This window comes from Camponotus floridanus, unplaced genomic scaffold (genome assembly GCF_003227725.1).
Source record: "Camponotus floridanus strain SB8 unplaced genomic scaffold, Cflo_v7.5 scaffold82, whole genome shotgun sequence".
Taxonomy (NCBI): domain Eukaryota; kingdom Metazoa; phylum Arthropoda; class Insecta; order Hymenoptera; family Formicidae; genus Camponotus; species Camponotus floridanus.
The window spans coordinates 199,841-271,929 of NW_020229852.1; the positions used below are offsets into that span (position 1 = coordinate 199,841).

The 72,089-nt window shown below is 32.4% G+C and overlaps 8 protein-coding genes across 8 annotated transcripts; 4 read left to right on the forward strand and 4 right to left on the reverse strand.

The window, feature by feature from the left end:
* Nucleotides 1–7,844: 7,844 nt before the first annotated feature.
* Nucleotides 7,845–8,871, reverse strand: LOC105255879 (golgin subfamily A member 6-like protein 6). The gene is made up of 2 exons (XM_011265407.2): nucleotides 8,779–8,871; nucleotides 7,845–8,702 (listed from the first exon to the last, which is right to left on the reverse strand). The coding sequence occupies exons 1-2, from the start codon at nucleotides 8,869–8,871 to the stop codon at nucleotides 7,845–7,847; spliced, it is 951 nt and encodes a 316-aa protein (XP_011263709.2).
* Nucleotides 8,872–17,675: 8,804 nt separating this feature from the next.
* LOC112639679 lies at nucleotides 17,676–23,869 on the forward strand. The gene is made up of 5 exons (XM_025414517.1): nucleotides 17,676–17,972; nucleotides 22,162–22,381; nucleotides 22,456–23,265; nucleotides 23,457–23,698; nucleotides 23,846–23,869. Exons 1-5 carry the CDS (start codon nucleotides 17,949–17,951, stop codon nucleotides 23,867–23,869), a joined length of 1,320 nt encoding a protein of 439 aa, XP_025270302.1. The 5' UTR covers nucleotides 17,676–17,948.
* Nucleotides 23,870–36,831: 12,962 nt separating this feature from the next.
* On the forward strand, nucleotides 36,832–40,909 carry LOC105258806. Its single transcript, XM_011270314.3, has 3 exons — nucleotides 36,832–36,923; nucleotides 39,652–40,349; nucleotides 40,642–40,909. Exons 1-3 carry the CDS (start codon nucleotides 36,893–36,895, stop codon nucleotides 40,882–40,884), a joined length of 972 nt encoding a protein of 323 aa, XP_011268616.1. The 5' UTR covers nucleotides 36,832–36,892; the 3' UTR covers nucleotides 40,885–40,909.
* A 3,463-nt stretch (nucleotides 40,910–44,372) lies between these two features.
* Nucleotides 44,373–45,805, reverse strand: LOC112639680. Its single transcript, XM_025414518.1, has 3 exons — nucleotides 45,385–45,805; nucleotides 44,792–44,937; nucleotides 44,373–44,579 (listed from the first exon to the last, which is right to left on the reverse strand). The coding sequence occupies exons 1-3, from the start codon at nucleotides 45,803–45,805 to the stop codon at nucleotides 44,373–44,375; spliced, it is 774 nt and encodes a 257-aa protein (XP_025270303.1).
* A 9,247-nt stretch (nucleotides 45,806–55,052) lies between these two features.
* LOC105258808 lies at nucleotides 55,053–56,281 on the forward strand. The gene is made up of 4 exons (XM_011270317.3): nucleotides 55,053–55,138; nucleotides 55,206–55,359; nucleotides 55,557–55,747; nucleotides 55,836–56,281. The coding sequence occupies exons 1-4, from the start codon at nucleotides 55,090–55,092 to the stop codon at nucleotides 56,264–56,266; spliced, it is 825 nt and encodes a 274-aa protein (XP_011268619.2). The 5' UTR covers nucleotides 55,053–55,089; the 3' UTR covers nucleotides 56,267–56,281.
* Nucleotides 56,282–57,130: 849 nt separating this feature from the next.
* On the reverse strand, nucleotides 57,131–58,686 carry LOC112639675 (protein ALP1-like). Its single transcript, XM_025414509.1, has 4 exons — nucleotides 58,372–58,686; nucleotides 57,947–58,296; nucleotides 57,588–57,861; nucleotides 57,131–57,519 (listed from the first exon to the last, which is right to left on the reverse strand). Exons 1-4 carry the CDS (start codon nucleotides 58,674–58,676, stop codon nucleotides 57,150–57,152), a joined length of 1,299 nt encoding a protein of 432 aa, XP_025270294.1. The 5' UTR covers nucleotides 58,677–58,686; the 3' UTR covers nucleotides 57,131–57,149.
* A 204-nt stretch (nucleotides 58,687–58,890) lies between these two features.
* On the forward strand, nucleotides 58,891–60,591 carry LOC112639676. The gene is made up of 3 exons (XM_025414511.1): nucleotides 58,891–59,204; nucleotides 59,382–59,547; nucleotides 59,799–60,591. The coding sequence occupies exons 1-3, from the start codon at nucleotides 59,024–59,026 to the stop codon at nucleotides 60,358–60,360; spliced, it is 909 nt and encodes a 302-aa protein (XP_025270296.1). The 5' UTR covers nucleotides 58,891–59,023; the 3' UTR covers nucleotides 60,361–60,591.
* Nucleotides 60,592–61,409: 818 nt separating this feature from the next.
* Nucleotides 61,410–63,048, reverse strand: LOC112639681 (protein ANTAGONIST OF LIKE HETEROCHROMATIN PROTEIN 1-like). Its single transcript, XM_025414519.1, has 4 exons — nucleotides 62,670–63,048; nucleotides 62,217–62,566; nucleotides 61,864–62,137; nucleotides 61,410–61,773 (listed from the first exon to the last, which is right to left on the reverse strand). Exons 1-4 carry the CDS (start codon nucleotides 63,008–63,010, stop codon nucleotides 61,410–61,412), a joined length of 1,329 nt encoding a protein of 442 aa, XP_025270304.1. The 5' UTR covers nucleotides 63,011–63,048.
* Nucleotides 63,049–72,089: the final 9,041 nt, after the last annotated feature.

A 72,089-nucleotide genomic window follows, 5' to 3' on the forward strand; every position in this document is an offset into this window, starting at 1 on the left:
AATATGTACATTAAATCATACATCGTTATATTCGTTTCAAATTGCACTACCACTTTTATTATATCAAAATATCTACATTATTATAAAAAAAATTATACATATCTCTCCGTTCTTTAATACAGATAAATTTTGTAATCAATCACTATACTCACAATAAAGTTCAGTTAAAGCCATTTAATTTCATATATATTTGTTATAGTCTATCTCTTTTAGTTTAAGAGATAAAAGGGGGTAGCCACTTCTAGGTGGGACAACTTGTATATATTTATAATGTATATAAAAAGTGTCGAAACCTCTTAATATTTAGGAAAACACGCATTTTTATAAAAAACGTTTAAGATCACCTAGATTTACATTTCTTTTATGTTATGTATATGAATAAACCCAACATATCCAACCGAGTAATCTTCATGTACTGAATAAAAAAATACTTTATTATAGTATTTCGAAAAACTCTCGAAGTAAGCTACAAGAATGTGTAACGAAAAATGATGGTTTTTATTTACAAATTTTTAGGTGATTATATTTTACGCGATTTTGACTACGCTATTCAAACTCCTACTAATATTATTATGTAATGCATTTATAACTTTTGGAACATTTTTTACAAAAATTTGTATTTCCCGAAATATTAAGAGATTTCGACACATTTTGTACACCCTGTATATATAGAGTGTTTCGTAATAAATGCGAAAAATTTTAAGAGATGATTGTTGAAAATTAAGGAGAGTTTTTCATATAAACATTAAAATAAAGTTCTAATAAAAAATTGAATATTGATATGGAGCGCTAGTTTCATCCCCTTATAACAATAGAAGAGGTTGAAAAAATATTAATAAATAACCTTTTTATTAGTATAAAATATCCACCTAATTTCATTTCTTTAACTTTTTCCAAATTTGAGAAAAAAGTAAAAACTTAATTTTTACATTTTTGGAGAAATGTAACACTAAAGAAAGGGATGTAGGAGTATATGTTTATATGAAAAACTCCTCTTAATTTTCGACAAAGAATCATTTTCTAAAATTATTCGCACTTATTTAGAAACACCCTGTATATAATATATTGCAATAAAAAGACAAGAGTCAGAGTAGGTACAATCCAACTTTTCGTTGCCATGATGTTCGCCGCTGACAGTGCTGGCACGCCTAGAGCATACATCTTATGTATAGCCACATTGATCATTGATCGGTTTTTTAAAATTAATATCTCGAAATTTTACATCGTCGTTTGTAAAGTATAGGACCTTCTAATTCTGTTTAACAAGATACAGATTTCGTTATAAAAATATAAAAATATTTTCTATTTTCTATTTTATATTTTAGAATTAATATACACTCATATTCCGTAGCAAATATATGTATATATATACAGGGTCTACCAAAAGTGTGGAAACCCCTAAATATCTCGGAAAATATACGTTTTACAGAAAAGTGTTTCCAACAAAAGTTGTAGGGTTTAAGAAGATCTATATACTGATTCTATCAGTTTGACCTTGGATGGCGTCGTCAAGGTCAGGTCAAGGTCACATTGACTTTTTTAAATGACACCCCCTACATTTGATTGCATATTCTTATAGCTTAATTCAAGAGCTTTCCAAAACACTATAATAATGTTCATTTTTATTAAGTACTTTGCGAGTTATGAGGGTTGAATGATAGAGTAGCGCCGGTATTAACATTATCCAAGGTGTACTACATGGAGGTTACTCGCTCGGATTTGCATCTGTTGTGTGTGTGATCCAGCTAACTAAGGCAAGATCGGTCGTGGATCCAGTCAGCAAAAGCAAAGACCCAACCAAATTACAATCGAGCATTTAAAGACCTGGAAAGCAATCGACATAGTAAACAGTAAATAAATTTGTGGATGCTCATTTATCATAATAATTGTTCGAAATGTGTGCGTGTGCGTGCGTGCGGTGCGTGTATACAGAGATCAGGTTAGGTTGCACCAAACGATTGCAAATGTGTTTCAATGTGTTAAAGTAAATGCTGAAAGTGGCTGCCATTTACTTCCTGACAATATGCTAATCTTTGGTAGAATGTAGAAATGACTTTACGATTCGTTTCAAAAGGTATCAAAGCCATTTCATCCCTTATTCGCTGTATCAATTCGTGAATGGTTTTAGGTTTTGTTCTGTAAACCTTACTCTTCAGATATCCCCATAGATAATAATCAAGAGGAGTTAGATCTGGTGACCGAGGTGGCCAATCCTCTCCTCCCTCATTTCCGTTCCTTCTTCCTATCCACCGTAGCGGAAAAGTCTCATTTAAAATACGACGTGGTCCTGCACCAAAATGAGCAGGAGCTCCATCATGCTGAAACCATATTTCTTGGAAATTATTTGGAAAAGTATTCTGTATGGCTGGAATTATTTGATCAACAAGTAATCTCTCATACCTTTGAGCGTTCAAATATTCTTCAAAAAAAAACGGCCCTATTAAATAGCCATCTATTATTCCGCACCATACATTTATTTTTTGTGGATGTTGTGTGTGAGTTTCCCGCACCCAATTCGGATTCTCATCTGACCAGAAACGAAAATTTTGATTATTAACTTCTCCCGTTAAGGTAAAAGTTGCCTCGTCTGTGAAAACAATTTGATAAGGGAAGATGGGCCGGACATCTATTAGTGCCATCATTCTTTCACAGAAATGTATACGACGCTCCTCATCTCCGTTTTGCAATTCTTGAACGTATTGCAATTTATATGGATGGAACTTGTTCTTCTTTAAAATTCTCCAAACCGACATGGGAGCAATATCGTGAGTTTGAGCGACTCTCTGAACACTAGAATTGGGATCTTCAATAAATGTCTGCAGAACATCAAGTTGTTTTTCTTCGTTGGTTGCAGACAATGGTCTTCCTGACTTAGAGCGATTTCTTACGCTACCAGTTTGTCTAAAACGTTCTATTGTTTTTAACACAGTGGACTTATTAATTCGACGGTTCGGATACGTGTCATTAAATAATCGAACGACATCAGAGAACGATCTTTCGTTATCACCCCATCCACGCATCATGAGGATAGTGATTCTTTCACGTTCCGACAAGTCGCCAGCCATTTTTAAAACGTTTAATTTTAATTAATCGTACGTTGTATTTGGACGATAACAATTAATTTCTGCTTGCTCAAAGCTGAAGTTAGAAGGTGCTCGTTCTTTGATAGCTTTATACATTCTTAGTTGAATTTTAAATGCGAGTTAGACTGCATGTAGTGCGTCACATAGCGGTAAATGAAGGAACTAACGAGACGTTTCATACACGTTTTATGGAGCAATTTTTTGGCAATTTGACTTCAGCGAAATATGAGGATATGTTGAGGAATCGATCTTGCCTTAGTTAGCTGGATCACACACACAACAGATGCAAATCCGAGCGAGTAACCTCCATGTAGTACACCTTGGATAATGTTAATACCGGCGCTACTCTATCATTCAACCCTCATAACTCGCAAAGTACTTAATAAAAATGAACATTATTATAGTGTTTTGGAAAGCTCTTGAATTAAGCTATAAGAATATGCAATTAAATGTAGGGGGTGTCATTTAAAAAAGTCAATGTGACCTTGACCTGACCTTGACGACGCCATCCAAGGTCAAACTGATAGAATCAGTATATAGATCTTCTTAAACCCTACAACTTTTGTTGGAAACACTTTTCTGTAAAACGTATATTTTCCGAGATATTTAGGGGTTTCCACACTTTTGGTAGACCCTGTATATATATATATATATATATATATATATATATATATATATATATATATATATGCAGGATGATTCTAAATAACCTTATGTTTTTGCAAAAACATAATCTTGATCGAATTCTGAGACGATTTTTCCTTTGGCAAAATTTCATGCAAAGCATAGTTTTTGAATTATGAAGAGAAATATTTTACTTATTACGGGTCCGATGCAAGAGGCAAGCAAGGGCGGCACAACTGACCGTCAGACGCAAGCGCTCACGCGGGGCGCCTTCGGCGATTAGCTGATCGCTATACTATGCACGGACATACATGCGAATACATATATTCTCTCTCTCTCTCTCCCTCTCTCCCCTCTCTCCTCCCTCCCTCTCCCCCTCCCCCTCCCCCCTCTCTCATTCGCTCACTTACCCATAGTTTTTTTTATGAGAAGGGAAAATGCATTTTGTGCATACTCACCGGTCCGATGAATTATGTGGGATTCGACTACCAAGTCTAATTACCAACTCGGTATCTCCCTACCCACTAAATATCTCTCTCTTTTTATGAATTTCCGATAAAACGAGAATTTACTAAACTATCACTATCTCTATCACTGATCACTATCTTCGCTGCCGAATAATCACCGTTAGCAATTAAAAATCCCTCAATGAAAGAAACACTCGCGGATACACGATGCGTCGACGCAACAACGCGACAACGCGACGATATTTATTCGGCGGTAGCAAACAGCTGTACTTATGTTACGTTACGGTAGGTTAAGGTACTAACAGCGCTGCCGAACGTAATTATGTATTTGATCGAAGAACGCGGCCAACATACAATATTAAACATTTAACGCGCGTATAATATTATTATTATCATACAATATACATACATTATATGATATTCAAAATTTATTAGAATAAATGAATGTTTTTAAAATATTGACTATTTTACTACTAATATTAAATATTAATAATAATAGTAAAATACGCGAACTTATATATCTTGTTTCCTCTATATTACCTGGAAATCACCACATAGAGATTAGGCAAAGTGAAATCTCTTCTTTTATAAGTTTTTTTTATTTTCTCTGCAAATAAAGTTTCATTGTTGTAAGCTGGAAAAGCTTCGTAGGTCATTTCTGGCCCATAAGTTGCCTGTTGCATTCATAGTCTAAAGCTTATTTTATAAAAATGTAAATTGTACTACTAAATGAAAGGATTGACAAATATATATTGTAGTAGTAGTATATATTTAACAAATCAAAAAGAATAGTGAAAGGCAGTAAAGCGCCAACGCAGTTGTAAGGCGTGGATAAAGTAATTTCCAAGACAGCAATTCAATTTTAACGATCCTTTCGCTTTATTCCATACGTTTCGGACTCAATTCGAGCTTTCTTTAGTGATTCTAATAAAAACAAAGAAAAAAATTTATCAAATGAGAGCACAATAAAAACGCAATATCAGTAAAATACAAGAGAGAGCAGAAAGCATAGTCACATGCATACATGGTCCGTAAGAACGACGCGACTTCGTCAGAGCTGATCCATCCGAGAAAGCCCGATGCAAGAAGCCCTCTCAGCGGTACAAAGCGCGAAGAGCGATGCATTAGCAAAATAAATATAACAAAATCTAGTCACAGGTCTTAAAAATAAAAATTCATTAACGTTAGTCAAAGGCTACTCACTCGGACAAGAAACAGATCAGCAGAAAGGACACGAACAATCAACACACTAACAGTCGAATAGGCCGGTAATTCGAACGGCAACGGTAAAGATGTCATAATGTGGTCGGCAATAACAAAATATATACAAAGAGGACAAAGCCAGTCAAACAGAAAACAACCCATTAAATCTTAGGCATGTTTTCAATTATCGACAGACACGAAGTATTCAATTTTAAAGTATCGCTTTGGAGGTTCAACGCATTCTTTTGGCGCTTAATATAAATCATTTCAGAAATTAGTCTTTTTCCTAAAAACATTTCCTCATCCAAAACCTCAACATCATCGAAATTAAAAGTGTGATTAAGCGCTTTATGTTCGACAATGACGGACGTAAGATTCCTTCTTTCTTCGTCCTTAACAAGCGACCCGTTTGTCCTACATAAGAGGCGTCGCAATCCTTGCAATTAATTTTATACACTATATTGCTATGCGAATCCTTATGTAACCGTCTTTACCGACTTTAATAAATCTGCGCAAATTGTTTATTCCAGTGTAAGAAAGCCTAACGTCAAGATCTCTAACGCAGCATCGGAAGCGTTCTGATATGTTCCTCACATATGGAACATTAAAATATGGAACATATGGAACATTAAAATATGTAATCTTACTTCCACCTCTCTCATCATCAATCACACACTCATCATCATTCAAAACATTATCATGTTTGTTATTAAATCTATGAAATAGATATTAAGCTGATCGACAATTGTGTGAAAGATAAGAGAGAGCGGATATCCATTATTCAAGAGAATGTTGACAACAAATTCAAGATTTTTTTTGTGAAATTTAGGATGAGAAAGCCAGAAAACTTTATCTATTAAACCAATAATCGTGCCCTTCTTCTGGCAAAGGAGGTGTCGCGACTCGAAGTGGAGATATCTTCCCGAGAAAGTTGGTTTATGAAACCAATTGAATTCAATATGTCCATTTTTTAAATAATTGTGATGTCAAGAAAATTCAAACGGTTGTCGACACCCTCCTCAATAGTAAATTGCAACCTTGTGTGGAACGAGTTAAAAGTGTTCAAGACAACATTGAGCATTGAGGAGGGAGCCGCCAACATGATGTCATCAACATATCTGAAATAAAAAGGAAGATCTATAGATAGAGTCGCAATCGCCCTTGACTCCAAATCTTGAAGTGTGATCTCAGCAATAATCGGGGAAAGAGGAGAGCCCATGAGCGTGCCAAATGTTTGTTGATAACAAACATTGTTAAACATAAAAAAAGTAGAATTCAAAATAAGGCAAACTGCCATAAGAAATTCGTCGCGAGGTATCCGGCAATTACTTCCTATATAGTCCCATCTGTCAGACAAGCTATTAATGGCCATATCCAAAGGTATATTGGTGAATAGTGAGACGACATCCAACGAAATCAGTTTTATGTCGCCCTCAATATGTTTGCCATTAAGTCTCTCGTCACTTGCGCGCTATTGATAATTTGGCTATCAGGTCTCGGAATAGATTTATAAATGATGTCATGTAAAAATTTAGCGAGACCATAAAGCGGCGTGTTTTTAGATGAGACAATTATGCGTAACGGGTTATTTTTCTTGTGAATTTTCGGCAGCTCATAAGCTCTCGGTAAAACGCCGTCTGTACAATTTAACGATCTGTACTTTCTAATGATGTAATCACGAGTTCTCCACCTCGTCAATAGTTCATGTAGACTACTAATCAATTTATTAATCGGGTTCTTATTAATTACTTTATACGTGTCTTTATCCGCTAACAAATTAGACATATTAGAAAAATAGCTGTCCTAACGCGACTGTTATGTTGCCTTTATCAGCTCTCGTAAACAAAATATCTGGATTATCTTTAGTGGATTTTTTTTACAGCATTATATTATATATTTATTGATTAATTTTATACAAGTTTCATCAACTTGACAAGATACATTTGTTAATTTTATTTGAGTGTGTATTAGTGTGTTTTTTATTTATAATTTATTTCATCTCTTTCTTCTTTCTTCTTCTATCTCTAAATATTTCATTATCTCTAAATATTTCTCTTATCTATTCTAATACATTTAATCAGTGTTTGTATACCTATCTAAAACCTATCTCCTCCTTTCTGGCATCTTTCTGCTCTCTCTCCTCCCTGCACTCTTCCCTCTCCACGTACCTATTGAATCTTCTGAATTTCTTTTTCCCCTTCTTTTTATTTTCCACTTATTATATCCTTTTTTTTCTCCTCTTCCCTCCGTTTCCACAGTACTTCCTTCATCCTGTCTAGAATTCTTTTTTCTCCCTCTAGTATCTCTCTCCTCTTCTCATTTTTATTTTTAACCTTTCCACTGTTTCCAAATACATGCTCGTAGCTTTCCTCTTCTTTGTCGCATAATTTGCACAACCTTTCCTCTTCTTTTAGCCAGAACATGCATTTTCTGCTTTCATTTCCTATTCTAAACCTAGCCACTGTACTTAACTTATCCTTTCTTTGGCCTCTCTCCATGTATCTCCTTGTTTTTCCAAGAGAACCTCCTTGATCTCTTCTGCGTGTCTTGAATCCTTTATCCTTTCTTCTGTATAGTTTGTCTGTATTTCTCTGCCTTTTTCCTTCAATCTTTGCCATACTGATTCTTTCCTATCTTTATCTTCCCAATACTTTTCTATAGACCATCCTTTTTTCCTCAAGAATTCTCTCTTGTCTTCTTGGCTTTTTTCTTCTCTTCTTCTCTCTTGTATTTTCCAGCATTCTCCCAAGATCGTGTTTCTTTCTTGTTTTTCCAACTTTTCTTCATATTTTAGTGCTCTTTTTCCTGTCTTAATTATCAAATCATCCCTGTTTGTTTCTTTCATCACTATGTAATCCGGTGTGTTCCTGTCAAGCTTTAGCACGCATTTAATATATTTCCTTTGTATTCTTTCAAGTTCTTCCCTTTCTTTCCACCCCCAAATTTCGGCTCCATACATCATTACTGACTCTATTAGTGCATCGAATAATTTCATCCTTTTATCCCAATCTTCTTTAAATTTCCTCTCTCCTATGCTCCAAATTCTTCCTACTACGGTTTTAGCTTTACCTTCTAGCTTCTTAATTTGTCCTTCATCACTGTTATTGCACTTTATTATATATCCCAAATATGTATTAAATTCTTTCACTTCTTCTATTACTTCCTCCTTCCATTTGAATTCTAATCTAGTTCTCCTTCCTTGTCCTTTTCTGAACACCATTATCTTTGACTTTTCTGTATTCAATTTCAGGCTTTTTTTTCCAAATATTTTCCCAACCTCTTTATCATCTTCTTTAGCCCTTCTGGTGTAATGGACATCAGAACTCTATTAGTGCAACATCATCTGCATATGACAGTGAGTAAATTTTCTTTCTCCCTGAGACTACTCCTCCTTCCTGTACTTTTTTCATCTCTTCTTCCAAATCCGCTAGGCTCACATTGAACAAGGTTGGGCTGAGGGGGCATCCTTGTCTGACTCTTTTTTTCAGTTCCATTGATCCTACTAATATATATTGTATATATGTATATTGTATAATCAATTTTTATTTTATTCAAGATATGTAAACGAAGGGGCAGGGGGGAACGCCAAGTTTTCATATCTTACTTCGATCTAAAGGTCATTTATTCGATTTAGAATTTGTGTAAAACTTTTTTAAATTATATACATCATATAAAAAATGCTTTAGAAATTAAAGTAATTTTAACTCGTTTAGTATCGATTACGAATTAATAATAATTAATATCACATAACTTATTGTACTTGGCTAATAGTATTGATCTCATATCGGTTTTTAAATATTATATTTTTATCACTCTTTTAGATTTTTTGATTTTTTTATGTACTTGGCGTATTTTTTTACCTTTATAAAGTTTTTTTAGGAGGATCTCACTGCTTTTTGTAAAAATATATATTATTTCTACAGAAAATATATGTGAAATCGGTGAAAGTTTGTGTTGACAATCAATGTTTATCTAATAAGATCGTTAGCTTGACGTGGAATAAGAGCTTATTTTGGTAGCAGCCTAGTACAAGGACATTTGCGAGCGATCAAAGTTTCGAGATGTCTCTATGACTCGGCAAAATTGTGATATACACGGTGGGCCATTTTAATCGATGCACTCGAATATCTCGAAAACAGCACTCTTCAGAAAGAAATGTTTCAAACAAAAATTGTAGGGTGTGAAGGGGGACATAAGATGGTAGCATTGGTTTGACCTTGGAAAGTCATTTGAAGGTCACATAAAAGTCACCTTCAATTTCTTAAATTGAACCCACTATTTTTCATTACATATTCTTGTAGCTTATCTCGAGAGCTTTCCAAAACACTACAGACAAATGTTTTTTCATTAAGTACTTTTTGAGTTATAAGGCTTCAAAGTTTGCAGTACTTCGATATAAAATACAAAATATCTCGTAAAATATTTAGTTTTCGGTAGTCTTACCCTAATACTTTTATGCACAGGATAATGAGACAAAACTATTGGTATAAAGAAAACGCATGATTGTTTATAACAAAAAGTGCATTGCAAATTACACATTTTTTATTATAAACAATCATACGTTTTCTTTGCACCAATAGTTTTGTCTCATTATCCTGTGCATAAAAGTATTAGGGTAAGACTACCGAAAACTAAATATTTTACGAGATATTTTGCATTTTATATCGAAGTACTGCAAACTTTGAAGCCTTATAACTCAAAAAGTACTTAATGAAAAAACATTTGTCTGTAGTGTTTTGGAAAGCTCTCGAGATAAGCTACAAGAATATCCATTGAAAAATGGGGGTTTCCATTTAAGAAATTAAAGGTGACCTTCACGTGATCTTCAAACGACTATCCAAGGTCAAACCAATGACACCATCTTATGTCCCCCTTCACACCCTACAATTTTTGTTTGAAACATTTCTTTCTGAAGAGTGCTGTTTTCGAGATATTCGAGTGCATCGATTAAAATGGCCCACCGTGTATATACAGGGTCTACCAAAAGTGTGGAAACCCCTAAATATCTCGGAAAATATACGTTTTACAGAAAAGTGTTTCCAACAAAAGTTGTAGGGTTTAAGAAGATCTATATACTGATTCTATCAGTTTGACCTTGGATGGCGTCGTCAAGGTCAGGTCAAGGTCACATTGACTTTTTTAAATGACACCCCCTACATTTGATTGCATATTCTTATAGCTTAATTCAAGAGCTTTCCAAAACACTATAATAATGTTCATTTTTATTAAGTACTTTGCGAGTTATGAGGGTTGAATGATAGAGTAGCGCCGGTATTAACATTATCCAAGGTGTACTACATGGAGGTTACTCGCTCGGATTTGCATCTGTTGTGTGTGTGATCCAGCTAACTAAGGCAAGATCGGTCGTGGATCCAGTCAGCAAAAGCAAAGACCCAACCAAATTACAATCGAGCATTTAAAGACCTGGAAAGCAATCGACATAGTAAACAGTAAATAAATTTGTGGATGCTCATTTATCATAATAATTGTTCGAAATGTGTGCGTGTGCGTGCGTGCGGTGCGTGTATACAGAGATCAGGTTAGGTTGCACCAAACGATTGCAAATGTGTTTCAATGTGTTAAAGTAAATGCTGAAAGTGGCTGCCATTTACTTCCTGACAATATGCTAATCTTTGGTAGAATGTAGAAATGACTTTACGATTCGTTTCAAAAGGTATCAAAGCCATTTCATCCCTTATTCGCTGTATCAATTCGTGAATGGTTTTAGGTTTTGTTCTGTAAACCTTACTCTTCAGATATCCCCATAGATAATAATCAAGAGGAGTTAGATCTGGTGACCGAGGTGGCCAATCCTCTCCTCCCTCATTTCCGTTCCTTCTTCCTATCCACCGTAGCGGAAAAGTCTCATTTAAAATACGACGTGGTCCTGCACCAAAATGAGCAGGAGCTCCATCATGCTGAAACCATATTTCTTGGAAATTATTTGGAAAAGTATTCTGTATGGCTGGAATTATTTGATCAACAAGTAATCTCTCATACCTTTGAGCGTTCAAATATTCTTCAAAAAAAAACGGCCCTATTAAATAGCCATCTATTATTCCGCACCATACATTTATTTTTTGTGGATGTTGTGTGTGAGTTTCCCGCACCCAATTCGGATTCTCATCTGACCAGAAACGAAAATTTTGATTATTAACTTCTCCCGTTAAGGTAAAAGTTGCCTCGTCTGTGAAAACAATTTGATAAGGGAAGATGGGCCGGACATCTATTAGTGCCATCATTCTTTCACAGAAATGTATACGACGCTCCTCATCTCCGTTTTGCAATTCTTGAACGTATTGCAATTTATATGGATGAAACTTGTTCTTCTTTAAAATTCTCCAAACCGACATGGGAGCAATATCGTGAGTTTGAGCGACTCTCTGAACACTAGAATTGGGATCTTCAATAAATGTCTGCAGAACATCAAGTTGTTTTTCTTCGTTGGTTGCAGACAATGGTCTTCCTGACTTAGAGCGATTTCTTACGCTACCAGTTTGTCTAAAACGTTCTATTGTTTTTAACACAGTGGACTTATTAATTCGACGGTTCGGATACGTGTCATTAAATAATCGAACGACATCAGAGAACGATCTTTCGTTATCACCCCATCCACGCATCATGAGGATAGTGATTCTTTCACGTTCCGACAAGTCGCCAGCCATTTTTAAAACGTTTAATTTTAATTAATCGTACGTTGTATTTGGACGATAACAATTAATTTCTGCTTGCTCAAAGCTGAAGTTAGAAGGTGCTCGTTCTTTGATAGCTTTATACATTCTTAGTTGAATTTTAAATGCGAGTTAGACTGCATGTAGTGCGTCACATAGCGGTAAATGAAGGAACTAACGAGACGTTTCATACACGTTTTATGGAGCAATTTTTTGGCAATTTGACTTCAGCGAAATATGAGGATATGTTGAGGAATCGATCTTGCCTTAGTTAGCTGGATCACACACACAACAGATGCAAATCCGAGCGAGTAACCTCCATGTAGTACACCTTGGATAATGTTAATACCGGCGCTACTCTATCATTCAACCCTCATAACTCGCAAAGTACTTAATAAAAATGAACATTATTATAGTGTTTTGGAAAGCTCTTGAATTAAGCTATAAGAATATGCAATCAAATGTAGGGGGTGTCATTTAAAAAAGTCAATGTGACCTTGACCAGACCTTGACGACGCCATCCAAGGTCAAACTGATAGAATCAGTATATAGATCTTCTTAAACCCTACAACTTTTGTTGGAAACACTTTTCTGTAAAACGTATATTTTCCGAGATATTTAGGGGTTTCCACACTTTTGGTAGACCCTGTATATATATATATATATTGCGACGTTTCTTCAATTCAATTTAAATTATTCGCGACACTCCTCGAGGTGTTGGAGAGGAGCGTGCGCGGGGGAACGAAAACGCCGTCAAAAAAAATAGCGAAATTAATGTACTCGCGCTCTGAGGAACAGGGATGGAGGACGTTCTCGCGCGAGCCGCGGCGGAGCGGAGGCCGTTTCGATATCTCGATAGGTTGAGCGCCAGATGCGCATCTTTCACGCATCAGTTTTCCACGAAACTACAAAGAACGCGAAAAATAATAGCCTGCTTCGCCACGGGCCGACTAGCTCGCCTAACGGTAGAGGGGAGGGGTTTTGGGAGAAAGTCAATTGATTATGCGATACTTCACTAATTCAAAATGCGACAGACACAAAACGGGTATCGACAACCACGAGAAACTAACACTCAAATAAATTACGCGATTTTAACAAAGAAATATAATAAATTTATTAATAGAGAAATAATATAAAAGAAAAATGTAAAAATGAACTTGAATAACAGATCAGTTTAAAAATGACGGTTCACAATAAATTCGAGAACATACGAAAGCGAAATACACAATCAAATTAATCTCGGCACGAATAATAAGGCGTTATTCAAAGCAAATGCTCGCTTGAAATCGACAACCGAAAACGAGAGCGCTAACACATTCCTGTTGTTTATCCGAGCCCGTTTTTTATGGCTGGAGTTTGCGGGACGGAACGATATTTCTCGAAAGACAAAGGATTTTCGGCACGACAATATTCGTGGATAATATTCACTCAAAAGGTATCGTAATTTCGACAACCAATTCGACAACTTTATCGCTACTGACTTTTCTTCACAATTTCCCAATTCGCAAGTTTAAACGACAACTTAATAGCTCGACAGCCTAATTAACCAGAGATCGGAAATAACTAATAGTTTTGCGAAGACGGATCTCGTATGCGACAGGCGAACGATATTTTCAATATTCGATAGCCGAGCGGCCGGAGATTTTTCTCAGCCGGCGTTTCGCCTCTTTCTTCCGTGCAAGCAGCTCAGATTTCACTCTCGGTCGTACTTTTGCGATTATTGCGCACCGCGACAAATTCGACAGACACAAATTATCATTTATTACACTCTATTCGACGGCGTAATAAGCGCGACAAAGACACAAGTACTCTATTAACATTTATTACGCTCTATCCGACGGCGTAATAAGCGCGACGAAGACGCAAATGCTCTAATGCACACAATACGATAAAATACAATAAACGCTCACACGCATACTTAACAATCGACGACGACATCCACGAAATCAGACACAAAAATCGCCCTGAGATAATTTTCGGGAATATTCCACGCGGCAACGACGGTGACACGACAACACGGGCGGTGTACGCTTTTCGCGATCCTTTGCGCACGCGGTCGATATTCGGCGGTCAATAGCTACGCGTAATGAACACCCCGAGAGCCGGAGAGAGACGAACGTTACCTTATCAATTATTGCCTACAATACGATTGTCCGCTCCTCCTCGGTCGCTTGCCTCCGATCGCCCGAAAATTCACCAAAATCTCGCTGGCCCGATCCTGAGCCTGAGCGGTCGCGAAACACGAAAATGGCGACGGTGGCAGAACGGCCGGCCGGCGGATCAAATCGCGTATGTGGCTCACAAATAAAAGATAGGCAACCTCACCGATACTTCTCCCTACGCTGAGGATGATCCTCGGCCTCGTCCTCTGCGGTTGTCTCGATAGCGGCGCCGATACACGACAAAGAGTTCACAAAATGACAACGACTATAACTGCGACTTATTAGGTCGAGCTCCCGCACCAGAATGATCCCTGGATCCTTACATCCCGGGTTGATAGCGGCGTCAATGACCGCGTAGAGGGGTGCGCAGCCCCGCGGCCAATCATATCGCGGCACGCGAGAGATCCTGGCGCTTCGCGAAATGCGAGGTATTTCGGCGCCTGGCGCGCAACGGCCTCACATTAAAATTTCGCTGTTGCGGGCCCATTTTCAATGGTCCGGTGGAGGCTCAACTGTCGTTCTCGCCTCTGCGAGGGAGATAGCGCCGATTAGGCCTTCGTCCTGTTTGGCCGAGAAGGGGCGATGTTGCCCCCTTGGTGTCTGGTGGCCGGACTTTTCGGGCGCTATTTCGTCCCTCGCTGGCTGTCGAGAAGCGCCGTGTCGTCAGCCGTGACGTAAGATCCCTCGATGCGCTCCTCGCTCTCCTGATCTTCTCCGGCGGGTTGCCCGAAATTCGCTCGATACAAAGAAAATGACAAATAAAATTAATAAACGCAACAAAAATAATAATATGGCTCGTCTCTCCGGGGAGCTCGATTATGTTCTCTCGATGCGGATTCTGGCGCGGCCGCTCGGCCCGCGCCCCGTTAAAATTATCGGGGCGGATGGACGCGCGACAGGACGGCCATGTCACAATATAATGCTTCGAGAAGGACCGGGGAGAAACAAACAGTAGACGGAAGACAGTACAGTACAGTTCGCAGTTCGAGATACAGAGTCTTTATATCATTAAATAAATTTGCTTTTCAATTAGAATTTGACATGTCTCTGATCGTTTCTGGCCCCTGAGCCTGCTTTCCTAAGTTCTCCCAGAATTATCTCCATTAATTATAAAAACTTTCTTCCTACATATGTTAGACTACATATTTTTTAGATATTTTTTTATGTACTTGACGTATTTTACCGTTATTGTTTCTAGAGGGATATTTGTAAATTTATATTATTTCTGCAAAAAATATATACGCATTTTTAAAAATCTTTACTAAGGGTAAGTCGTGTATTTTCACAAAGTTTCATTTTCTAGATATTAGAATTTCATTCCCAAGAGGTGGTTTTTGAATATTTTTATAATACGATAAATTAGTCTTTTTAGAAATCTTATCTAATGGCACAGTTTTTATATTTTTGTGATATCGTTTTCGAGATAGATTAGATTTTACTCTCAAGAGGATTTTGAAAATTGTTATACGATAAATTAATCTCTCACACGTATACATACACATATACACATATCACACGTATGCACACACATATACATAAATGGTTTTGTTTCTTAAAGCATTTTTGCACACTAAAGCAAATAATCATATATGCGCGAACGCAGCTTGAGGGACAAAATCGCTTTGAATGTGTGCGTGCAAAGATACGTTCATGAGTCTGAATCTGAATCTTGATAGAGGAAAACGAAAAATGTCACATTTCTGGCATGCGATTATCATTTCTCGAGATTGACTGCACCGATTTTATTCAAATTGGTCGCAATCGAAAGCTTGTATTCACATTATATTAGAAAAATGCCGTTAGATTTTTTATTACGGCTTTTCTGAAATATTTTAATCGAAAGTTAAGCTACTTGGTAGCGCCGCGTCGAGGACAGTGATTCTCAATGCTCGGATCCAGTTCTTTTTCAGTTTTTTATGTACTTGGCGTCGCGACGCTATCGCATCGCTTGATAATTTTCACAATATTGTTTTGCATATTAAAACTCTAATGTATAGAAAGACTGAATAGAAATATTAGATTCAATATATATTTCAATATATACTTTATGTTAAATAGAAATATTAATGCATACATACTATTATTGTATGAAAAAATCAATGACAAATGTGATTAATATCTAAATAATATTTTAAGCTAAGTTTGTTCAAAAACATTTATATATTTTATTGAAATATATAGATATGTGCGTATTGCATATAAAGATATTATTATTTACTATATATAATAGGTTTACATTTATGAAATAAATATAAACCTATTATATTTTAATTTAGTATTTATTGCTTTGTGAATATAAATCCTCTTATTCTTACATAAATTACATTACACAATTACTTATTTTTTTATTGGATTTTTATTGGATTTTATGGATTTTTGTGAAAATGTTAATAAAGTTTTATATATATATCCCTCCCCATCTTTACCATATATTTCTTTAAAGTAAGTATTCTTCTAATGTAGGTGGATCAATATTAAAATATTAAGCGGTTTGGCTACTGTATAAACATGTATGACAATTCATCAGAATTGTTGCTGTTTTGTACATTGAAACCACATCTTGGAGCAACAGTTTCTGGTTTTTCTTAAAATCAAGGAATGCAAATTGTGTTACTATTTTTTCAAAACCCCATTCGATCGCTTATCTTACAGAGCTCATTCTTAAATTAAAAATCGCTTGTTCAGGAGTCAATACTCTACTTGTGTATGGTCTAAAGTCTAAATAATAATTCGAGGAGAGGATAAGTGCAATCTCCATACAATACAAAATTTGCATCTGGATATAATGCACATCTTTCTAATTGAGTATATAAAGGCGAATCTCTAAATAAGCCTGTAAAGAAAATTTAATATCATTGACCATGCTAAAATTTAATTTCATTGACCATGCTAAATTACATTTTATAAACATAGCTGCATCATGTCGTCTACCAGAATATGGTCCATGAAGACTAACTTATTATACCATCTGGATATAGTATAGATTGATATTTGAGACAATGTTGTCGTTTGTGACCAGAATAATATTCTTGTTGATTTATAGATAGTCTACATATTGCTCGTGCTGTTCCGTCAATAAAACCCCAGCAATTTCGCACAGTTTCTCCTTTTGCTGAAACAATCTTTGAAAAAATAATTAATAAATTTTATTTATTGTAGCAAAAATATTGAAGATATATTTCTAATTATATTAACCCAGTGAGAAGGCTGATGTCGACTCGATGTCGATTCAACGTCGATTTACCGAAAACTCATCGACATCGAAATTGACTTCGAAAATCAGCCGATTTCGATCAAATTGTTTTGACATCAGGAGTTGCTTTTTTCTAAGTTATTTGTGTTCAAAACCCGTAATTTTGTCTACAATTAAGAGACTCATTATATGAGAGAGTATATATGCAGACAATCATCGATTCAATATCGATCGACATCGAATCGATAACCGATGATGATTAGATGTGGCGCTACTGGCGCTATTAATATTATTTTCCGCGGACATTGTTGTAACGGCGCGGTCTGCGTTTCTATCGGCGTTTCTTGTTGTGAAAGCGTATACGTGTGCGAACGTATGCTAGTTCACGCGACCGTTCAATTTCTTTGCGTTGATAGCGATAGTGCGTTGGACGTGTGTTATATACAGGCAATTTAACAAGTGGTCAAGCAAGTGGTCCTAAGCAACAACTTGGGAAGAATCTCAGCATTGACGCGAAGTGACGGGAATTAAGTTTTCCGAGAACCATGTCGAGTGACGATCAGCGTCCAGTAAGTATTTTCAGTTATGTTACATTTATGGATTATTTCTAGATTAGGGTTACGTTCCGACATTGAGCAAAATTTTCCTTGGAAAAGATGTTTCGGAACATAACCTAAGTATCAGTAATTAAGCGGCAGCACACTGGCACCACACTGAGGGCGGCATTGAGAGCTTATTTTTGTTTACTGATGTTGATTTCCTCTGTAATGTTCTTCGTTTATTAGTTTATTGAACTATGGTTTCCTCCTCTTTCTTTTATAGAAAAGCGAAAAATATTCTATTTCTTTAAATTGACTCTCCATGCATATAATTTTCTGTGTTTTTTCCAAGTTTCTGTGAAAATGGTTCGTACATCGTTGATTGGAACTTCTATGGTTGGATCTTCTTGTTCGTTAGCTCTTTCTTTGGCAAGAGTTCGTAATCTCATTTCCTAAATCTAAACACTTCATAAAACCTAGATGAACTGGTATTCATACATAAATATATAATTTTAATTTTATATTGATTTGTAAGTTCAAAGTATAATTTCTTGATATCTAATATATTTATTTGTATAAACGTTTAGCCTATTGTTGTTGATAATCATCAAAACACTGGTAATCTGTCAGTATTATTGCTGTTTTTAATTTTCATATTAAATTAATCTTTTAGAATGCTGTCTGAAAGGCTTTTGCGATGAGCATATTTTCAATAAACTTATGTAATTACCTCTCTTTTACAGACTCATAAAAAAGAATTCCATCTAGTTGTACATGGAACAATAAGATAGTATTTGTATTTACAAATACTTTCTATCATATTTGAAGCATTTGTTGATCTATGACAGATGTTTCACAATGCAGTTAACTTTTCAAACGTTGAATTATAAATTTGTTAATAAGCTGTTTTAAAAGCTTTTTGAACATCTACGGTGGCAATCAAATTTAATGCCTCAGCATTTTCTTTGTTACCCACAAAGAAAATGCTGATGCAAATGAATCATATAATATCATCGTTCTGTCATTACAAAATTCAAGAGTTTGAAAGTCGGAAATATTGTGCACTGAAATAGTACACTATTCATCATCATTAATAAAATCAATATCTTGTGTGTTTTTAATTTTCAGTGATAGAATACACTCTGAAAGATTTTACAAAATTGTTGGCATTTTCAATTAATGCCAACTAATTTTCTCCTAACTATGTACATTAAATGATTTGTGTATTTCAGTAAGCAGACATTCAATTTTTCGATGTGTATGTGAGAATTAAATTCTTCTAAATCCTAATAACAGAACGTCTATTTAAATTTTCATCTGTATAATAGCATGTTGCTTTCATAACTTTTTGATTGTTACTCCATATATATATTGTAGTACAAACATAATCAACTTGACTGAATATTTGTTGTAATCTATTTAACATTTGCTTCTTTCCATCCTTTAAATGATTTAGTGTCGTTTTAAGAAAAATTTAAACGGGGTAATGTTATCTATTAACACATAAAAAGTTTTTTACAAATATGATTCTATACAAAATTTTACCATTAAAATCTTATTACAATTTCACCTACTCGTACTATGGTGCGCTTATAAAGTTTCTGATTATTATAGTATTTAAGCCTTTTTTTATCGAAATTTGAGAAATTAAGCCACAAATTAAATTTTTCTTTACTATATACAGATTTCCTATATACTGTAATTAGATTGAGACATTTTTTGTTTAGTATTAGCAGGTTACGTATTCAGTGTCTTATGAATGTGATCTCACTAACATATTCTAACTAACTTTTTAGAACTATTGAGTAATTTCACTCTTTTTCTTTATTTTCCACTTTTTAAGATGAGTTCGAAATCTTACAAGCGGAGGCTACGACGAAAAGCTGAAAGAGAGGTATCTAAAAGATTCAAAGTTGATGAGATCATGAGCAAAGTCAATACAAGATATGCTATAACAAGTGACGCGGATAGTGAATCTTCTGATTGCAATCTCTCGTATGTCGACAGTATAGATGAATGTGAAATGCGTTATCTAGAACAAGAATCTGTACCAAATAATGATGCTTCATCAAGTGAAGAGGAAAATAATAGAAGTGATTCATTATCAAGTGCCAATGATGAAAATGATGATAATAGGCCTGGTGTAGATTTTGTCGATAATAATGAGAGAAATGTTGTAGAATTTGAAAATGATACTAAAAGAGAAGAATATATTATTGAAACTGTTCGTGAGTGGGCATTAGAGGCAGGACATCTATCCATGAAAAAATTGAATGATCTTCTCAATAGACTTCATGTAGTTTTTCCACGAATGCCCAGAAACTATAAGACACTACTTCACACTCCTGTTCATATTAATGTAGTTGAATTTGATGATGGGTGTAAGTTTTGGTACAAAAGTATTTCGACTAATCTGAATGCTATGGATCTGAGAGAGTATTTTCAAAGATATGATTGTATCAAGATTGATGTAAACATAGATGGTTTACCTTTATTTCAAAGTTCGAAGAAGAAGTTCTGGCCTATTTTGGGCTATCTTGTTGGTACCGAAAATGAGCCATTCATTATTGCTTTATATTTGGGCAAGCAAGATCCTAAAAATTCGGCAGAATTCTTGTATGACTTCGTTAATGAGGTTGAAAATTTGCTAGAAAATGGATACATTTACAATGGGGTAACGTACCAGTTTGAAGTTCGAAATTACATACTAGATGCACCCGCTCGATCATTAGTAAAATACACTATAGGTCATTCGGGCTATGCATCATGTGAAAAATGTACTGTTGTTGGTCAACATGTTGATGGAAGGAGAACTTACGTGCAACTTGATGAACCTCTGAGAACGGATCAGTCATTTCGTAACATGAGTCAGCGACTTCATCATACTGGTGTGTCTATTTTGTCGAGAAATACTAACATGATATCTCAGTTCCGCCTTGATCCAATGCATTTGATTTGGCAAGGAGTTTGGAAGAGACTGCTTAAGGCATGGATCCTGTGGAATGGGCCTTGGCAATTGGAAGTTAATGCAGTCCGCGAAATATCTGCTATTCTTGAAAATGATTTATCTCAAACATGTCCACAAGATTTTGCTAGGCCTCCAAGATCATTGATAGAATGGAATCTGTACAAGGCTACTGAGCTTCGACGAATGTGTCTCTATGATGGCATTTTTGTATTCAAAAGATATCTTCATGAAAATGTGTATAAACATTTTCTCTTATTGCATTCTGGTCTTTATATTCTCTCTAGTCTAGTTCTGGTTCGTTCAATGTTAGAAACTGCTAATGAATTGTTACGACTCTTTATACGCCATTCTGTCAACATTTACGGGCAGAAGTTTGTAGTATATAATGTCCATGCTCTCTGCCATCTGACCGCTGAATGTGCCGTATATGGACAGCTCGAAAACTTCAGTGCTTTTAAATTCGAAAATAGATTAAAATCCCTTAAGGCAGTTCTCCGATCAGGGTATCAACCGTTGCAGCAAGCAGCTTATAGAGACCTTGAAAGGTCTGCACGTGTTACTGTTCATTTGTCTTCTAATGATAAGCATGTTACTCTTTCTCAAGAGCACAGAGATCCAAATGAAGTCATGATTGGTACGCACTTCAGACGATTGTCAGTTGGTAAAATTTTTTTCCAGCTAGGAAGGAAAGATTCATGTTTACGAACTGTTGGTGGAGACATTGTTGTATTGAGGAACATTGTTCAGAATGAAGATGGCATTTTTCTGATTGGAAATATGTTCCTTAATGTTGAGAACTTCTACACATATCCTCTAAACTCATCTATTCTAGGCATTGTTCGTGTATCTGAGAAAGAATATGTTAGAAGAAGTTTTGCTCTGACAGACGTTGAGTCAAAATGTTGGCTAATGTCAGATGGTGATGCATTTCTGTGTGTGCCTTTGTTGCACACAATGCCCCTATTCTAAGTATTGCATGTATTCTGGCAAATCCCTACTATATGTATATATGTATATATATCTTGTTTTTTTAAAGATTATAATTTTCTCACATTATCTTTTATTTCTAACTTTTTATCTCTCTCTCTCTCTCTAATTCTTTTCTTCTCTCTCATTTCCTTCCTTCTTCCCCTATTCTTTTCTTTTTTTTCTATATCTTTCATCCACCATTTTCCTTCTCCCTTCTTTTCTAACAACCATCCTCCCTGCTGCCATTGTATATCTACATAATCTTCTTTGCATCGTTTTTAGTTCGTTGTCATCAAATTTATTAACAAAACAGAAAAAGAATCAAATGGCGACACAGTTTATGAGGTGGGCCTCGCCAAATGGATTGTTGACTTAAACGAGGACATGATGGGTACGACAAAATGGCCTCCTTCTTCCGTAGATGCTGGAAAACTTATAAGGAAGGAAACTTCCCCAGATCCAAATTGGCCAGTGTGCTATGTTGAGGTGATAAGGTACTTCGGTAAGTTTGATTGCACAAGTTAACTATATGAGTCATGCTTTTAGTCTAATTATTATTACTTTATTTGCATCCAGATACTATAAAAAGACCTAGAGAGATGTTGAAGAGATTGGTGGATGAAGGACTAACTTCCTACGAGACTGAAAGAGAATTGGGCCGGGGTAAAAGGAAGAAACGACCACCTATTATATATACCGATGATGATGAGGATTCAGATGTTCCAAAATACAATAAAAAGAAACAGTCTCTGTCTGATGACAGCGACTCAGATTTGGTTCAACATAAGAAAATTAGAAAGTTTGGCAAGTCAAAGAAGATAGATCAAGATATACCGGCACCACCATCGTTGTCCTTTCAACACAAAACCCCTAGTAACATAAGCCCAGATCAGAATGACAGGAACAGAAAAATTATTGTGACTTTTGCACATAAAAACACGGGAACTGCTTCATCTTTAATAGAGAAAATTAAAAGTCGAAAAACTGAGCGGCAAGTTTTTCAGAACCTAAAAGAAGAGAATCTCGAAAATGCTCTTAAGAAGCAGAAGAGCACATTAACTGTTCCTCAGCTGAATGTATGTGCCAAAAGCCCTTTGCAACAAATGAATGTCACACTGTCCGAAAACAATGTTAATAGTATGGGAGATGAGAAGGAAAATATGATTAATGAATCTGAAGTTGAGTCCAGCCTTGGAATCCCTTTTGAACGGCAAAGCCCAAGTTCAAGAGACACAGAAATGGTTCGGCCGAGTTGTTATACACCTTTGAGGTCTCCATTGTTGCACAGGATGAGTCCTAGAAATTCTGAAATCTTTCGTCATCAGCAATATAATTGTCACCGGAAAATGTCACAAGATGATAATGATGCTGAGAGTCTTTCCTTTGGTAATTATATTGTATTATGGTCAGTTGTTGGCCCTATTTATATTTTTATATTAATTATATTAACAGCTTAGCGAAAAATTAAAATTTTCGCTCTCGTTGGCTCTCAAACCGAAAATCACAGATTATATATATCTTTGAATTTCAAGAGCCGAAATATAATAATTTCAATTAATTATATTATTTAATTTCAGATATCAATAAGAGCATTAGAGAAATAAAATCTCTATGCAAAACTACACTTGTGCGAGTGGAAGAATTGAGCAGTAAAGTTGATGTCACAATTATGAATCAGACGCGACTCAACCGGTCTCTTCTTCCAGCTGAGAAAAGAATTATTCGTCCATCAGATCTACCGGCTCTTCCTGTTTATACAGAGGATGATCTGAAAGCTATGGAGAGATTTTTGGAAGACGAATCTAATTTGTCAGCAATGGTAAGTTTAAGGATGTTTTGTATTGATTTTTCACGTGTAATATGGAGTCTCTCTACACAAACATATCCGAAAATGATGCCTCTGATTTTTTGTATTTACTCTATACATGCTTAATTCTACTTGCACTGTTTTATATCCCTATGCCAGCGAACTGTAAATGTAATTGTTTGATTTTTAGGTTTATTATTTGGCTTCATTTTCCTTGAATAAAATTGAAGGAAAAGCAGCTGCTCAAGTTATGGCAAAGTTGATATCTAATGTACTGGCCTGTTCCTACAATTTTAAGGGTACTGACGGAAGTGGAAAAAAAGGCTTTCAAAATCTGCATCTTTGGGAGGTGGTTCAAGGTATGCATTTAAAGGTTTTTGAAGATTATTGAATATTTGAATAGTGACTTTTTCTTGCTATTAGAATATATATATACTGGAAATGTAAAGTATATCTACAATTTTCTTCCACTGTTTATGTATACAATATGGGTGTAACCATTTGGGAATTAATATATATATTTTGAATAATTCATATCTTGAAATATCAAGCTGATGCGTATTCTTTGATGTAAATATATCAACTCGATTTGATCATTGCTTTCCTAAATTGTGTCATTAAGGACTGAATGGATAGTCTGTAAACTGTATTGGTATTTATTAGCAGAAAATGTAATTATATGTCATATATTTCAGGTGTGATACAAATGCGATTTCCTGAGAGTGATCTCTCAGATGCCAAAGATTCTGTGATGTCCTGGTTGCGAAATGCTCCCTGGCGGAAGCAAGAGAAAGGATCTAACACTGGGAAGAGGAAGAGCAAGAGCTTTCTAAAAGAAAGCTCTTAAGTACTTAAGAAAACAAGACAATAAGTTTTTTCCAGTGTTACCTGTAACATGTGATATTTTTTGCTGATAGTGATATAGGGTTATGATATAGGTATAGGTTGTCTATTAGTGATCAAAATAATTGTAATGTCCATTAGTTATTTAAGGCGCCCAGCGCAGATGTAAAATGGGCCGTTTCTACTTCCGATTTTTTTTTAGATTTACATGCACTATTTACACGAGATGTTTTACACGAGCAACAAATACGAACAACTGTCTATATACGCTTGCTATATAAGATCTTATTGCTTTATCGTGTTACTCTTTTATAAAAATTTTTTTATGATTTCTTTATTGCACAAGCCACTCTATGTGATCACTTTTTGTGCAATTATTATAAACTGATTCATATTTGAGTGTAAGATTTTATTTCCATGATTAATTTTTTAATTTTCCACATATTAATTGCGATTCTTGTGCACATATTGCTTTTTTATTGGACAAAACACAAAAGTAGAGAAATTGGAAGTACTTATTTGGTCCTAAAATATTTAGTTTTTTTACACTCGAAATTTCAATACTCGAATAATCGATTTACATTTCTATTTGTTTTTTTAGCCCCATATTTTATGTATTATGCAATAGCTGCAATGATATATAATTACGACAACTTTATATATAAAAGAATAACCCCTTAGTCCATTATTAGTGATAAAACCAATTGTGATGTTAGATGATGTAAGACTAATGAAAAAATAATATTTTTGTTTTAAAATAAACATTGATTTTATCTAATTATATATATATTAAATTTTTTATTATTTCCTGCAATATTTGTCTGACTTAATAAAAATCGATTTGATGTCGATTAGACGTCGATTACGTCAACAGGTAATCGACATGAGAGACAAAAAGAGATCGATGTCGATGTCAATTTCGATCTCATTTCGAACCCACATATTGATATCGATTCGACGTCGGAACGACTTTTCGTGTCTCACTGGGAAGTCTTTCACCTGTGAATAATATTAAAGTTTATTTTTGTTAAGCCATGGTAGATTATTTAGATCTGTCAATAAATGTCCTTTTTGTTGTTGGATTATTCTCATTACAATATTGGAAATTACTGAGAAATAAGGAGCAGGTAGAAATTCGAATTCATTTTCTAAATCTGAGTTTATTAGGGTATATTAAACGTCTTAAATATATACATAAACCTTCTATGCCTACAAAAATTCAGAAGAATCTTTGTTATATTTATTTTTTATTACTTATTGTTATATTTATTTTTTATTAATTATTGTTATATTTATTTTTTATTATTTACCTAAAACGACATATCGGTTTTCTGTTTCTATTCGATGAGGTATGCCAAGAGCAGTTGTAAGTCGTCCTATGTGTTCTCTTTCAAATCGAAATTTTGTTTTACATTCTTCTGGTGTCAAATTATTTACATCCAATCTTTCGTATATTTCTGATATGGACATTTTCGCGAGGTACTAATAACTCGTTTATAATAACATCCTCTACTAAATTAAAATCGAAAACAGCAATGTCTAACAAATCCTCCATTTTTATACCTTCATTTGAATATCTTTTCGTTGTATATAGCGTCCGTTACGCAAAAACTCTTTTTGGTTAGAGCACGCAATGGCAAAATACGGTATTAAGTCACATGTCTTTAACGTTTATCGTATCTAAAAAGACGGTATTACAAAAACTCTCTAATTCCCATATAGGAATAGCCAGACTTGACAACAGGGCCAATGCTTGACCCGATATATGGTAACCGATGATTAGTCGATACTTGGCATTCTATATTAGCCCATGCTTGGGGAATGATTGGGTGCATTTACATAAGAAATCGCTACACTTTGCTACAGCGCCAATGCTTGGCCCGATATACGGTGACCAATACTTGGCTTACAGTATTCGCCCATGCCTGGCTTACTGTATTTGCCCATGCCTGGCATTTTCGAATTTGCCAGAAAATTCTAGAAACTTGGCAGGTATAAAAAAGTCAACTTGGACAAAGTGACAATGTCGCAGAATTATTATAAACAAAAAAAATTTCGAAAATTAAAAAAGCTAAAAGACAATAGGTTAAGTTGTAGTAAGACAGTTAATAAAAAAGTTGACGAAAATAGCAGCGGTAAGGATGATATTGACACTAATGTGCGATTATGTGAGGTTATGTTGGATAATGAAGAAATAGTCAATGTGAGTGAGAATGATTCTGTACATAGCAATAGCATTAATGACAGTAATATTAATTCTCCTCATGAAAATGATTAAAATATTAGTGTAGTGTTATGCAATGAAGAAATGAATAGCGTCTCTGATTTGAGAAGTAAACTTCAGCAGTGGACACTTGATAATTTGGACACTTTGCGGTTGAATGTTGTGACAGATTTGTTACGAATACTACGGGATGTAGGATACTCATCTTTACCAACGACTGCCCAAAGTCTTTTAGGAACAAAACACCATCGAGTTTTACAGCAAATAAAAAGCAATAAAAATACTCAGGGAGAATATATTTATATCGACATAGAACATGGTTTGCATCAGGTTATTAATACACAAATATTTATGGAAAAAGAAATCTGTGTATTAGTTCACATTGATGGTGTGCAAATCTACAACAATTCACAAATACAAGTTTGGCCGATTATTATGAAAATATTTCATAAAGAATACAATTGTGAACCTTTCACAGTTGCTGTGTTTTGTGGTGATTCCAAACCTGCAAGTGCTCATGATTATCTAATTGATTTTGTAACAGAAGCGACTAAATTAATTAATCAGGAGTAACAATCAATACAAGAATGTATTCTTTTCGAATAATTGGAATTATAGCTGATTCTCCAGCAAGGTCATTTATAAAATGCATTAAACCACCCGGTGCATTCTACGCTTGTGAACGATGTTTAGTTAAAGGAATCAGCGTTGGAAAAAAATTGAAGAAAAAAAGAATATATCCTGAAACAAATTGTTCTAAACGTACAAAGAAGTCTTTCGAAGGCCGAAATCAACCGCAGCATCATAAAGAAAATGCTGTGTCTCCATTGTTAATGTTGCCAAATTTTGATATCATTAATGATGTGGTTTTAGATTCTATGCATTTATTATATCTCGGAGTGATGAAATATTTAATAGAAAATTGGACTGTGAAAAAAAGCTCTGCAAGACTAAAACGAAGAGTTATCAATAATTTCCACAGAATAATATTAAATGTTATAGCTGATGTGCCTTGTGAATTCCAAAGAAAAAAATTTGATATTAATCTCGTTTCAAGATGGAAAGCTACGCAATTTAGATTTTTTCTATTCTACTGTGGTTCTGTCGTTTTAAAAGATGTTTTATCTGATCATCATTACAGACATTTTTTACTGTTATTTGCAGCATGTCGTATATTAAATAGCAGTGACTTATCGTTGACCACTTGTAATTATGCTAAATATTTGCTAACTCAATTTTTCATATTATTACTGTCACTGTATGGAGAAAGTTCTCAAGTCCTCAGTATGCATAATTTAATTCATGTAGCAGACGATGCGATAAATCATAACATTCCGTTAAGTGGCATTTCAGCATTTTGGGGTGAAAGCTACATTGGATTTTTTAAAAAATTAGTCAAATCTCCAAATAAACTATTAACTCAAATAGTTAATAGATTATCTGAATTAAAATCTGGAAATCGTTTAAAAATTAAAAAAAATTATATATCAAATTGTGTAATAGATGATGGCGCTGGACTATTTACTTATAATGGAAATGATTATAAAATTATATCCTCAATTAAAATGAATAATTCTACTTTGAGATCAGTTCATCCTGATAACACTGTTTTACTAAACAATTCACAAATCTTCGTTATTAAACAAATTATGAAGAAATATAATAGAAACGAAAGTGATCTTATTACGATTGAAGACATTTTTGTCTTGGGATATGAAATGACTAATCAAAGTGAGGCCTTTGATTATTCACTTTCATCAATACAATCAGCGTTTTTAGTGGAAATGGATTTATTGCATCGTATAAATTACTATCAATTAAAATGATTAAACACAAATGTGTTTTATTAAACATAGAAAATAAATTACACGCAATTACTCTGCTGCATTTTTAATAAATTTTAAGTGGCAAGTGACATCTAAAAATATGTATATATATAAAATAGAATATATAAAATAAAATAAAATGTATAAACAAGAAAAAAATATATATAAAAATATATAAAATACAATAAAATAAAATTTAAAGAAAATATATATAAAATAAATATAATAATAAATAAATATAAAAGTATCAATAAGTGTGTAATATATATATATGTAAAAGTGATGATGTAAAAAAGTTGCGCCATAACAAACAACGAGGAATGTGGATGTGCTAGTGCTGGGTATGTATATGTATATATATATATATATATATATATATATATGTGTGTGTGTGTGTATGGCAGTAATTTCGGAACATGGCCACAGTTTGTAGGCAGCGCGCGCAACCGACTTATGGTTAGATTAGTTTACGCGGTAAACCGACGACCGGTCTACGACTCAGATCCCCTCTTATAATCTTGTGAAAGGACAGAGTTGGAAGAGTTAAGGACGCGAAACTTATAATTCGAACGACTATTGTGCAGTTTTATGAAAGTTAAACAGATAGAAAGTCAAACAGATAGCAAGATAGAAATAATTTGACAGAAGACAAGGTAAGGAAACAACAATTTTAAGGTTATATATGTGGACACGTGTACATTAAATAATTGTATTTTCGATTAGATGGACGATAAAAACATGGAACGTTATGCGATCGTTTCACAGACGAAAACTCAAATTCTTGCAACAGAATTCTTGATTTGGTTCCACTCTCATGGATACATAAAGATAAAGAGGACAGATATATCTGTCTATACCCAGGTTCTTGTGATTACCAGCACATTGAGGGCTGACTATTATCTTTGAAAGAGCCCGAAGAACATTGGGAATCTTTTTCAATAGAAGTCATTTCATATGCAAGTACGTAATAATATTAATAGTTTGTTTATAAATTTATCTGCGGTTATTGTCATTTTTTTCTTTTTAAATAATTAGAAGATTTGAAACAAGGGAAAAGACGACTCAAACGAGCCTTAAAGTCTGATGAAATTTATTGCACTGATGACGGATGTACTGAAAGCCGATCTATTCAAATGTCCACGGATGTCATTGAAAAAAGTTTGAATACTGTAAAACCCTTGCACTGCAATAAACCTTTGGCATCAGTAAATTCATTGCTTGACATCCAGCCAAAAACGAAAAACAATTCAAGTATATAAATTTTTTTCAGTTTTGTAAAAAGTAAAACTGTATGACTAGAAACTTTAAATACGAAAGAATCAATTTATGTTTAATACACGCTTTCAGAAATCTAATTTTTAGGAAAGTCTTAGTATATGTAGATTAAATAATTTCATGCAATTTATTTGATACTACTTTTTCAACACAATAACATCATTTTAAGTATAGCGTTATTTATTGTTCAGTTATTAATACAATGAAGCGTATGATCTTGCTGAAACGTATGATCTTTTTTTTTAATTTCAATAAATATAATAAGCACATACATCTAGCTATGACTCGTAGCTTTTTTACTATATCATCAATTTTATATATAATTTTTATATTTTAGGTATATGCTTGACGAATGAACCAGCAAACCAAATAATAGATGTGGTGCAAATGATAAATGTTTCTTTTTCAGAGGAAATTGCCGCAACAGATATACGATTGAGTAAGTACTCAAAATTTTATTAAATATGTATTGCTTTTAGATCTATCAGATCTCTAACTTAATATTCAATAATTTTTTTTAGTTTCAGAGAATGTTTCCGTTAATAAGGAATATATAGACCACAAGTTTGAAGAATTACAAGAAGCAATAACAAGTCAAATAGCTTTTGCCAAAAGAAGCATTTTATATGATTTGGAAAAAAAAATTAACGAAGTCAAACATCCTCTTTTACTAAACAATCCAACAGGAACTAATATGGTACAAGATGGTATAGAGAAAATCAAAAGCGACTTGAAAATAAGTTTGCCCACAGTAACATTAGAGGATTTTTTGCAATTTGAAAATTTGGTAAAGAATTCTGAAAACAACAGAAAATCATTAGTAAGTAATTTTAAATAAGTAGAAAATATATCTCAACGTTATTTATAAACAAATTTTTTAATTTTTTAATTTTGTTACAGATGTCACTGTTTCGAACTTTAATTGCTGGTGATGCAGCCGTAAAAGACAGCATTGCTACAGCTTTAGGCTCAGTGATAGTCAAAGCGGTCCAATTGCAATATTCGGGGACTGGAAGAATAATTCACGGTCAAGGAAAAAAAAATTTCAGTGAGACAAACACATATCTATGTTTAAGAGGTATAATTTCTTTTAATATCAACCTTATGTCTTATATGACAAGAATATTTATTATGTAATATATTTTGCAGATGCTTTGATTGACAAATACGGAAATACTCTGGATGTAAAAAGATTACCGGGCCAGGTGGGCATATGGTTGTCCCAAGCTGGCGACCGAGAAGACGGCCGAAAACAGCGACAAAAAGATAAAATAACTACTTCTATTTAGCAATAAAATATCCTATAAAGCAATAAAATATTATATATATATACTATAATATATATTTAATATATATATGTTGAGATATTTTAAAAGTTTAAAAACAATAAAATGTTTGTAATTTAAAACTTTAACTTAACTTTAAATGTTTTTTAACTTAATTTTAAATGTTTATTTCCTTTTCTGAGTAACTTTTCCGTACGGTAAAAATGCCAATATGACTTTCTTATGGTACCAGACTTAACCAAATTGTTTTTTATTGCTTTGTTGCAGACATAAACTATTATAAATATATATTTATAAAATAGTTTACTGAATATTTTTCGCATTTTTATTAAAAATACATTAACATATAATAATTATATATAAATATTCTTAATAAAAAGGAAAACAATTTCTAATAAAATATATTTTGATAAATGAATTTTGATATATCTCTAAAAATGTATTAACGCAATAAAGCAATAAAAAAAATAATTTGGCTAAGTCAAGCACCATAAAAAGCTATTATTGGCCAAGTATTGGTATAATAGATTAGTCATTAATGGCAAAACATTGACAAGATATATTGACCATTAATGGCCCATCATTGATTACAATGTTTGGCCATACATTGTTACGCATTGCTGGACCGAAGTTATCATTCCAGAGAAATCCCATTGCTGGGCCAGTCATGGGCGCCATTATCGCATCAATATTGGTGACTTGGCAACCAGTTTTGGTCCAGAATAGGGCCGTTAGTAAAACCCTATATGAGTATCGGCTTTGCACACCTTGCAGACTTTGCCCATAACATATACATGTATATAATAATGTTTCATGTAAGTTATTTCACCGAAAATATAAACTATTTTTATATTTTCAATGAAACAACTTATGTAAAAAAACACTATTATATATAATATCTTTTAGACTTTACGAGATATTTCGATAGCAAAGTTAAAATGGAACACCTTATATATTCTATTGATATGCGGGCCAAAATTGCTCGGATGACCTATCTATTTACATCTAGCACAAGTGCTCGGGTGGTCTATCTGTTTATATCTAACACAAGTGCTCGGATAGCTCTACGGATTTACACTCCTTTATTTATATCTACCAATAATTTTCAATTATGTTTTAAACTTGAGGAATTTTTAAGTCGCTAAATATGAATTAACTCGACGACAAATTTAACATAACAAAAATAAATAATGAAATAATGTGAATATATCCAAATTAAAAAATATTTGGATAAATTTTGAACAAAATTCTAGTAAGTAAAATGTCAGCAGATTGGTAGCAGATTCGATCAGAATCGCACATCAGAACCATAGTTATCAGTGTCCACAATAAATGGCGACAGAATCTGTAAAACATAATTTGACAGATTGTCGGCAGAAACCGAGCAGTCGAGCAATATATGCGCAATGCAATTTAATATCATTCAAACCTGTTATATCAGATAATGATAACAAAATGTTAGCAGAAATGATATAAAATTTACTGGCATAATTTGATAGCAGGACATTAGCAGAAACCTAGCAGGATTGGCACAAAATTATCATATATCATATATCATATATAAAAAGTCCCGCTAAAATATCTCGAAAACAATCAACTATAATGAAAAATATGTAAGGAACAAAGTTGTAGGACTAAATAAAATGTACCTAATGATAATAAGAATTTGACCTAGGATGAAGTATTCAAAGTTATATAAAGGTCAAGTTGATGTTTTTAAATGGTTTTTAATTTATTTTTAAGAAAAAATATGTAATTGTTAATTAGAAATTACATATTTTTTTCTTCGAAACAATTATATGTTTTCTTTACACCAATTAATTCCTCTCATTATTTTGTACATAAAAGTATTGAGGTAAGATAATCGAAAAATGAATATTTTACATATATATATTATACATATATATATATATATATATATATATATATATATTACATATGTATTATATATATATATATATATATATATATATATATATAAAATATCCGAAGTTTGGCGCGATATAATCTTATTCTTATATAATCATATTTGATCAGATATATTCTCATATATAATCAGATCTAAGTGAATATGTGATTATATAAAAATAAAATCACATATCGCGCCAAATTTCGAATATTATTATATGAAACCTTAAAAAATAATTTTTCTAAAGAAAACACTAAAAAATAAAATATTGAAATTAAATATTAAATCAACAGTTATTATTAGCCAATTATTTAAGAGCAATTTGTAAATTTGATATAATATTTGCCATAAAATATCAATATCTCTTACGTTGTAGAAATATTATACATAAATTCTCCCTAAGAAACGTATTTTATTTTTCTTTAGAGAAACTTGATTTTTAAAATCAACACTAAATGAGAATTAGGATTCTTTTAATTCCTAAAAACATTTTTTATATAATATGTATAATTAAAAAAAAATGTTTTACGCAAATTTAAAATCCCACAGTTTTTAAATCGAAGTAAGTTATAAAAACTTGGCGTGCCTGCAAATTGTAATCAAACACAGATTAAACATTTAATTACATAATGTCTAAGATTTTACATTTTGGGGGATATATTTGCTTGTAATGTAAACATTCCGAGCACGCCAAGTTTTCATAACTTACTTTGATTTAAAGACTGTGCGATTTAAAATTTGCGTAACACGTTTTTTTTAATTATACACATTATTCTAATTCTCATTTAGTGTTGATTTTAAAAATCAAGTTTCTCTAAATAAAAATAAAATGCGTTTTAATTTCTTAAGGAGACTTTATGTATCTTTACAATGTAAGATTGATATATTATTTTATAGCAAATATTATATCAAATTTACAAATTTACAAATTGCTCTTAAGTACTTGGCTAATAGTAATTATATTGATTTTATATTTAGTTTTAATATTTTATTTTTCAGTGATTTTTTCCTAAAAAATCACTGAAAAATAAAATATTAAAACTAAAGATGAAATCAATATAAAACTAATGATTTTCTCAGAAATTTTTTGAGGTTTTATTTCTTTAAAAAAATGATTTCTTGCGGGAAAATGACTGTAAATTAGTTTTAAGTCCTTTTTCTATAAAACAGTTTGTTATTAGATAGAATACTTTTATATTTATATTTATATACTTGGTATATTTTTTTACTTTTAGAGAATACTTTTATATTTATAGAATACTTTAAGATAGAATACTTTTATATTTATATACTTTATATTTATATACTTGGTGTATCTTTTTACCTTTGTAAGGTTATTTTTAGAAGGATATTACATCTTTTTGTAAAAATTTATATCTTTTCTGCAAAAAAAATATATAAATATTAAACTTTCCGTCGCATACAAAGTAGAATATTTTTTATGTACTTTATATTTTTGTGGTACACTGTTTCCGAAATATTAAATTTTATCCCCAAGGAGTAGTTTTTAAAAATTGCTATTATACAAAAAATTAGTGTTTTTATAAGCTATAAATAACAGCACAGATTTTGTATTTCTGTGATACACCATTTCTGAAATATTAGATTTCAGCCCTAAGGGATAGTTTTTAAAAATTATTATTATATGGTAAATTAGTCTTTCTACAAATCTTATTTAACGGTACAGGTTTTATATTTTTGTGGTGCACCGTTTCTGAAATATTAGATTTCAATCCCAAAGGGTGATTTTTAAAAATTATTATTATATGATAAAAATATTCTTTTTAAGAAATCTTAACTAATGACGTAAGTATTTCTGCGACGCGATATTGTCCAGATATTGTTTTTCATCCTCAAGGGATGATTTTTTAAAATTTGCTTTTTATAAAGGATGGTGTTTGAAAATTGTTACTATAAATTATTTTTCTTTTCTAATTTTATTTAACAGCAGAAGTTTCGTATTTGTACAGCTACGTTTCTAAGATAGAAAATTAAATAGAAGATTAAATTCCATTCTGAAGGGATAGTTTTGAAAATTGTTATTCGATAAATAAATCTCTCACACGTACGTACACACATATATATACATATCACACGTATGCACGCACATGCACATATATGATTTTGTTTCTTAAAGCATTTTACATATCGAAGCAATAGTCGTATATGCATGGTGTGAATGTCCCTTGAGGGAGAAACTCGCTTTGGTTGTGTGGTTGTGAGCATACGTACGTGAGACTGAAGAAAATCCGAGAGAAAAATAAAGTAACGTAAAATGTCACAATTTTGATATGCGATCATCATTTCTCGGGATTGACTGCACCGATTTTAATCAAACTGGTTGCGATCGAAAGCTTATATTCACATTACATAATAAATGTGTCGTTAGATTTTTTATTATGACTTTAGTTTATTAAATATCTTAACCGAAAGTTTACTTGACGTGAAATTCCGGATAAGCTACTTGGTAGCGTCGCGTCGAGAATAGTAACTCTCAATGCGGCGTTGCCGCATCGCTTGATATGATCATATAATACTTATATATATGATCTTATAATAATAATTATATATGATCTTATATAATTATATAAGCCTATTTCTTATATCTTATATAATTATATAATTATATAAGCCTATTTTCTCTCGGGCATAATTATTCCAGAAAACCTCTTTCAACATTTCATACGTTTGCATTTTTTCCAAGTTTTATATAGTACTTGATATATATTGTTTACTGCATTATATTTATATTTTCATAGTGGTATAAAATTTTTATTATCCCTTTCAATCGATATATTTCATGACACATACATTTGATGATAATGAAATTTTTACAATTGAAAGAAATTTAAAGTTTTAAAATAGTGTCATACGTTGACATTCATGCAAAAAATTAAAAAATCAATCCAATTACTTTGTAGTCAGACCATGTAATTTTTTTTATTATAATATTGTACATTATTAATCTTTCAAAAATATTTATGATTTATGATTAAAATAATTATCATTTTATTTATGATTTTATTTATAGCATAATTTCTTGATCAAAAATTGTCCAAAAAATAATAATATTCTTTAATATCTTTTGTATATTTCCATTATATATTTTATATATTTCCAAATATAGATATCATTTCGTAAACAGAACGTGATATCTAATATTATATATTTTAAATCATATTGTATATCAAAAATATTATTAATATTAATGTTAAAAAAGGAATCTTCACGAAAAGATTAAAGTTTCGATTTTGTACACATTATGGCAAAGGAGTAATTATCGTCAATTTCAAAATTATTACTACATAATTCATATATACTAAAATTTTAAAAAAATATAATTAAAACAATTCTGTTTATCTTAAATATATTCTTTTTTTATATTTTATTTATATAGAATATTTTAATATTCACTGTCAATTATAATAAAGAGAAGAGAGATTCTTAAAATATATATAATAAACTCCTAAAATTTACCTATTCATCTATGATAAGATATGTTATTAGCTCGATTATAATTAAATATTTTTTAATGTATGGAAAATATCTGAGCAAATTGTTAATGAACTCCAATAAAGATATGACGAACAGTAAATTTATCAGTTACATCTAAACCTTGCTGGCACTTATGAAATGATTATGATGGAATTGTCTTAAGTATAAGGCAAGCTATATCGTATAACTAATATGAAAGATATCTGTAGAAAAATCTGTAGATATGTAGACGGAAATGATACTGCGAAATTATTTTCAAGGAGACAGGTCATAAATCAAGTTATCCATCTCATATAAAGAGAAGACGGACAGTAGACAGAAGCATCAGTCAAAGAAAAGATATTGGTCATGTTGGTGACAATTCTACCATTTTTTCTAGGTATGTCCTTAACATTCATTTTAACATTTATTATAACTTGAATTACTATGTATTTGTGCTTTGTTGTTCCAATGGAGGCAAAATAATATTTTAAATTTGTAACTCATTTATTTCTTTTTCTTTTTTTACATATATATTTTTATTTTAAGAGTTATTTTTATTCGTGGTCATTTCACTTATTTATGTCAATATCTTCAATTATTTTATATTTTTTGTATATACACACACATATACAGGATGTCCGATTCGTGAGGGACCAAACGAAAAGTGATGATAGATTGGGTCAAACTAAGAAGAATAGTCTTCTACCATTTTGCAAAATTTGCAATAATTATTAAGTAATAAACAAAAATGTACATACATATACATACATGCATACATGTATGTATATATGCATACATACATATGATGATAGATTGCGTCAAACTAAGAAAAATAGTCCTTTACCATTTTGCAAAATTCGCAATAATTATTAAGTAATAAGCAGAAATGTCTCGACGCATGAGAAGCGGTAGACCGCACGCATCGAGCGGCGAGCGACGAGCGACATGCGACATATGATACCGCGCCGAACAGTATTAAAAAGTATTGTCTTTTCGTTTCGTCGATATAAAAATGATGCGCTATCATTTCCGCACCATCTTGCGGTAGATAGCTTGGTGCGTTTTTTTTGGTATTATCATCAATTTTTCATATTCGCGGATTAATTTAAAAGTGAAACAACTATAATAAATATAGAAAATATGCACAAAATTCTTCGTGCAATGTCGGTCGAATTTGTCTTATCCCGACAATATTTTGTGAAACGACGAAGCGACTTTCTCATCGAATGGCGTGTAAAAAAAAATTAAAAAACGCACTAAGCTATCTATCGCAATGTGGTGTGGAAATGATAGCGCATCATTTTCCCATCGCCAAAGAAACGAAAAAAAATTCTTTTTAATACTGTTCGGCGCGGTATCATATGTCGCGTGTCGCTTCTCGCTTGCCGCTCGATGCGGTCTACCGCTTCTCATGCGCCGGGACATTTTTGCTTATTACTTAATAATTATTGCGAATTTTGTAAAATGGTAAAGGACTTTTCTTCTTAATTTGACTCAATCTATCATTACTTTTCGTTTGGTCTCTCACGAATCGGACACCCTGTATATATATATATATATATATATATATATATATATATATATATATATACACCCAGATAATAAAATGCCAGTATGTTGGCAGTGTGACAACAGATCTAATAGAAATATAAATCATAACTGTACAGCAAATTCTTATCCATTGCGTTTTATAAATAACTTATTTTCTATCAACATGAGCTGCTGGCACTGTGTGAAAGCAAAAATGCAATAAAAATTGAGCACTACTTGCTGTTAAGATGTGATAATAAATGCAAATATCGAGCAGGCTCTATCATATCCGAAACAACAGGAAAACAGCAAAAATCAAACAATAATATGCCATCAATTGTAAACAATAAACCACAACAAAAATGTAATAGGACTATTATAAATTAAATATTACAGCTATTACAATATTATCAATAAAGTTTTCAATTATTAATTTAGTAACCAGTTAATAATTTTCTCGTCATAAATGTAATATGTAATGTAACATGTTTATCCTAATTATATTTTATATAAGATGTGATCAGAGAGAGAGAGAGAGGGAGAGAGAGAGAGAGAGAGAGAGAGAGGGAGAGAGAGAGAGAGAGAGAGAGAGAGAGAGAGAGAGAGAGAGAGTACAGTTAATTATTAAAATTATTAAATTTTAATAATCAGTTTAATATTCTGAATTTTCTATTATAAATTGTATCAAATTGCATCAAAAATTAAGCTGATAGAAATAAATATCATACATTTATAATTTTGTTAACCACATTTTGCAGTCTTTATATTTTCCCGTAACAAAAGCTTAGATATGAGATAGATATATATAACAGTAAACACGAAAGAATTATAACTCGATGTAATATTATATAACATTATACAATATATAACATTTCTTGGTATTGCTGTAATTTTGTCATTATTTTATGACAACAGATTGTGCTGTGTTTTTATTGTTTACTTTTGAGATGACTGTGTACGTTTATATTTCTGCGCATTCCTGCACTTGCAAATAAGCTTGATTTCTGACAATATTTTATCGATATAGTAATATGTAATATCATGTTATTCTCAATTTTGATTTAATTTCTGTTGATATATTATACCAATATTAAAATTTATTGTTTTTATGCTTAGAATTTCTGTTCAAATTTTTGTAGTATATCATAACAAAAAATATTTATTTTTTCTTACATTTCTGTTAATATTAATTAAAATTACAGATTATGCGCGGTTGTCGTCGTTCTGTTGGTATAATATTAGCGTATAATTTGCAATGCGTGTAATTTACATAATTACATGACCTTGGTAGATTTAGCTATTTAGGTGTGTGTGTGTGTGTGTGTGTGTGTGTGTGTGTGTATGTATGTATGTATGTATGTATGTATACATATATATCTCTAGAAAATTATTTTTAAATATTTAAAATCACACTATCATCTTTTAAATTTTAAAATATTAATTAATTCTTTCTTTTTTGTTTCTTGCAATATTCAATATTATTATCTATGAATAATAATAAATAATAATAATATTTGCACATCAAAATTTACCTAATAATTGCAATCGTTTTTATCAATCGTGATCTTACATTTTCGCTAATTATCTTTTATCAGCTGCAAATGTCACCGTTGACGATCAACAGTCCAAATGGATGATATACGGTCCGGAATGCACCTATGACGTTCTTGTAAATATGTCCCTAGCCAATATTGTTCACGAGAACGATAATTTCTGCTCCATAATTGCCACTGAGCTCAAATGCCGACCCAAGGGATACGATACTCTTAACTGTCACTTCCAGAATTCGCGAATCAAACGTCCCGATCCGAAGGACAGTAGATGTTCAAATGCGAAAGACTTTGTGCCCACAAGATACAAATTTGTGGGTGAGGAACCTTTTGAAATCAGATTTAATCCAAGAGGTATCGAGAATTTGGTGGTCTACAGATCGATTCCCAGATGGAGGCTTGATATGATTAAAGTTATAGTAAGTCAATTGAATATCGGGTTTGAGGTGCAGGAACATCGCAACAGGTTTATTATAATGGAAAATTCGACAATGGGTCACTGTGAGGTCGATGTTAAAATCTCTCGCGGTGATCCGGATTCTGAGGAGGACGCTGATTCTGCTGAGAAAAATGACAATTTCGAAATCGGATTTTTGTCGAGCGATGAATTCGCGCATCTTATGGCTGAAAGGTTTCGGGTGAAGAAAACGCGACAGCTAAAAAAATGTCCACAAAAAACAATATATTTTTTCGGAAATCATGAGGATTATAGTCGTGGCGATGGAGAATTTTACATGGATATGGTACGATGATTGATAAATAAATTATATTATAATAAAATGTAACTGTATTCAATATAAAGCGAACAGACTAAGATATAACTGTCATTAATTCTTTTTATAATATTTATTGTTACAAATTTTTAGAAAATACTATTTATAATATTCTAAAATTTACTTTAAAAATATAAAATTTCTGGAAATGTATCATAATTGAATTATTTAGGTAAAAAAAAAACACTTTAACAAATAATGCCTTTTGCCGCCATATAGATATTTGACTGATGTTGTATCTTTCTTTTTCCTTTTGTTTTAGACTACTTCTGCGAGTCTCATTATGATTTCAAAGGAAAAATTCGTATCCTATACAATATCGGAAGGTGTAATGAAAACTGCAAACAAATCACGAATTATGCGACCTCACCAGAATATAAGTCTAAAATTAAAGCGAATAGATCTTGCTCAATCATTAATACCGGAGATACAAAATCCAGCTTCAACGAGTTTATTCGCCTTTTCTAATCTGAAAACTATCCCAAAAGACATAAAAAATTCATAAAAAATAAAAGAAATCATCTATTAAAATACATATGAAAATCATATATAAAATAAGATATTAATCAGTAATTAATAAATAATATGTTGTGATAAAATAACGTTTCTGTTTTTTTGTGATTAGACGTCGAGATATTATCAATTATTAATTATTATTAATTCTTAAATCTTTGTAAATGTACATAAAATTATATTATCAAAATTATTTTAAATTATATTATTAAAATTATATTATAAAATTATATTACATCAAATGCATTAATAGTTTACAGATATCGAACGTGATAATATAATAAAAGATTGTTTAACGCACATTTCTTGAAAAATTGTTAAACGATGCAGAAGTATCGTTACGTACGGATCTTAAATGAAATTAAATTACATAATTCCTTTCGTAGCAAATGTAATAAAACGCTGGTAAAAAACGAGAAATGCTTAATAAGAAGCAGCGATACTTTTATAGAATTAATTTTCATTTTATTTAAGATAAATGCGATTTTTGCAAAAAATTTATATTATATAAAGAGATATGTATTTAAAAAAACAGAAATACTTATGGCAAATTATGTATAAATATAATCTATTGTTAAAAGATGGCACAATTATCTTATAATCGCGAGGGAAAGATATTTTAAAATAGAATATTTTTGAAACAAGATAGGATCTACTCCATAAGACAATTTAGTTGATTTTGAGCGCATAACATACATATTTCTCATTCTCATACAATTAATTGTAATAATATTATTGCATCAAAAATAATTGAAAAGCTCTTATTATATTTATCATTTAGATTATGTATACGTACACGAATGTATGTATACATGTGTCAGATGCAGACACGATATACGTCCTAAGGTTTATTATGGACATGAGCGCTGTTAAACATTTGCTGTTAGATTAGGAGCATGTTCTTATATAAAGAAGCTTGCAATTATAAGAAGAGAGTAATATTAGCATAGCTTATAGCGAGTTGAACATGTCGTCTTAATCCCAGTCTTTCTAGATCGGTAAACCTAATATATACAATGCTGGCAAAAAATTCCGCAATGGTTAAAAATCTTGGAAAATAGAAGATTGGAAATTGGAAGATGGAAGATTTATTGAAAAAATGTGTCAAAAAGAATAAGGCTTAACAAAGATAGTAAATGTAAATATAATAATAAAATTAAATAGCTCTAAAAATTTAAATTAAACAATCGAAGGCAATGAGAACCAGTGCAGGTTTTTTATGCGCATGTATTATATAATAACAAATAAAAGAACACGATGTATATGATTTGTTCTTAAATGTTTATTTAATATGCGGACATTTCGGCCCTTTTTTTGGCCATCTTCAACGCAAACAAAAGAGAAAATAAAAAAAACCCTCAAGCAGATATATAGACAACGTTTATAATTAACGCGACCAATAACCAGACGGTCATGTCAATATGTCGCAAATAAAAATTACATTAAATCAGCATGTCGCAGATAAAATTAAATAAATCGCACGTTTTGTCGAGAGCATTATGTCATAGGTAGGATCCCTCCATAATTGCAAGACCAAAGAGGTGTAAAAGGTCCAAGTTGGAAGTCAAAAGATAAAACTAAAAGTCGATAAATTAAAAGGTGATCCGCCCGAACACAAATGATACATGACAAACAAGACTTACAGATAGTGGAAGTGTAGCAGAGTGTAGAATGAATAATGGTGACATTACAAATATAAAATTGTTAACTCGAGGTAGACATCAAATGTTTGGGAGCCCGCTTAAAGCCGATATATAACTATGATGTAGACATTCCGTGTCAGTCTGCAAATTCAAATCATTACTTTGTCGTTTGATAAAAAGCATTTCCGAAATCAGACGCTTATGAAACTTCGATTCACTGTCTAGGATCCTGGCATCCTCCCATTTAAAATCGTGATCAAAATTTACCCTATGATCAGTAATAACTGAGGAACTCAAAGAGTTTCTATTGATATGTTTATAAGATCATAAAAATCTTCTACCTAAAGCGTTGTCAATGAATGTCGTTTATAAGATAGACTGTAACGATTGCAATGCGTCTTATGTAGGCTAAATGGGTAGACGGCTTCAAACTAGAATCGAGGAGCACCGTGTTTATAATTCTTAGTACAGCGTGAGACTTTTCCAGCTCAAATTTAAACTCGACTGTTTTTTAAATAACTAAGAACTCGACAGTTAACAATTTTATATTTGTAATGTCGCCATTATTCATTCTACATTCTGCTGCACTTCGACTATCTGTAAGTCTTGTTTGTCATGTATCATTTGTGTTCGGGCGGATCACCTTTTTATCGACTTTTAGTTTTATCTTTTGACTTTCAACTTGGACCTTTTACACCTCTTTGGTCTTGCAATCATGGACGGATTCTACCTACGACATAATAATCTCGACAAGACGTGCGATTTATTTAATTTTATCTGCGACATGCTGATTTAATGTAATTTTTATTTGCGACATATTGACATGATCCGTCTGGTTATTGGTCGCGTTAATTATAAACGTTCTATATATCTGCTTGAGAGTTTTTTTTATTTTCTCTTTTGTTTGCGTTGAAGATGGCCAAAAAAAGGGCCGAAATGTCCGCGTATTAAATAAACGTTTAAGAACAAATCATACACATCGTGTTCTTTTATTTGTTATTATATAATACATGCGCATAAAAAACCTGCGCTGACTCCCTTGCCTTTAATTCTTTATATTTAATATTAAATGATGATATCTACATATGTATGACGTTGAAAAGTCCGGTCATAGTCAACATAAAAATCTTAAATGGAAACTCTTATTTTTTATTACATATTCTTGTAACTTAGCTCGAGAGCTTTCCAAAATGCTACAATAAAGTATTTATTTATTGAGTATTTTTCGAGTTATAAGGCTTGAAATAATTTCTTAATTTTACATAAATCATAAAATATCTAGTAAAATATTCATTTTTCGATTATCTTACCTGAATACTTTTATGCACAAAATAATGAGAGATTATATTAACTAAAGTTTACGCATAGTTTTCTTTCTTATTAGTTTTAGCTAAAAAAGACAAGCTTGAAAAACAGACAGTGTGAGTCGAATAAGAAAAAGGAAACACACAGTCTGTCGCTAGCACTCAATTAGACTAAATTTCTTATTGTATTTTAATCTATGTCGCAAGAATAAATACCAAGATATAATACAAAGATATAATTAAACAGAATAAAAAGGTAAATTATTTACCTTTAAAAAGGTAAATTATTTACAAAAACATAATAGATACGACTGTCTTGGCCCTGGTAATTTTTTTGTTATTATATCTGCAATCATTTCTTTACTGGATACATGTTTTAATTTAATCCGTTCTTGACTAACAAGTTCACGCACATAATAGTACTTTATATCTATATGCTTCGTTCTTCGTGTAACACACACACACACGAGGGATAATTTGCTAAGTATTGTGCCCCTTGATTATCCACGTATAAGTGATGTCAGCTAGCTTGGTCAGCTTAAGTTCGTCAAGGATTCTTGTGAAGTATATAGCTTCCTTTGCTGCTTCTGATATCCCCATGTATTCAGCTTCTGTGGACGATAACGCAATGATTTGCTGTTTTGATTTCCAGGAAGTTCCAGCGCCTCCAAGGAGAAAGATGTATCCGGAGAAAGATCATCTATCGATCTTACATTCTCCCTATTCTGCATCTGAATATCCTACTATAGGGTTGCAAGACCTGTAACATAAACTTAGATTAATTGGTTTCCTTGAGATAGCGTAATATTTTTTTAGTTGCACCCCAATGTGCTCTGACGGGTTTGCTTGAGAATTGTGCCAACTTTGCCACGATATTGGATATGTCCGGGCGCGTCTCTACAGCAAGATATAATAAAGCTCTTATTAATTTTTGGAATTTACTTGGATTTACTTGCTCTTCATCGTCCTTGATATCTCTAACTTTTAGCTTGCATCCAACTTCAATCGGAGTGTTCACAGGATTAAAATTCTCAAACCATTTCAGCAGTCCTTGATATAACTCGCTTGGCACATGGTGATGCCATTTAGCTACTTTATCTCAATTCCAAGACAATAGTGAGCCATGCCGAAATCCTTTAGCTCGAATTCAGCGATTAATTCCGTTTTGAATCGATAAATTGTCTTCTCATCTTGTGATGCTATTAACAAGTCGTCAACATAAATGACTACGATCAAATGTACTATCCTCTATTTTATAGAATATGCAGGTGTCTCGTTACACTCTGATTAACCCCCATGTTCAGTAATTTTTTACTTAATCAGCCATTGTTTTCCTGCCTGCTTGAGTCCATACAGAGCACTTTTCAACATACATGCGTCGCCTCCTGATTCCAATACATCTACCAGTCGTTAAGCTTTCCTGCCAAGAACCATTTGAGTCTCCTCTCGAATTATTCGTAATAACATTTCGCTTATGATCTCCGGAATTTGCATCAGCACCTTTTCATTTAGATATCCGTTTAAATACGTTGCTGCAATGTCAACCTGATGTATATTCAAGCTCAACTCCAAGCGCGCACAACAATCTGATTGTTTGTAGTCTAACGACTGGCGCAAAGGTTTGATAGTCAACGCCATATTTCTGTCTGTATCCTTTGGCCACAAGCCTGGTTGGCCTTTTTTTTACTTCACTGGTCTCAGCTTGTTTGTACAAATTGACTACCAAGTTATCATCATTACCTTTTAATGATTTTGAACATATCGCTTTTGACCAAACTTTTGACCTTTTAATGATTTTGAACATATCGCTTTTGACCAAACTTTTTATCTCCGAGAATATCGTATCTTTCCATTCTTCACGCTCATCACTCTTCAATGCATCGCCTATGGATATCTCCACAATCCCGGCATACTCGAATACGTCATCCTGTAACTCATCTACATTTACATCTACATTTGATTCCATTTCATCATCACTTACCGCAAAATTTCCTGTCCGCGTCTTGTACAGCTTCCTCGATCGCCCGCGCTCACCTGACAAGCTTTGGTCTACCTGGCGCTCTGATCAACGGGTTCTCGGATGATAAATGTCGAGTTACTGTTATTGATGGTGGTGACGAATTAGATCATTCCTTTGATAGCTTTTCGTCTATTATTCCTAGGTCAATGTCAAAAATTTCTGTTTTTCTTCATTTTTCTTTTATCTCGTTTGTTGCTTCTAAGAATTTTCATTTGATCATATCTTCATTGATGAACTTCACGTCTCGAGTTACTACAACTTTATTTTCTGATGGAATCCAAATCCTATATCCTTTCGGTTCCATCAGATATCCAATCAGAATTCCTTCTCGTGAACGAGAATCACATTTATTCCTTTTACGACTCTTGTCTAATACAAATGTTCTCATTCCTAATTTTCTCGATCATACATATATCACTGTGTGCTAATTTTCAGTTGTTTAAGCATTTTGTTTCCCTTGATTTTTGTGGCCCTTGATTTGTGTGTATACAATTATCATGGGCAAAGATAAACGGAATTATCTATAAATATCTATCTCTTTATTTATGTGTTTTGATTAAACTTTGTCACGGGTGATTTCCGCGAGATTTGCCGTCGGATAGCGGGAATCGGAAATCCGGGTTCGGTAAATGCTTAAATGAGCGAGAGCGTGTGTGAGATTAAAAAAAAGTGTTTATTGTTATATGTAATACAGTGTGTGCGTGTGCGTGTGCGCGTGCGTGTGCGTGTGCGTGTGCGTGCGTGCGTGCGTGCGTGCGTGCGTGCGTGCGTGTGTGTGTGTGTGTGTGTGCGTGCGTGTGTGTGTGTGTGTGTGTGTGTGTGTGTGTGTGTGTGTGTGTGTGTGTGTGTGTGTGTGTGTGTGTGTGTGTGAATCGTTCGAGCGCGATATTCGGTGCGAGACGCGAAGTAATTGCTCGGCGTGATATACAGATGTTAAGGCACGAATGCACGGCGTGAGCGTGCCGTATAATAGTATCGCAATTCTAAGAATGCGTACAATGTTTTATAAGAGCGCGTATTGCAGATATAATTCAGTTTCGAATATGACTTGTAGCTTTAAAAGCTGTTTACGGCGCATGTTATGAATCCGGCGCGGTCAATGATCGGTTGACGTAGCGCGAATGGTTTTTATGTACGCGTGTCTGGAAGATCGGTCTAGCCGGCTTTTTCACGATGTTTACTAGAAACGCGCGCGATATTTCCGTGAAATACTGAATGCGTTTACGCTGAATTGTATATGTAATTGTATATGTAATTCCCGGTGTACGGAGATTTCTTAGGAACGCTGTGCCGACGAGAATAACTCGTCCGAGGCTCTGCTCCCTGCCTCGTGAGAATGCACTAGCGTCTGGTGGTCGGATAGTGGACCGGTGATCGAGAACTCTCGACGAAATCAGAGTGTACTCTGATTCCTTTTCCTGGTCGGTATATGTCTCAGATGGATCGAGCCTGATCGAGGATCGAGAGTACTTGATGGAGGAAGAGTTCGCTCTACCTCCTTTCCTCGGATCTAGGTTTTAGTTTTCTGGAGCGGTCTAGGTTTCGGAGCTGCTACACTTATCGTGAGCGGATCGGAAAAGTGATTAGTATGCCGAACGTGCCCGTTTTATACCGGCTTGCCCGCGTCGGCGCGCGGCGGTATTACCCCTTCCGAACGAGTTAATGGAAAGCGGTACGGTCGGGGGCCGTGCAATTACTTCGCACTCGGAGTGGTTCTGGGTGCGCGCCGAGCGCGAGTTTTCGTCGGTCGTCGGTTCGGGACACGTCGGCAACGCTCTGCGGTAGTTGGCTTATTAGCCTCACGATTAAGTTTAAAAAATGTGGGCGCATCGCGCCCCTGCCTATGCCCGGCGGGTGTTCTGCCGGGCGGCAGCTTCCGCATGCCGGGAAAGACGATGCAACTAAGGAGGTGCACGGGGTGCATCGTTACAACTTAAAGAAAAAGATGAATTTGTACCAGTATTTGACTCTATTGTAAATATTTTACAAAATGAGAAAGCAGCAATAGATCTTGTATGCAAATTGTTAAAAACGTATGGCTTTGATGTTAATTTACATGATGTATCTTGGACTGAACAATTTGCGTTTGTAAACATAAATGAATTAATCTCTCCTTTTTCTGTGATTCTCGTACAAATGGGAAGTTTACTTTTTGCGACTGTTAAACACAAAATCTAATTTAAAATTTTTTATTCAGCATAGACATCTTTAAAAATTTTTCTTATGTTTAGCAGAAGAATGTTATTCTTCTTAGGACAAGGATATTATAATATTAGAATATTAAAATGTTATTCTTCATACAATTCTTGTTATTCTTCTTAAATAAGTTTTCTAGAAAGTTAATGATTTTAAGACTTTAAACGATAGTATACTTTGCTAGTATGATTTAAATAATACTATATATTTTATGTTTTATATTGATACTGTGTTTCAGTGTAATAATTTTACCTCTATCAGTATTTCACTTCATATACATATTTAAATAGTTTATATAAACATTTTCTGATTTGAAATATGTTATATATGTATTAGACAATGTGATCTCAAATAAGTTTGTTTTTTAACGATTTTTCTACGATGAACAATAAAACAGTTAAAATACAATTTTGATTTCTGATTTTTATTGTCATGTATGAACAGTAAAGGAATATATCCCAAGAAAGAAATCGTTTTAAAAAGTTCTAAGAAATATGATATATGAGTGCGTCAATCATGCTTAAAGTATCCCAAATGACAAAAGAAAATGAATTTGAAAAATGTTTAAAAATCATTTTCAAAGTTATTTTAGAAATACTAAAATAATTGATTAAGTCAATCTTTTTTTATTCGTTAAAAATACGTTTATTTTAATGTTGCATGTAAAATAAATATTTATTTAACACTTATTAAATATTTATTTTATTAATAGTTAATTTTTATTTTATTAATAAAATATTAATAAAATAAAAATTTAATAAACGTTAAATAAGTATTTATTTTGCATGAATGAAGTAAATATTTTTTTAATGAATAAAAAAAGGACTTAGCCAATTATGTTAACATTTTTAAAATATCTTTGAAAATTATTTTCAAACATTTTTCAAATATTTTTTACTACTTAGAATATATAAGCATGGTTGAGACACTCATATCTCATATTTCTTAGAACTTTTTCAAGTGATTCCTAGATAGCTGCATATGTATACATTTTTCAAATATTTTTTACTACTTAGAATATATAAGCATGGTTGAGACACTCATATCTCATATTTCTTAGAACTTTTTCAAGTGATTCCTAGATAGCTGCATATGTATATTCCAACCACTCCACACTCGTATGCTAGTTATTTTCATTTGTGTCACACCTAATTCACATAAAAACAACGTTCTATTATATAATTTCGAAAGTTACATGAAGTGCAAGCAGTATCAATTTTCTATAGTTGTTCCAATCATACAGTCAGTGTTGGATAAGTTTATATTTTTTTTAAACTAAATTAAGTTAAAGTTAATGGATTAAAAAATTAATTTAGTTATGTTAAAAGTTATACAAATAAAAAATTAACTCAATAAAAGTTACGTTAAGATTAAATTAACGTTAGTTGAGATAAAAGTTAAAATTTTGTAAAGCATTATTTCACTTTATATTAAATAAGAGTGTAATTTTTAAAATTAGATTACTCTAAATAATAATAATATGAATCATCAAATAAATTTAATATTTTATATCTAAATTACATTTATATAAAATAACAAACAAATTGTTTTTTATACAAGAATGTATTTTTTTTTTTAATTTTACATATTCTGTTTTACATATTACATGTTTCAGATATTATATAATAAATGATTAAAAAAAAAATTTTTTACAAAAAATGTAATCTTGTACTCTCTTGTACTTTGTACTTTTCTGCACTTTGTTCTTTGGTCTTTCATCTCTTTAATAATTATACATATATAAAAATATATAAAACAAACAAATAAAAAAAACAATTCATAAAAAATCATTTATGAACTATCTAGTATTATTATAAAATATCTAAATAATTAAAAAACTAATTATGAAATATCGATAGTGCAAAATTATGTACATTGTAGTATATTACATTAAGAAAATGATTAAATTTTAACAAGAGTGTCATTTCAAAATGACGATCGGTTAATTTTCCTCGTAAATCGTCAAATAGTAAGCCACCTGCACTAAACAATTGCTCTACATGTGCTGAAGACGATACTGATGTATTATACTTTATAAACGCATGTTTTAATATAGGTAGATAATATTTTATATCATTATATTTATTACTATAAAGATAACTTATAATTATCGGATATGTTGCTTGATTGTAATGCTTGTCTTCTTTCTTTTAAATACATAAAAATTGTCGTCACACATATTTGTATCAATGTTTGTGTCTTCAGATTGGTCATTATAATTAATGTGTTATCGCAGAAAGATTGAAGACATAATTTAAAATGTTCAATGATCTTCTGTTGTTCATCGTTTTTTTGCACCCAGTCTAACTTGAATCTTGGTATCCATAATACAGAGATCTTAAGATCCATATTATCATAAATATAATGAAATCTGAAAATTTTTGATATTATTTTTGTTCACAGATTTAAATTTTTAACTATTTGTTTTTTTGTTAATTAGTTGTACTTATTATTAATTATTTGTATTTATTTTAATTATTTTACATTATAAATAAATTATTTTCTTTAATTTGCTTTTATAACCTTTAGTTATTTATAAAAATAAAATAAAAAGCCGTTATAATGAGTGTGATAATATTAAATAATAAAAGAAAATTAAAAAAAAGCATATTTATAAAAATAAAAAAAAATAATAAAGAATAGAATCATTAAATGGGAATATTATTAGATATTTAATAAATTTTTAATTACTTTTTCCGAATATTTGTTATAATAGTATTTATTAAAGATTTTGCGATTTTATAGTTCGCGGTGTATAATTTTTCTTTTAAATGTTCTTCTATTGACAGAATAGTTGGTAACAAATATCCCATGTGAACATGTTTATCATCTTGCAAAATATCTAATCCTTTTGCAACAGGCTCCATTACCCAATTTTTTAAAGAAAATTAAGAAGATATATAAATATCATAAATCAATGTTTTAAAAGAATAATTAAAAAAATAATTTTAAAAAAAGGAAAATTTTAAACAAAAGTTTTACTAAACAGTATTCTTTAAGGAATTCAATTTCAGTAGGAGTAAAAGTAGAAAGTTTTAAGGAATTAGCAATATTATTAACTTTCTCAATATTTTTAGATATCTTAAAATTAGCTTCAAAAAATGAATTCCACCTAAATTAATATAAAAATTATGTCTAATATTGATAATTAAAAACATTAATAATTTGTATAAAATTAAAAACATTAATAATTTATATAAAATATTAAATAATTTTTGTACAAACAAATCATTTTTTAAATAAAAATATATTATATTTATTATTTAAAAAATAATAAATTTTTATAGCTTACAGCTCTACATTAATGCATCAAAGAACGTTCTATTTCTTTACAAATAATTATAAATGCAGATACAATAATTTTACAATGTTTAACAATTTACCTTGTGACGTTAGGAACTTTCAAATATTTTCCAAGAGTTTTATAAACGAGGTCTGCAGCATAAGATGACTGATTCTGTTTATTAAATAATGCTTGATTTTTAGAAAATACTCTTCTGCTCATCTTATATGTAACATCATTTTCAGCGTTTTTCGTATCAATAGTACTAATTAAATTTGCTGTATGAGCAACACATCTATGTTGAGGAGGTAAATTATATAAATCTGTATCATCAGTTAAAAACGGATTTATTTCAATCATGTTGAATATTTCCTTATTTTTGTTAATTTCTGACATTTCTGTCATTTCAGATTTCTCTGTCTCATTTTGTTCAAAATTTCTAAAATATATTATAAAATAGATAATAAAATTACAATATATCTTGTAAAAAATAAAATTTTTTACTATTTATATTAAATTTATATTATTATAAAATTTTATAAAATATTTATATTATTATAAAAAAATTAACATACCTAAAAGCCTTTGCAAAATTAGTTGCATTATCGGTTATACAATATAAAGTCTTATATAAAATTTGATATTCAGATAATACATTTTCAATTGCTTCCGCGAGTACATCATATGTGTGTTTCCCGTACAATCGACGACATGCAATGTCTGCTAAATATCTTTCTAAAGTGTTTGGGTCAATGTATTGTCATTCCTAAGTAAGATCTTAAAATGCAAAAGAATACAAATATAAAACAAGTATTAAATAAATGAAACATATAAATAAACAAAAATATCAGTTTTTGAAAATATATCAGTTTTTGCAAATATTACAAAAATAAAAATTAATATTAAATTATATTATATACTATTAATTATATACTATATTACTTTTTTATATTTGTTATAAATTTGTAATAAAAAGTTTATCACAAAAATTTTATATTAAGAATATTAAAAGCTTTATGATTTAAAAAATATATAAACATACCTCTTAAAACATGTTCATAAATCTACTGTTACACTACAATAACATATTCTAATGTTTTAAAAGTTTTAATTAACTGTATTTGCATTTTTCTATAAGTTTCTTCAAGATCTGATACAAGCGTTTTTCTAATTAATGGTTTTTTTTAATGATTAATTCACAAAATTTTATGAAAGCACTATTTTCTACAAAAGAGTACGGTGAAGCAGTATTTACAATTAGTTTTAATACTGCTTGATCAAATGTTGCTTTTGTTACATTTCCTGTTCCAAAAATGTTCATTTTGCTTTGTACATCTATATTTTTTATCAAAACGTTAGATTCTTTTTCCTTTAATTTAGCACATTTATTCTTGCAAGCTTTGTTAAAGTCAATTAATTTACTTAGATGTATTAACTGAAATCATAATATAATAATTACAAATTAAAAAAAGTATTTACCACTTTTAAAAAGATATTAAAAAATAAAAGATGTAAGAGCAAAAATAAAAGCTTTCCTATTAATAGATTTTTTTAAAATGTTGTAAAATAAAAAAGTGAAGGAAAAAATATTACCTATGTATATTAATATGTGTTCTTAAATTGGAATTTGAAGAAAGCGATGTCGATATAAACTTCATTTTTCGTTTACAAAGTATACATTAAAAACATACATTTCGTTTGTCATATGTAGATCATTATTTTGTTCATAAAACATTTGAATATTTGTCCATAAACTATTTTCTTTTTTAGATTCATTTTCATTATCATCTTCATTCTTAACTTTACTTTTGTTATCGCTTGCATCAGATTCCATATTTTATCAGATTCCACTTTTATATTTGTTATATTGAATGTACTTTATACTTATATTTTTAATTTTATATTACTTATATTTTATGGATATACCTACAATTGATTAATGAATAAGTTATCTAGCACAAATGTAACTCAATAACACAGTAAAAACAATGTTCGTTTACAGAATAATATCTAATATCTAATAATAATAATAATATCTAATATTAGATTCCAGAATTGCTAAATGCCAAAGTATCACAACGTGACTTCAACAACGATAACAATAGGTTTGTTCGTGTCGCATGTTCCAATGTACTCCAGAGAGCACTTGGATCACAGGTAAGATGGCGGTTAGAGCAGATGAGTTCATATGCACCAATTTGATGACACGAATGGACTTGAGGCACTTCCCCTCTTTTTTTGCTTCCAACCAATCGCGCATTACAGTATTATGACAACATGGATCTTGATGCTTTTGTAGCCATTCATCAATTCATATTCTATATATTACGCATGCGCGCACATTTGCGCGCACATCACCTTCAAAGATAAGGCACATGGAGCATGCTCCTAATTGCTCCTTAGAGTATGTTCTATCGCGACGCGAACACTTAGTCGCCATATTAGTTCCGGTGACGCGAACATATTGGAGCGTATTGGAGTGAGTAGGAGTATGTTGGGGCATGCGACGCAAACAAACCTAATGGGTGCTTTCCAATTGAGATATCCCTAGACACTTTTATGCACACGGCGACACAAGTCGCGTTCCAATTGCCGTAACTGCCGACACAACTTTACACATCCGTACTCAGCTCGAAGGCTACTAGTCAACTTGTGTAACCTTCTGTTTTCTAGGGACAAATGAAATATGCGGTTACAGACTGACGGCGATTATGTTGGCAATTTTCTTTTCGTTTTATCTTTTTTAATTAAAAGACAACCATTAAAGTACACCATACAAATACAAAAATGGACAATAAAAATATTAAAAGTATCATTGAAGTAAGTAATTCAAATTAATGAGTTTTTGTACAATTAATTTTTTTATTATATTTAATAAATAAAATAAAATTGTCTCTTTTGCATATTTGCAGGTTAGATATATTACTGATTAAATTTTCATTCATATTTATATATTAATATAATATGCATTTATATATTTTATTTATATATTATTTATATATTATATAATATTATGCATATATATATATCTATGTATGTTAATCCATTTTATATATCGATGCTATCACCCTCAGCATGGATTAAAAAATATCAAGATGGACATGGTTATGAAGAATCCTAACCCTCCACTCGAAAGTCGCACATTAACTTTGTTCCAATTGAGTCGTGCACATCGCTACACTTTGTGCCTTCCTGTGTATGTTTGTGTTAAGATGTGTTAAACAATTGGAAAGCACCCAATGTCTACAGCGGTCTTTAGTAAAAAAGAGTAAGACAACTGAATAAATGAAAAAACGGTATAAGCATAGACTAGGCCTCTACAGAACTTTGGGGCATGAACACAAGGGGTGTCATGTGCGCAGGCGCAGAGCACAAAGCACATAAAAGCTTTAGGCCGGGTCTACAATAGGTGTAGTAAGCCTTTAGACTTCTGCTTTAAGCGCTAAAGTGTGACGTAGTTTCCGGCCAAAAATGTTTCCCGCGCTGCCTGAAGCTCTAATCTTTAAGTTCTAAGCGAGCTGGCCAGATCCCAGTTCTTAAAACTTAAAACTTAAAACTTTCGACTGATATAATTTCTTTCAGCCAATGAAAGAAAAGTATAGTTATTACTTTAGTTATTATCACGATGTCGGACATTGAAGATATTGGAGATAATAATAATAATTTCATCGATGATGAAATTTTAATTGCTATTGTGCAAGCAAATCCTTGTTTATATGCAAAAAATGATGCATCTTATAAAGATAATAAAATGAAAGAAATGAAGTGGGAATCGATTGCTGAGTCTTTGAATTGCACAAGTAGGTTAACATATTTTATTTCCCTTCAAAGCTGTTGAATATCCATTTCAGTATTTCTATTTTACAGCCAATGAAGCAAAGAAACGTTGGGATTGCTTAAGAAATCAATTTAGTAGAAAATTGAGAGCTCAGAAAATCCAGCCATCAGGTTCTGGACAAACATCAGAATGGCCTCTTATGTCATACATGTCATTTCTTAAGCCTCACATTCAAAACAGAAAGTAAGTTTATTTAGGTTTTCGTTTTCCTAAAAATATATATAAAATACATTACACTTTCCTTTCAATTTGAAACATTTACAATTAAACAATGCAAGGAATATGATAATAAAAATATTTACAATTTTATTTTTTGGTTTTATTGTTACAAAATATAATACATTCATTTATAATAAATGTTTTCTCTTTTGTGTATGTAGAACAAGAGGTTCATTGCTGCAAATTGCATCGTCCAGATGTAGTGAAACTTCTAGCAGTTGTTCAATAAATTCATCTATTCCTCAGTCACCTACCGATGTCATTACAAGTCATTGTCAATTTCCAGCCTCTTACACTTACTCTGCTAGATTTTCTGACTGGAATGATGATTGCAATGCATCATTAACCGTTGGTATGATATACTATAATATGATGACTATTTTTTTTTTAAGTTATTAATTTTAAATTTTTCTTTGATATAAATTATTTTATGATTTTAGAGAATTTGAATACTTCTACAGAAGATACAGCACAGTCTGAATCAAGTGGAGTTTTTACTACAGAAAAAGAGAACATTGGATCCACTTTGCAGACCTCCACTTCACATATTTCCACTCCACAAACTTCCAAAAAATCCAATTATCAAGAAGGGGTTCCAAAATCTGCAAAGCGAATTTTGGTACCCCCTCTTGATAATTTTGCAAAAAAAAAGAAAGCTAGTAATGAACGTTTGGAAGATCTGCTTAATAAATCATCACAAGCCATTAGTGATCTGGCAACAACATACAAGGATAAAGAAATTAAAGAAAAAGAAGGATTTTCTGATGCAAATACAATTGTGATTTCACAAGCTTTAAAAACAGTGATGCCAGAAAATCAATTATCCTGCCTGATAGCTGTGTTGCAGCTCATTGAAAAATTCAAGGAATAAATACTCATTGTATTTCTTTAATGTTAAATAATGTGATGATATAATAGTATCTCATGTGATGTTTGATGTGATATTAAAGTTCTATAATTTTTTAAAAATAATGCGGATGTGATATGGTAAAATATTTTTTTTTATATTGAAATATAGATTTTATAATTTCAAATTATATTGCTAATTATCAAATATAATTTCTATAATTTTAATTATGTTATTTAGCAAAGGTAGCATTTTTTGTCATAAATATAGTTTATGTTTTTGTTTGTAATTATAATAGCATATTTTTCTCATACATAATTTGTTTTCCACATATGTTATTAAATGTTTTTTAAGAAATTATATGTTCTAATATGGAAGTGTATCATTCGTAAATAATAAAACAGTATTAAGTAAATAGAAATGCTTGTTCAATATTTCTTTTTTAATTAAAATACTCTTACAGGTGCATTATTATAAAATAGAAACATTTTTATTGAAGAACCAGATATAATTATAAAATATACTACATTATATGTAACATGAGAGGTTATTTTGATCAAAAAAATTTCAAAATCTGATAAATGATTTTCTTATTGCCTCAGCTCATATTATTATCAAAATCTGATAAATGATTTTCTTATTGCCTCAGCTTACAACTATTAAATTGATTCCTCAATAATTCTTACTATTAGTACATCTTTGCTTATTGACTAGAATACAAAAATATTAGGGTAAATATGGATATATGTAATAATTTGAAATTATATGTTACTTAGCAAAGTAAAATTAATAATGTTTTTTGTCATAAACATAGTTTATATTTGTACTTAATGATATATAGTTAATAAATAATTGAAATAATAGTCAATAATTTTGCTTGTAAAAAAAAATAAAATATTTTCATTTATCACTGCAATAGAGGAAAATTGACATGATGGGCATAAAAATTTATTTGAGATTGCCAGGGTATTTGTCCTTCCCCAATTATCCAATCAGCTAAAGCCTCTCTTTGAGCTACAGCCTTTCTTGTTGCACTATTGCAACCTAAACGACCAATATCTATAAGATTTGAATCCATTGAAGCATTACGCCACATTCCTGGAGTTACTGATCCATCATCATTTTCATAATCAATATAAGTTGTAGGGCAATAAATCTTCCTTTCAACTTCACGGTCCTCTCGCATCATTAAAAAATTATGAAGACATACTGTAGCCAATACTATTTTTTCCACATTTTCCTCTTTCATGCAAATACATGAGTGAAAAACTCTCCATCTGTTAACGAGAATAAATATTCCATTACGAAAAATTGCATTGTTCAAATAAAAATATTATATATTTACCTTGATGAAAGAATACCAAAGGCATTTTCTATTATTCTTCGAGCACGAGACAATCTATAATTAAATATTCTTTCTCTGTCGCTTTTAATGCCTTTTCTTGAATAAGGACGCATTAAATTAGTTCGCAGAGGAAATGCCTCATCTCCTACAAAGAAATGAGGTATTTTCTCGTTTGTGTTTGGTAATTCTTTAGATGGAGGAAGATTTAGAGAATTTGTTTCCAAGGCTTTTCCTAATCCTGAATTGGCAAAAATACTACTATCTGGCAGAGAGCCTAAAATAACCCAAAAATTTACAAAAAATAAATAAAACATCTCAAAACTTTAACCAATATTATATAATTTCAGGATTGATCTTACCATAATCACCAATTTCCACCCATGTGAAGCAATAGTTGGCATCACAACATGCCATTAACACAATACTAAAATATTTTTTATAGTTAAAGTTTTCTGAACCACTGAGAGGAGGACATTGAATACGGACATGTTTTCCATCAAGAGAACCGACACAGTTAGGCATATTCCAACGAGTATAGAAATGTTCAGCTATTTCATTCCACTTTTCAACTGAAGGTGCTGCAAGACACAAAGGAGACAGAGTTTTCCAAATACATTCACATGTCTCCTGTATAATTTTATAAATAGTTGATGCACCAATTCTATAATATTTTGATAAATACTTAGGACTATCACCAGATGCCAGGTAGCTGTAACAATGAAAAATATACAACATAAAATAGAATATTTAAAATTATATTAATATTAATAGAGTATATATTAACCTTAAAGTCACAGCCAGACGAAGTCTTGCAGAGAGAGGCTTTCTTAAACTATGCTTTTGCAGCATTGGTCCAACCAAGGAAAGCAGAAAATCAAATTGTGTTGTATTCATTCTAGTATACTCAAAAAATTGTTCTTCATCCGTAAAATATAATTCTTTGAACATATTGAATACTCCTTGTTGCGCTCTTTGTTGGTTAACATATCTTATCCACCACCTTCTTCGATTCTTTTTCTTTAAATAGGTGTACAAAAGCACATTTTGGAAATTACTTAATGTCAAAATGGGTAATATTAAATTATTCATTTTGATAATATATAAGTAATAAATATAAACTGCCACTTTCGCTGCAAAAAACTAGCAATTATTTCATTGGTCGTTATGCTTTATGATAGAGCACATTGTAGACCGTCTTGTTATAAGAACATTTATTAAGTGTGGGTCCACAACCTTGCTTTAATGTGTTGTAAGCCCTAAGGCGCAGTACGTAATTGACGTCACGTCCGGGCGTAACAATGTTTTAAGCCGGATCACGTAGGGCGGAAAGGAAATGGTCAAATCCATTTTTTAACGCTAAAGTTAAAAGCATAGAGCCCAATACATCATCGCGGGCGAAAGTGTTTTTGTGCGACGTTTCACAATTTGTGGAAAAAATGAGCGATTGTATAAACGAAAATGTTGTTCAAGACATTGTACATATTAATGATGAAGCTTTGGCCACTCTTGTGAAGAGCAATCCATATTTATACAATAAAAAGCATAAAGATTTCAAGAATGTTGAAGTGAAAAAGGATACATGGAAAGTCATTAGTACATGTTGTGGTGCAACTTCTGGCAAGTATTTTCTATATTTCTATTTTTTTATATAAAAATTATTGACTATTTATGTCTTAAATGTGTAACGTGAATTAAATTTAGGTTAGGGTTAAGTTAAATGTTTTACATATCCATGGTATAATATATATCAGGTTCATTATAACCTTTAACATACTGAAAAATTATTGATTTCAGGAGAAGAAGCAGAAAATAGATGGAACCAACTTCGAAACCAGTTAGGAAGGAAGTTGCGGGAGATGAAACGTAAACCGCCCAGTGGTTCCGAAGGTGGAGTGAAAATGACCACTTGGGATTTAATGCCAGCCATGTCCTTTCTCATACCTCACATTGAACATAGAAGGTAAATAAAATTCTAATTCTCATATGGTACAAAAAGATCCTTTATTTTCCTGAGTTGTAAGTCATAAAAGATATACTGTGTAGAATGTCGAAAAAAAAGAAAAATTTCTTTTCCATTGTATATGATACATAACTTAAGAAACTGTTATAGTTGGACATAACATCACTTACGCAGTAAACCTTTTATGACTTACAACTTTCTCTATGTATTAAAGTATGCCCTAATATTAATTTCCAGAATTTTTTTGACAGAACTCGAGGTTCCATGACTTTCTCACATAATTCTGGACCGTCAACATCACCAAGCGGTTCATCTTCAAACTCTGAAAATTGTGTGATATTACCATCACCATCTTCACTCGATTTGGTGAGTGACGAAATATCAATCGAGTACGATGCAGAAGGGAATACATGCAGTTCCTCGCCTGTAAAAATTATATCGGATGATTTAGACGTTTTTATTGACATAACAAACAATGATGGTGATAAGAAAAAACAATTAAATGAAAGCGATGAAAAGAATGCTGGATTTCCGTCCAAGAAATATAAAACTGCTGTCCCGTCATTGGATACTTTTTCTCAACAAAAGAAGAATAAAGAGAATAATCTAGAATTGCTGATTGCAAAGTCTTCGTCTGCCATCCAATCTATGGCGACATGTTTCACACAGGATACTCTAAATGAAACGAATAAAGAAAAAAAGATGCATCCTTTTGTTGTTGCTATAGAAGCAGCATTTGAAAAGGTTTTTGCTGAAATGGAAATGGAATGTTTTATGGCTGTTATGAACGTTATCAGCAAATATCAAAAATAGGTAAACTTGTACCATCAACTATATTTACACGTCACTCTTAATTGGGTTTAATAATATCTGTAATTGTAAGATATTGGCCAATCATAACCGTTCCATTCTTCAGAGTTTCAGAGGAATGGCTATGATTAGCCAGTCTTAGAACTACGAATATTATAAAATCCGATTAAAGGTGACGTGTAAACATAGTCATCGATGAATACGTTTCCATTCCAAAGAACCTTGATTATAAAATCAAAAGTCAATTTTTTTTTCTAAATTTGTTTTTAATTTTAATTATGTTATACAAGGATACATTTTTATTTTTCTAGTGAACAAAATCGTTCCTATAATAAATGTTAATTATGTAATAATTTTATTTTAGCGAGAATATTATCAATATTTTAAGGGAAGTTTCATATCTTTACAAAAAAGTAGAAGCTAATCAGAACTCGCACTGGTAGTAACCTTATCATAATCTTACTACTTTCCTTAATAAGCTTATTCTCATCGAGAGTTCTGATTGGCTTCTGCTTCCTCATTTTCTGCCAAAGTGTGATTTCTTTCTAAAGGTGTCATTCCAAAGAACTATTTGTTTTTATTTTTAAATGTTATACATCTTTATTTTTAATTATGAAATAATTTTTATTTTAACAATAATTAATATTATTATTAATCTTTTAAATTATTTCAAAGATTTTTATTTCAAAGTATTATTTCAAAGATCCTTAACTAAAATATTGGAAGATTAATTAATTTTTCTAATTTTTAAAATTTTTCATTATATTATGCAAAAGTACAGTATTTATTTTGCTAATGAACAAAATTGTTTTTACTAGAAATGTTAATTCGTAATAAAAATTAATATCTATTATTAGTAATCTTTGTGTTGACATATACTGTGATTTTTATTTTAGTATGTAGATATAGTAATAATAGTATAAAAATATGTCTACAAGTATTATAATATACATTATAAATAAACTATATATATATATATATACATATATGTATAAATTATTATAATATAATAATGATAAAATATTATTTACTGTTTTTTATTACAAATGAAACTAAGGCATATTTATATCAAAACCTCTGTAAATAGTTTGCCACTGCCAAGGCACTTTCCCTTCCTCACTCAAAAAATATTCTGCGATTGTGTCTCTCTGATGAGTTGCAACTAATGCACCTCTGTTTGCTCCTAATCGACCAATATTCTGGAGGTAGTTACAGAAAGGATCTCTCCGCCATTCACCAGGTACTAGATTATAACTGTCATCTTCGTGATCCACATATGAAGGTGGGCAATATTGTTTGAATCCCTGCAGGTGTTCTTCTCTTTTCATAATAAAGTTATGAAGACACACTGTGGCAAGAATAATGCTTTCACTATTATGAGGATGGTGAGCCAAAGTGTTGCGTAAAACTCGCCACCTATTAGAATTAAAATAAAAATAAATATGATTGAGTTACTTGTCTTTATATAATAGTTCATTGTCAATACTATTATGTTAATGGAAATACCTTGATGTCAAAATTCCAAAGGCATTCTCGATTGTGAGTCTTCCACGAGATAGCCTGTAATTAAAAATTCGATGTGCCTCGCTTAGGAGATTTCTTCTTGGATATGGTCTCATTAAGTTGGTGCGTAATGGGAATGCTTCATCGCCAACAAGAAAGTAGGGAACAAACACATTACTACCAGGCAACCGTTCTGGATCTGGGAAATTAAGAGACCCTTCCTCCATGGCTATACCAAATGCAGAGGAACTGAAAATACTGCTGTCTGGAAGAGATCCTAAAAAAATGTTGAAGTTATTAATAAGAAACAATCAAATTAAGAAAGAAAGGTTATTTTATACTATATTACAACGTACCATAATTTCCTACTTCCATCCATGTAAAGCAATATTTGCTGTCACAGAGTGCCATCAATACAAAGCTAAAATATTGTTTATAATTGAAGAATTGGGAGCCACATTTTGGTGGACATTGTAATCTGATATGCTTCCCATCTAAAGCTCCACAACAGTTTGGTAAATTCCATCTTGACCAGTATCCATCTGCTATGCGTTTCCATTCTATCGTGGAAGGTGGTGCTAAATAAGTACTCTTCAAACACTTCCATATAGCTTCACATGTCTCTCGAATCACCTCATATGCAGTAGACTTGCCTATCTTCCAATAGTTTGATAAACTAACAATGCTATTGCCAGATGCTAAGTAACTACAAACCAATATACAATTTAATAACAAAATGAAAAACAATAATACAAAATAATAAAACAAAATAATACAAAAAAAGTAGTCACAAATGGAATACAACATACCTAAGTGTGATGGCTAAACGAAATTCTGGAGTTAAAAACTCTCTATAACTATGTTTTTGAATATCATCTGTGATGATTGTTAAAAGTTCTTCAAATTGTTCAACTGTGAGTCGCGTAAATCGAAAAAACTTTTCATGATCTGTATGTTTGTATCTCAAAAAAACAGTCTCATACGCTCCCAGTTGCCCACGCTCCAGAATTAAAGGGTGCACCCACCAACGCCGACCACTGAATTTTTTTAGTCGCTTTAAATATAAATAGAGTTCAAATATAAATATATTTCCAACACACGCAAGGATAAATAAACGTTTTCGTTTGTTGTATTTTATTATTTGCGGCATTATTCCTTTGTAATGTAAATAAGGTTAAGGAAAGCACACACTTATCTACGAGAAAATAAACATTATGCATTATGCGTTATGGAATTAGACGTATAAATATTGTGGACTATTGTCTTTAAGGTTATATCTTGCGACTTAAAGCATACGGATTACGGCTTAAAGCTTTCGTCACTTAAAGCAAGGTTGTGGACCCACACTAAAGCTTATGGCTCAAAGCAAGCTTAAAGCTTAAAGCTTAAGTCTAAAGGCTTACTACACCTATTGTAGACCCGGCCTTAGAAAGCACGCTATCACGCTATTGCGTCATTGGTCAAATTTTGAACTTGGGGGGAAAGTTAATAAGTTTAAGTTTATGTGTTTTAAAAATAACTAGTTAAAGTTAAAAGTTAACTCTTTTTAAAATAACTAAGTTGAGTTAAAAATTATTAACTTTTTAACTTTTTTTTAACTTTTAATTAATCAACTAATTATTACCCAACCCTGCATACAGTGTAGTAATCTCAACTATAGACAACATGACTAAATCAATATGGATATGACAACCACACATATTGCTGTACCAAATATTACAATTTTTTATGGTTACATCTAATCATAATTATGTATTTGGTAACCATATCGTTTTCTCCGTGTGAGACGCCGGTCGATTTTCGAGAGTCCTGATTATTTTAAAATAATTTTCATATAGTTCTGGGCATGTACAACGCCTTTCCAAAGAGTTTTAATGATAAGAACAATTAGAAATTCTTTTAACCAGTTATTATGCCCGAAAAATGTATATTTTTGAAGATAAAGGTGAGACGCCAGTCTATTTTTTAGAGTTCTGATTATTCTGATCTCACCCTTATGCTCGAAAATATACATTTTTCGGGCATAGTAATTATTTAAAAAAATTTCTAATTGTTTTTATCATGAGAATGTTTATGAAACGCATTATACCTAGACGCATTATGCCCAGAACTATATGACAACTACTTTAAAATAATAAAAACTCTGAAAAATCGATCAGCATCTCACCTTTATTCTGGAAAATGGGCATTTTTCGGGCATAATAAATGTTTAAAAAATTTTCTCTCTGCAAACGCATTGTACATGTCCAGAATTATACGGGAACTGCTTTAAATAATCAGAACTCCTGAAAATCGACCATCGTCTCATATATATTGTGACGTGACGCCCTTGCGTTGCCCGTCACAGGGGCAAAGACCGAGAGAGCATTTTCGGGATCTGCGTCTTTCCGCTACGGCGGAGGAGCGGTCCTCTTTTGCGATTTCTCTCTTGCGTTTTCTTTTCGTGTACGTGCCTTTGTGCGCCCGTTTTGCGTTTGCGTTGGCCTTTTCAGGATTCGGTATCGTTTCGTCTCAACCGGTCGTCACGAGGAGGACGGCAGACAGGATGAGAGGAAGTACAGTGGGAGCGGGAATTCCGCCGACTGGAATGGAGCACGTCAGGTGAATCAATTTTGTTAATCCATTTTAATTCAAATTTGTTTGCTGCCGCGAACACATGCCGGCCCCCCCGATTTATTTCTTTTCATTATCGCAGCTCGGAAGAGGAGGCTCATAGAGAGTTAGAGAGGATGCGCACTCAACACGGCAACATTCTCGTGGGAGATCTCAATATAGAGCGGCGTCGCGAAGACCCCGACCGGAACCGGACCGGCTCTGCCCTCGGGGCCGAGAGTATAACGACAGCCACCCTGTGGAGATCACCGGAGGATTTCCCGAACCCCGAAGAAGTCAGGCGGGGCAAGGGGCGCTTGCTGCCAAGATTATTTCTCTTTGCGGCCGAGAATTTCCGGGGCCCATACGGCGGAATTACGGCCGTGATAAGGATCGGCCCGCGAAGGGTGCGACACGGCCCTGCGCCAATTAGATTCGGCGAGGAAAAATTCGGAGGAAAACGATCGCCGACGTGTCTCCCACGGACCTCACGCTCCTCATGTTTGGCAGACGAGCAACCGATAAGGACGTAGATCCCGAGACGAGTGACACGAGCCTTTTCCGACGATCTTGGAGAATTAGTTCTGGTGAGACGAACGATTATTTCTGTAAGGCCAACAATTTCGCTGTCGTTCGGTTGTGTCGGGCCCTCGATTTTATGTGTCAGATAATATCGATTATTCGCGTTTGTCGCATGTGGCTCATACGCCACTAACGTTTCCGTTTTTTCGCGATTTCGGGAAATACTCGAATAACAGAGGGGCCGAGCGATTCGTCCGAGCTTTTGTTGCAGGACCGCTGCTTCCCCGGGAAGCGCTGTCGCCAGTCACCGTGTCATATTTCGCATCGTCGTATTTTGTAAACTGTCCGCGTTTTCGTGAGATCAATCGTCGTTATGAGATTATTTCGTTATCATTTGCATAATTTGTGCGTTACGGCTGTCGCAGATTGTCAGAAAATCTTTGTGTTTTGACCGAAAATCGTCGTATTAACGTCGTTATATTGCGCCGTACGCCCTGCCGCATTCCATCGCGCGCGACTCGCGTATTATCGATTGTCGTCGGGTAGATTTCGGGCGGGCGAGAACAGTATCGCGGGTGCGATTGCCGCACCCTCATTAATCCGTCAGCTAATAATTTACTCGTCTTTTCCAGCTTTTCACAATAAACACGCATCGACCGCGTGATCCATGCTTTGTCTCGCTCGCTCTTGATCGCAGCCGTGCGTGTCGATAGCGCGCTGTCCTTGTCTCGCTCACGGGACTCGCCGCCGTTAATGTAAAAGGATAAATTCGACCGAATTGCGACTGGTTGTGCGCGAAAATTTACGTCTGAATGGCAACTATATCATTAAATACATCTTTATTTTACTCGATTTTCTTTTCTCAACGAAATATATGTTATGAATTTTATGACTGTCGCCATTTTATGTCTCGTTGTCGCTCGGGCTTTGTACCGAGCTTTCGATTTTCGCGTATTTCAGACCGGAGACAAGCGGCCGAGGCATCAAGGACGATCGTAACGACGGCCGTAATTGATAAGATACCGTTCGTCTCTCTCCGGGATTCGGGGTGTCGTAAAACGCGTAGCGAACCGGCTCTCGTATATCGACCACGTGCGCGGTAAATTGCGGGGAATGCAATCCGCTATCCGTGCTGTCGTATAGAGTTGTCAAAGCCGCGTAAGACATCCCCGTGATCGATTTTCGTGTATTAATTTGCGTATGTGTGAGTGTTGCTTGCCGTGACTTTGCGAGTATCGTTCTGTCTTTGTCGCGTTTATTACGTTGTATGATCTGTACTTATCTCGTGATAATTATCGTATGTGTGAGTATCTCACGGTGTGTAATAGAAGTTTCTAATTCGAATTGTGAGATTGTCGAAATTCGAGGGAGTCGCGTGAGTAAAGAGCCGAGAAGTAAAGTGCGAGCTGCATAATTGGCGTCCGACGGCTATCGATAATCGATCATAAGAGCCGATCGATCATAAAAGCGAGATCTATCGTCTTCGCAAAATCTTTAATTATTCTCGCTCAATTATTAAGCAAGCTGTCGAAATTATTGCTGTCGATTAGAACAGCGAGATAAAAATTACGGGGAAAAGACCGGTACGATAAGCCGATGATCTGAGTGTTGAAATTCCGTTATATATATATATATATATATATATATATATATATATATATATATACACTGTTCGCGAGTGAGCGTGGATCTCTGCGACAGCGCAGAGTTTAAAGAATGCAGCAAACGGACGACCATAAACAGATTATTAAATTCTAAATTGACTGGACACGACACGTATTTTTTTTTTATTTTGAAATTTTTATTTTAAACACACAATAAAAAGGTATATGTAATATGTACAATAATTTCAGATATAGAAATAATTCCGAAGCCGAGATTACGAAAGTCCGAGTGAGAAAGCGGTCGTTTAATGAGTGGTTAGACAAAGCGGTTTTAACGAAGCGAAGCGGTTTAGCGAAAATACTGCGAGCAACGAAAAGTGCGAGACTTAACTGGTCCACGCGCGGTGCCCATTATATAGCGAGCGGATTTTTGGGCCCGCTGCGACGTGGACCAATTAATTTAATGTTTTAGCGGTGACCTCATTGCGGCGCGTATAATTGGTTGTTGATGAGGTCTGACGTCGGAAATTATTTATTTGTCATGCGCGCAATCTTTTTAGATCAGCTGATTGGCGATCAGCTGATCATAACGCATGGGCGCGCATGCCCGTAAGCTGCGTAAATTTCAGCGACGGTTGACAATAATATTGTTAGCGGCGATGATGAGCGTTTTTCGGGTGGCAAAAAAAGGGAGAGATAACTCGAACGATCGAGTTTTTCTAGTAAATAGAATTTTCGAGAAGATTCTCGACGCCGTTAATTTTAAATTTTCGAACTTTTAATAGCGAAAAATTGCGGATTTTGCTATGCGAATTTTTAATCCGGAATAATGATTTTAAATTTCGAACATATACATATATACATACATACATGAATATATATCGTATATGCCTACGTATATTGTATATGCCTGCGTACATTTATTTCTGTTTCTTTCATTTATTCGGTGTACAATTGCTGAGCTGAATCCAGAGCCAGAAGAATACAGATGAGTTTTTACAATTTTCGCGAATCTGTCTGAATCTTGTTATTCTTCATAAAGCTCTTTTATCTTCATATATTATTATTTCAAAGATTACTTTTTTTTCATCATTTATTTTTTTCATCATTTTCCAAATCTTAGATGAATATTTCTTTTTAAAGACAAATTGCTAGTAGTGCGATCTCACGTCATAGTCGTGCTAAAATAGACACAGAAAATAAATGCAGCTTCCGTCAATTAGAGAAAGTTACAGACTGTGTATAAATCCAGAGCCAGAAGAATGCAGAAGAGTTTAAACAATTCTCGCGAATCCGTCTATAAACTCTTCTATCTTCATATATTATTATTTCAGTGACTATTTCTTTATTTTTTTCATTTGATGAGAAGTCTAGCAAATCGGAGAATCACTTTTACAAAAATACAGGCTAATATAATTCAAAATATGTATGCAAATATATATATACAAACATATACATATATACAAACATGTATAATTCAAATGAACAAATCTTCTCACAGTGTATGTACATATAACGTTAAAATCGGCGGTATATGTTATTTTTATAAAAATATAGTTAACTTTAAAATTGTAGATTACATAATTTTTATAAAGATGTAGAAAATAATATTAAAATTGTTCTTTTTATGTCAAACAAATTTTTAAATTTATTAAATATTATGTAGTGTATAAAATTATAATTTTAAATAAACCATATCTTTGTTAAAAGAAAAGAAAGAGTATTTCTTATTGTTTGAGAGTTATATGTGATTTCTTTTTTAATAGAAATTTAAAAGAAATTTGCATTATATTAAGTGAAACATAAATTCTCTAAATTTTTTGACTGCATTTACAAGTGATTTTAAATTCGTATATTTAGATGATTAATGGATTCGGATATTTAGATATCAGGAACGTCCCATTTGGCCACGTTAATATTGACCATCCCGATTGACCACGTTGAAATTGACCACGTTGCGATTGACCACGTCCCGATTGACCACCGTCCCGATTGACCAACGTACCGATTGACCACCGTATCGATTGACCACCGTCCCGATTGACCACCGTCCCGATTGACCACTGTCCCGATTGACCACGTCCCGATTGACCACCGTCCCGATTGACCACCGTCCCGATTGACCACGGTTCCGATTGACTACCGTCCCGATTGACTACCGTCCCGATTGACCACGGTCCCGATTGACCACCGTCTCGAATTTCACATGGGTTTGCAACAGGGTGGGGTGGGGGGTGGAGGGGTGGGGTGTGCAGCTGTGCGTGTACTTTGCAACGCAAACTGGGATTTCACATAGGTTTATAAAACTGTGGGCAACTCAATCATACCTTATGTGAATATTTAAATTATTTTTTAAATTATTTTTTTATTATTATATTTATAATTAGTTATATTAATTTAATTTTTTAATTTTTTTTTGTGGTCAATCGGGACCGTGGTCAATCAGAACCGTGGTCAATTGGGACGGTGGTCAATCGGGACCGTGGTCAATCGGGACGGTGGTCAATCGGGACGGTGGTCAATCGGAACCGTGGTCAATCGGGACGGTGATCAATCGGGACCGTGGTCAATCGGGACGGTGGTCAATCGGAACGTGGTCAATCGGGACGGTGGTCAATCGGGACCGTGGTCAATCGGGACGGTGGTCAATCGGGACGGTGGTCAATCGGACGTGGTCAATAGCAACGTGGTCAATCGCAACGTGGTCAATTTCAACGTGGTCAATCGGGACGGTGGTCAATATTAACGTGGCCAAACAGGTGCCACTCTAATGGATTGACAAGGTCCAAAATTTCCTTCTACATGTTATCAAAATTAATTTTTGAAAGATTTTGTTTCTCTTCCATAATTAAATGAAGATATAATTGAAACCATTCTTTCTTTAAACTGTCTTGATCAAAGCCGTTAAGGGTTTCCGTGATAAAAGAAACATCGTTAAAAGATATTTCTCTGTTATTATCAAATAAAGCTATATGTGATTGAAATACTTGTAATTTATGCAAAAATATATTATTAATAGGAAACCTCTTCCTAATTTCTGCAGCCGCAGTAATATAAAATTGCAAACAGTTTTGTCGAATAATTGTTATAACATTTGCGTGTCCTTTTTTTACTAATTTACAAAGATATTCTTCACATTCTGATCTTAAAGTTACGTTATCAAGAGACTTGTGATTTTCTTTTTCATGAAATGAAATATATGTAAGTGAATGTAATAATTCTGGCTTTAAATTCTGGCTTGTTTGGAAATTTGCACAAAAAAATTAATGGATTTCGATTGTAATAAATGAATTCTAATTTCATAAGCTTGGAAAAAGCATTAAAAGAATTGAAGAAATTTAAAACATATTTTAAAAATAAATAATATGCTTTTGTATCTATATTTTCCATTAGAGATAATAAATATTCTCTAGATTTTATTTTCTCGTTCACGACTATTTCATTAAGAAAATATTTTATTGAATCCCAACTCAAGAAGTCTCTCGATAGATTGATAATGCGAAAGCCATTGATTATCACATAACTCTAAAATTTTGCGATTCGTATCTTGAAAACATTCACAAAATTCATTAAAAATGGCTAAACGTTTTGGACTGTTAATGAAGCTTGCAATTTTTCTCAGAAATTTTTCGCAATATTCAGGCATCTTAGCGCGTGCAGTGTGTGCAGTTAATACAGCAGAGTGACAAAGACACGAAAATTTTAATAAATTTTTACATTTGGATTCCAGATTTTTTTTAAAAGATAAATGTTTTTCTGTCATGACGGATGCATTGTCACATGACAAAGCAATAATATTTAGAAATGGAATCTGTAGTTTAAACATTTCTACTTCAAAAGCTCTAAATAATTTTTCTGCACTACAATCTTTAGCATCGATATTAATTAACTTTACTAATTGCGTTCGAATATCTAAAGTTTCGGGATCAACATATCTAACAAGAAACATCCATTTTTCATTAGTGATATCCGATGATTCGTCAATAAAAATGGAAAATCTTGTGTGTTTTAGATATTATTAACAACACGTTCCGTCTCAACTGAACATAAAACGTTGGAAACTATATTTTTGCTTATGTTTTTAAAATTTGTTATATTTATAAATTTTAAATATATATAAATATATTTATAAATTTTAAATATATATAAATATATTTATAAATTTTAAATATATATAAATTTTAAATATATATAAATTAAGATAAATATAAAGATAAATATAAAGATAAATATAAACTTATAAAGTTGGTATAAAAAAATATAAAATATAAAAAATATAAAAGAAAATCTCTGGCAAAAATAAATTAAACAGTTATAAAATACATATAGAATATAAATATACGATATACAGTGTGTTTATTTATAATATATGTACACATTTCCTTTATGTATATGAATACGAGTATTACGTCCTTGCCCTCGTGCTTTTCTTCTTCCTCTCCAACCACGTTCTCTCCATCCACGTCCGCCAAAATGTAGGCGCTGGATTCTTTTGTCAATATTAGTAACTTGAGGATTTCTTTCCTCATTTATTGCATTGTGTAGAATCTGCAATTCCTCATACATTTCTTGTATGAATGGCATTTCTCCTTGCACAGGCCGCGTCGATGATGTAAATAGTGCATACTGTGCTAAAGTAGACGGCACTGGTTCTGGCAATTGTAGAAGTGTTGGAGGCTAAAAGAAGCAAACAAAGTAAAAAAAAGAATATATATGTATATATACATATACAGGGTGGGGCATTTATCTTGAGACAAGATAATATCTCGATTGGAGTCGATTATTTTGAAAAAAGTTTTAGACAAAAGTTGTAGGATTTTTCCCGGGCAATCCGACGGTGACCTTAGATTTGACCTTGGATAGTCATTTGAAGGTCACATAAAGATTACCTTCAATTTCTTAAATGGAACCCCCTATTTTTCATTACATATTCTTGTAGCTTATCTCGAGAGCTTTCCAAAACACTATAATTAAGTACCTTTTTATTAAGTACTTTTTGAGTTATAAGGCTTGAAATAATTTCTTAATTTTACATAAACCATAAAATATCTAGTAAACCATTCATTTTTCGATTATCTTACCTTCATACTCTTATGTACAAAATAATGAGAGGAATCAATTGGTGTAAAGAAAACATACAGTTGTTTTTAAGAAAAAATATGGAATTGTTAATTGCAAATTACATATTTTTTCTTAGAAACAACTATGTGTTTCCTTTACACCAATTGATTCCTCTCATTATTTTGTACATAAAAGTATGAAGGTAAGATAATCGAAAAATGAATGGTTTACTAGATATTTTATGGTTTATGTAAAATTAAGAAATTATTTCAAGCCTTATAACTCAAAAAGTACTTAATAAAAAGGTACTTAATTATAGTGTTTTGGAAAGCTCTCGAGATAAGCTACAAGAATATGTAATGAAAAATAGGGGGTTCCATTTAAGAAATTGAAGGTAATCTTTATGTGACCTTCAAATGACTATCCAAGGTCAAATCTAAGGTCACCGTC

Bases quoted from the DNA above. Each gene is read 5' to 3' on its own strand.
- LOC105255879 (XM_011265407.2), bottom strand. From the start codon at position 8,871: ATGGAACTGAAAAAAAGAGTCAGACAAGGATGCCCCCTCAGCCCAACC. The intron at 8,703-8,778 runs GTACAGGAAGGA...TTGCACTAATAG, and splicing joins TGGAAGAAGAGATGAAAAAA to AGTTCTGATGTCCATTACAC.
- LOC112639679 (XM_025414517.1), top strand. From the start codon at position 17,949: ATGTCGAGTGACGATCAGCGTCCA. The intron at 22,382-22,455 runs GTAAGTTTGATT...ATTTGCATCCAG, and splicing joins TGAGGTGATAAGGTACTTCG to ATACTATAAAAAGACCTAGA. The intron at 23,266-23,456 runs GTAATTATATTG...ATTTAATTTCAG, and splicing joins TGCTGAGAGTCTTTCCTTTG to ATATCAATAAGAGCATTAGA.
- LOC105258806 (XM_011270314.3), top strand. From the start codon at position 36,893: ATGTTGGTGACAATTCTACCATTTTTTCTAG. The intron at 36,924-39,651 runs GTATGTCCTTAA...ATCTTTTATCAG, and splicing joins AATTCTACCATTTTTTCTAG to CTGCAAATGTCACCGTTGAC. The intron at 40,350-40,641 runs GTACGATGATTG...CTTTTGTTTTAG, and splicing joins GAGAATTTTACATGGATATG to ACTACTTCTGCGAGTCTCAT.
- LOC112639680 (XM_025414518.1), bottom strand. From the start codon at position 45,805: ATGGAATCAAATGTAGATGTAAATGTAGATGAGTTACAGGATGACGTA. The intron at 44,938-45,384 runs GTTGACATTGCA...CTTGGAATTGAG, and splicing joins TGAGCTTGAATATACATCAG to ATAAAGTAGCTAAATGGCAT. The intron at 44,580-44,791 runs GTAAATCCAAGT...ACCCTATAGTAG, and splicing joins TCAAGGACGATGAAGAGCAA to GATATTCAGATGCAGAATAG.
- LOC105258808 (XM_011270317.3), top strand. From the start codon at position 55,090: ATGAAAGAAATGAAGTGGGAATCGATTGCTGAGTCTTTGAATTGCACA. The intron at 55,360-55,556 runs GTAAGTTTATTT...TTGTGTATGTAG, and splicing joins CCTCACATTCAAAACAGAAA to AACAAGAGGTTCATTGCTGC. The intron at 55,748-55,835 runs GTATGATATACT...TTATGATTTTAG, and splicing joins CAATGCATCATTAACCGTTG to AGAATTTGAATACTTCTACA.
- LOC112639675 (XM_025414509.1), bottom strand. From the start codon at position 58,676: ATGAATAATTTAATATTACCCATTTTGACATTAAGTAATTTCCAAAAT. The intron at 58,297-58,371 runs GTTAATATATAC...TCATTGTTACAG, and splicing joins CGTCTGGCTGTGACTTTAAG to CTACCTGGCATCTGGTGATA. The intron at 57,520-57,587 runs GTAAATATATAA...TCTCGTTAACAG, and splicing joins TTTGGTATTCTTTCATCAAG to ATGGAGAGTTTTTCACTCAT.
- LOC112639676 (XM_025414511.1), top strand. From the start codon at position 59,024: ATGAGCGATTGTATAAACGAAAATGTTGTTCAAGACATTGTACATATT. The intron at 59,205-59,381 runs GCAAGTATTTTC...TATTGATTTCAG, and splicing joins ATGTTGTGGTGCAACTTCTG to GAGAAGAAGCAGAAAATAGA. The intron at 59,548-59,798 runs GTAAATAAAATT...TTTTTTTGACAG, and splicing joins CCTCACATTGAACATAGAAG to AACTCGAGGTTCCATGACTT.
- LOC112639681 (XM_025414519.1), bottom strand. From the start codon at position 63,010: ATGCCGCAAATAATAAAATACAACAAACGAAAACGTTTATTTATCCTT. The intron at 62,567-62,669 runs GTATGTTGTATT...ATTGGTTTGTAG, and splicing joins CGTTTAGCCATCACACTTAG to TTACTTAGCATCTGGCAATA. The intron at 62,138-62,216 runs GTACGTTGTAAT...ACATTTTTTTAG, and splicing joins GATGGAAGTAGGAAATTATG to GATCTCTTCCAGACAGCAGT.